Source organism: Martes martes (assembly GCF_963455335.1).
Source record: "Martes martes genome assembly, chromosome: 8".
Taxonomy (NCBI): Eukaryota; Metazoa; Chordata; class Mammalia; order Carnivora; family Mustelidae; genus Martes; species Martes martes.
Genome location: NC_137895.1, coordinates 48,293,492 through 48,365,580, shown reverse-complemented (window position 1 = coordinate 48,365,580; position 72,089 = coordinate 48,293,492). Strand labels below are relative to the sequence as shown.

General features: G+C 39.7%; 1 protein-coding gene across 2 annotated transcripts; it reads right to left on the bottom strand.

Moving 5' to 3' along the window:
• Positions 1–19,781: 19,781 nt before the first annotated feature.
• On the bottom strand, positions 19,782–52,628 carry MDM1 (Mdm1 nuclear protein). 2 transcript variants are annotated; one of them, XM_080812259.1, is made up of 15 exons: positions 52,449–52,628; positions 51,320–51,434; positions 48,087–48,460; positions 46,860–46,994; positions 41,983–42,150; positions 40,190–40,293; positions 40,009–40,108; positions 35,155–35,184; positions 34,646–34,821; positions 33,248–33,568; positions 31,892–32,004; positions 31,693–31,802; positions 24,221–24,473; positions 21,877–21,936; positions 19,782–20,610 (listed from the first exon to the last, which is right to left on the bottom strand). In XM_080812259.1, the coding sequence occupies exons 1-15, from the start codon at positions 52,464–52,466 to the stop codon at positions 20,498–20,500; spliced, it is 2,190 nt and encodes a 729-aa protein (XP_080668385.1). In that variant the 5' UTR covers positions 52,467–52,628; the 3' UTR covers positions 19,782–20,497. The 2 variants fall into 2 exon arrangements, with proteins under 2 accessions (XP_080668385.1, XP_080668386.1); XM_080812260.1 differs by lacking the exon at positions 35,155–35,184 and having other exon boundaries at positions 52,449–52,599.
• Between the last annotated feature and the right edge of the window lie 19,461 nt (positions 52,629–72,089).

Below are 72,089 nucleotides of genomic sequence, written 5' to 3'. Positions count from 1 at the left end.
CAAAATACATTAAAAGTTCTGGCATTCTTGTAGAATTTCGATCCTGAAGTCCTAATCAATCCACAGAGGACCTTCCCACGAGTTTACCAAAAGCCATTTCTCCGCACAAGTCAGTCTCTCATAGGAGCTGAGTGACTACTGTGTGCCCAGCCCTCAACCAGTCCTTGTTATGCAGGAGAGAAGAAACACAGGGAATGTTCTTCATATTATAATTGAATTAGTGAGTAAAACACAAAGCAAAAGCAACTAGGGAGCATTGCAGTAACAAACAGTATTGACATGAAGTATCACAGAGATTCAGGTCAGAGTGAGAAACATGTGCATGTACAGATTTCTTCTAAAAAGTCCCTCTGTGTTTAGAAATCTTGCCATCTTCCTTTTCCTGTTTCTATTAAAGAATAGAAAGATATTTCCCCTTCAGGGTCCCAAATGAAGCTAAAGAGTTGTCAGTGCCCGCTCACAATTCTGTTCTGAGAGACAGTATTAAAGGAATCAGGATGTGCTATAATAACATTCCTTTGGAGTAACCGCCTTCTAGGCCAACAGAGAATCAGCCAAAAACACAGGCCCTCCCTTGGATGTCCAGACCTCGAACCACTTCTCTCCTAATAGAACTCTCAATAATGGATGCAATGGACTATCTTGTAAAGGAACAAACTCCTATCGCTAGAATTTGGCATTGCTTATATAGGACGTAGGCTGCTGGGTAATAGCAGCATTTACATAGCCCATTTATGATCCTTACCAGCATTCCCCAGCGGGGGCATGTTGCAGATGAGGAAAGAGCTGCAGAGGCTTTATGAGCCCATTACTTGGCAGGGCAGCTGTGTCGTTCAGGTGTTCATAACAAGACTCCCTCTCAGTGAAGCCTCCCCCAGCCACCTCGGCAACTGCCAACACTAATATATATATTCACTATTTTCTTTTTGTATTTGTCACCAATTGCAATGTAACTAATTGTCCCTGAAATGTCGCAGCTGAAAACAACAAACATTTGTTATGTAATAAAATTTCTAAGTGTGTGGCTCTGGGTCACTCATGATGTAGTCAAGATGGCCGCCATTGCATTCCTAGGAAGGCTTGGCAAGGCCCAGAGGATCCACTTCTAAGTAGGCTCATTCACATGGTTGCTGTTGGAAGCCTCATATCCTTACCACGTGAGGTTCTCGAGACGACTGCTCACAGTATGTTCTCTAACATCTCCCGCAGTGTCAGGTCTAACAGAGAGAGGTGGGAGTCACAGAGCCGTTCACGACCTCGTCTCCAAAGTCACACACCATCACTTCTGACTGACTCTATTCATTTGAAATGAGCCACTAAGTCCAGTCTACACACAAGGAAAAGGAAATTAGGTTCAACCTCCCGGAGGGAGGAGTATCAAAGAACACATGAACATATTTAAAATCACTCCATCTTCCATGCACTTTTCCTCCACTGCATTCATTACCAGCTGACAACACATTTTATTTCTTGGTTTATTGCCTGCCTTATACCACTGGAATATAACCTCTAAGGGAATTTTCTGTGTTTTATTTACTGTTGAACTCTCAAAACAATGCCTGGAATACAGTAAACACTTGGTAAATATTTGATGAAAACAGGTTGGTAAAGGAATGAATAAATGAAGCCAAATTGAAGAGACTGGCAGAGGACAGGCTGTAGAAGACCTGCTAGGCCATGTCCCCATGTCAAGGAGTTTGGACTTTGCCCTAGAAACATGGGAAGCTATCAAAGAGTTGTAAGCAGGTCACGTCACATCCTGGACGGTGCAGAGTGATTCTTGAATATGTTGTGGCATTTGAACCCCATTCCTCTGAGGTCCTTTCTGACTCAGAGTGTGGCCCAAATTGCCATGACCCAGTCCCCTTCAGCTTCATGGCGAGCTGGGCCCACACCCAGAGTTCTGCTGACTGTTGAAACAGTCTCACCATTTGGAAATTACTTGCTATAACTAATTGACTTTCTAGCTTTCCGGCCAATTATTTTTGACTGACTTATAAAAAAAAGTCAAAGACTTTTGCAACATAACCATATTATTTTTTGAGGTTACAAAAACAGTTCGAGTCAGTGAAATTCGCAGATATTGAATCTGCAAATAATGATTGCCTGCACATATATTCAGAAGAAGGAATGGTCATTCTTGAAAGAAATTCCTGCCGTGGAAGACTATCAGTTAAAGGAGAAAACAAATAATAGTGTCACGTTCCACATGGCATTCAAGTAAAATGAAGACTCAGTAAGAGTCCGTTAGATGTTGTGAATATAAGGTAGTTGCTGGCATCTGTTAGAGCACTTTTGTGGGAGCAACTGAGGCAAGGATTTGGTTGCTATGAGTTGGGAAATAATTTGGGGTGGTGGAGAAATGGAGAGAAGGGAGACTGAACTGTTTTAGGAAACTTGGTCGTGCTCATCAGAGGGGAGAGCAGTCATTCACTGTTGAAACACATGTGCTGTGAGGGAAGGAATTTTCTTCTCTTGTGTTCATTGCTCCTTCCTCAGCATCTAGGAGAGCATCGAGGAGCACCTGACACGTACATGCTCGATACAAATCTGTTCCCCACAGGCCTGGTCTGATAGAGCTGGGAGGCACCTTCAGGACCATGTGCCCTACCCCCTGATTTTACAAAGAAGAAAATTGAGGCCAAAAAACTGAACAACTTACGTACCTATACTCCCACGACTAGCTGGGAGCAGAATTATGGCTAGAAATCCAAGACTGTTTCATCTTATTTCAGTTTTTTTTTCTATACCAAAAACAGGAGAATATTTGCTATACCAAAAATAGGAGCCAAAAATAGGAGAATGGAAATGAGAGGGAGCAAAAATACTTGACCTTGGGTACCTGGGTGGCTCAATTGGTTAAGCATCTGCCTTTGACTAAGATCATGATCTTAGGGTCCTGGGATCGAGTCCATCATCAGGCTCCTTGCCTGCTGCTCCCCCTGCTTGTGCTCTCTCTCAAGAAAAAAAAAAGGTATTTGGCTTCATTATTACAACAGGGATTTCGCATATGGAGAGGTTAAAGAAAGCAAACTGCAAAACAGTGTGGATAGCATTTTGTAAAACTCCATTTTTGTAAAATAAGAACGATGTAGCCAGCATACCCCTTTTTTAAAAATGGGGAGTACTAAACTGTTACACTAGTTTTCTCTGCAGGGATTCCAAGGGCCCTTCACTTTTAACCATACATATTTCTGCAGTGTTTGGATTTTATCTAAGGGTATACATGCCTTTTGTTAAGGGAAAATAAAAGAAATACTTTTAATGCCTGTGAGAAAAGTCGCTGTCAGAACCGTACAACTTAGTAGGAGGTTGGTGGATCTTTGACCAACACAGAAATCAAGTTTTGTGAGGACACCTGTCACAGCTGCCAGAGTTCTCTCCAAACACTAAAGGGATCTAGAAGGAGAATGGGAGAAATGGGAGAAACTGCAAAGTGGGAGAAAGAGAAGGCAGTGAAGACATAGGGAGGCATTCCCACTATGGCAAGGGGGCCAAGGCATGTTAAAAACAAACCACAGATAGTCTAGGAATTAATAACATGGGCACCTACTGAGAAAGAGAATGACTCAGAGGTTTGCAGTATCAAGCAGAGAGGGTTTCCTGCCCACTCCTACATCTTGCTCGCTCACCTTCACACACGCACGCACAGACAGCTGGGCCGCGCTCCCGCGGTCTGCACAGTTTGTAAATGACCACACACGCCGAGCTAACTAACTTCATCGAGGCTGCTCCAGGAGCCCATGAAGTGATGCGTGCAGAAAGTAAAGCACAGCTGCAGACTCGTAATGAGCTATTATCGTGGTGGCTGAATAAAAAGGCAATCCTCGTAATGCCTACACCTTAGGGAAATGCACAGATTTATTTTATGTGCACGTACACTCTCTCATAATTAAACACCGTTGGATAGCATCGCTGGGAAGTGGGAAGTGCTGGCTGCACATGTATCCTGACTGAAGATGATGCTGGAAAGTCTCTGAAAAGGCGATTCTGCTTTTTGAGAACGTGGTGGACAAGAGATGATTCAGGGGGCTTGTTCACCAAAGTTCACGGAGGCACTCTCTTTTCTTTTCTGGGCTGTAAAGAAATAGGATCTTTTGAAAAGTCAGTGGGCAGAAAGCTTAAAGCTCCAAGAGGCAGGCATCAAGCCCAAGACTTTCCAGTTAGATGCCACTTGGTAGGAATTAGTCCCTGAGCTAGCTTCTCAGTACTCTTCCAAGGATGTTCCTTTTCAGGAATTGTTTCAAACATCCAAGTAGAACAGGAGACCAACTCCTGCTCAACCCCAACCCCACGTACTCCTCATGCCCTCCACCCCCACCCGCATAAAGAGGAGGTGTAAAAAGCATCACTCATCATCCACTCCAGGCCGGTAACTGCCCACCGCTGCTGCTCTTGCAAGGAGGTTAGTGAGGCAAGCAGGCTGGTGCTAGTTTATATTGATGTGTAAAAGGCGAGATTTATACATACAATATAATTGACAGGAGCAACTTTCTTTCCCCTTTAAAACACTAGGAGAAGGACGTCCTCTCTTCTTTAAAAGAAATATTATAAATCATTAAAATGTACTATAAAGCATCAATAATTAAAACAAGGTGATACTACTAGCCAAACAGACAAATGGACCACTGGAAAAGAAATGAAAGTCAGAATTAGAACCAAATGCCTACAGAGATTTAGTATATGACAATGGTAGCATCTTGAGTAAAAATGGACTATTTATTAAAATGTGCTGGGGCAACTGAGTAGTCACATTCAAAAAGACAAAGTTAGATTCATTACTAACATAACGCTCATCAGAATATCACCAAATAAAAATGTAAACATGCATGGAAAACAGAAGAAACTATAAAATACAGCCAGAGAAACAGAGGAATCCCTTTGTAGCATTAGAGTAAGAAAGGCTAACTTGGCTCTAAATCCAGGAGTTACGGGAGAGAATAATGACGCACTCAACTCTATAACAAACAAAAGCCCTCTAAATGGCAAAATGATAGCAATAGCAATGATGACAATAACAATACACCAAGGGCAATGTCAAAAGATAAGTGACAAACTGGGAAAGATACTTGTCACTTATATCTCAAGTAACATAATCTCCCCACTCCACTTCATATTTTTCACAGAAAGGAAACATAAGTGCCCTTAAACATATGAAAAGATCTCAACTTCAGTCATAAAAAAACAACTATAAATCAGAACTTCATTAGGAAATCATTTCTCACCTATCAGATTGGCAAAAATCCAAGAATGTGATAACACACTCTATCGGCAGTGTGGTGGAAAGAGGATTTTATATGACGCTGGTGGGAGAGTCCCATAAAGGACCATTTGACAATAACCATCAAAAATGCATTTACCCTTTAACCTACCAGTCCCTCTTCTGCGAATTTATCCTGTAGATATAGGTGCATGGATTTTTTAAAAATGTCATTTATACAGGCTTATTCATTGCAATGTTGTTTGTAATTATAAGATTTCAAAAATTTTAATATTCATTATGATTATCATAATGCCCTTAATGCCCATTAATGGGGACTAATTAGATAAAATAGAGCATAGCCACATAATGCAATACTATGTAAATGTAAAGAGTAAAAAGTGAAACTTGCAGTGAGTAGTAAATAAGTCCTAGAGATTTAATTCACGATATAGTGAATAAAGATGAGAAAGCTGTATCATAATTATCAACTTGCTAAGAGACTAGATCTTAACTAATTCAACCACTAAGAAGAAATGATGTTATGTGGCAAGATAAAGATGCTATTTATTGCTACAATGGCAACCATATTATAGAGATGTATCAAATCAACATATTCTACCTGTTAAATTTACACAATGATATGTCAAATATATTTCAGTGAAAAATAAAAACATATAATTAAAAAAAGAGTAGGAAATAGATCTTTTCCACATGTTAACATAGAACCATTACCAGATGTAATATTGTAATATAATAAGAAATATATTACACTACATCAAAAACTAATGACATACTGTATGGTGACTAATATAACATAATAAGAAATTTAAAAATTTAAAAAATATATATTTTGGGTCCCTTATCCCTGGCATAGACTTCATAACACCCTTGTGATTGATTTCCTGAGTGATAAGGGTGATAGGACCATCTTTTTTATATTTGGTTTTTGTCCTTGATTCTTGACACAAGAACTTCTAAGCCCCTTAGAATCTCCAGACTGAAGCGCCTCCTTGAATGCTAAGGACTAGACTCCTGGTGGGTCTTCTGGTAGCTTCAGGAAGGGTGCTGGTTACACATAAGCCAGATCAAGGGAGGATTAGATGATTGAAATGTTCAACCCCCTCCCCCAGACCTTCAGGGAGGGGAAAGGGGCTAGAGATTGTGAAAACCACCAACAGCCAAAAACTTAATCAATCAGCTTACATAATAGAGTCTCCATAAAACTCTAAACAAAGGGGTATGGAGAACTTCTGGGTTGATGAATGTGTTCGTGTGCTGGGAGAGTGACCTACCCCAAACTCCATGGGGACAGAAGCTTCTGGACTCTGGACTCTTCCAGATCGTGCCCTACATCCCCCTTTATTGGAACGTTCATTTCTCTTCTTTACAATAAACCATAACAATAAGCAAAGTGTTTCCCTGGGTTCTGCGAACCATTATAGCCAATTATGTAACCCGAGGAGGACAAAACAGCTACGAAAGTCACTCACCCAAAAGAGGGACTTTCCTGCACAAGACAGGCAGGAAAGCTGAACAAACCAGGACTCCACAGTCAAAGGATGCAGCTTGTAGATTCAGTCCAGAGTTTACTGGTTGCATTTTCTGAAAATCAATGTACCGTGGTGCTAAAAACTAAGAGCTCCAAAATCAGTTGGTTTGGATTGAGCCCCAAGTATGCCATTTATACAGGATGTGAACTTGGCCAAGTTAGTTCATTTCTGTAAAGCTGCTTTCTCATCTACAAAATGCAGGTGATAACAGGGAAGGTTATCCACATGTGGGCACTTAGCACTGTGCCTGACACATAGTAAGGGCTTAGTACATGGTAACCATTAGTCTTATTATTTGGCCTGTGTTAAAGGGGGCCTGTTATTCTGTATCTCATTAGGCAAAATATCATGCAGGGTCATTGAAGTTTGGAAGGAGGGGTACCAGATACTTTCACTATCTCTCTGTCATTTTATTTTTCATTTCAACTCACTTAAATTAAAGAGAGTAAGGCCCTCATTTGTACAGCTCCTACGGGAGCCAAGTGTGTAAAGCTAAGGGCGTGAGTGTGGCACGTCTTCCAAATGAACCCACTCTTTATGTTCTGGGTGTAGAGGGCTACCCCCTTACAGCAGGAAACAACCCACTTCTAGCAACTTAACCACGTGAGGGAGATAATCTCAACTGTGGTTGGATCTTGGATCAAAGGCAGCAAATCCTTTAAACGCAGTTAAATCATTTGTCTTCAGAAAACCTTTTGCATACAGTGTGCAAATAGCAGTTTGGTTTTTTTCCCGAGCTTTCTTGAGATGTTACTGACATATAACATATGTAAGTTTAAGGTGTACAATGTGACGGCTTGATATCTGTGTATACGATGAAGTAGTTGGACAGTGAGATTAGTCAACACCTAATTATCTTTTTCTTGTAGTGAAAACAGTTAAGATCTACTCTCTTAGCAACTTTCAAATATATACTATAATATTGACAACTGTACTCCTCATGCTTTATGTTAAATTCCCAGAACTCATTCATCTTGCATTTGGAAGTTTGAACCCTTTGACCGACATCTCCCCATCTCCCCCGCTCCCAGCCCCTGGCCACCATTCTTCTTCCTATGAGTTTGGCCTTTTTGGATTCCATACAAAACTGAGATCAGTTTTGGTATTTGTCCTTCTCCATCTGACTTACTTCACTTTGCATAATGCCCTCAGGATCCATCCATGTCATTGCAAGTAACTGGATTTCATAATTTTTATGGCTAAATAGTATTCCACTATAATATACATGTACTATATTTTCTTTATCCATTCATCTGTTGATGGACACTTAGATCATTTCCATGTTTTGGCTTTTGTCAATAAAGCTGTAATAAGCATGGGGTTGCAGAACCTCTTTGAGAGAATGTTTTCATCCTGGATTTTATGCCCAGAGGTGGGATTGCTGGGTTATACAGCAATTCTATTTTAATTTTTCTGAGGAAACTCCATACTGCTTTCCGTAGTGGTTGCACCAGTTTGCATTCCCAGAAACAGTGTGCGAGGGTTCCCTTTTCTCCACATCCTCACCCACACATGTCATCTCTTATCTTTTAGTAACAGCCATTCTGACAGATATGAGCAACTTAGCTTTAGCTGTTGTTTACCTTTGCCTGGTAACAGAAGTATGTATGCCTATGAGGAGATCCAGTAATACTGAGCCACTACCCAGAGAAATCATTTCACTGCCACATCAGTGCAAGGACGTTTATCTGTTACCTTCTGAGACATTGTGAGCTCTAAGAGGCTGGTGCTTATCCAGGAATCTCATTTAGGGAGTGAGATTATTCATGAAGAACATTTAACACAATGCTTACAGCTGCCATATGCAACTTGATAAATCTTTCAAATGGAAATAATAATAATTCTTATTCCACATGGTTATTGTGGTACGAAATGAATTAATATATGTAAAACACTAAGAATAGAAGAGGGGCACCGTAAGTGTTTAATGAGTATAAATGCTTAAGACAACAAAACCTCCTCCTATTGCTAGGACTATCATCCAATCCAGCTTGGGGGAAGAAAAAAGTTAATCAGGAATCAAAGACTGAATTAGTTTATTTATTTTTAAAGGTTTTATTTATTTATTTAAGAGAGAAAGAACAAGAGAGCACATGAATGGGGTGGGGGTTGCAGGAAGTGGGAGAAAGAGAATTCCAAGCAGACTCTATCTACACTGAGTGCACAGCCTGATGTGGGACTCGATCTCACGACCCTGAGATCATGATTGGAGCCGAAATCAAGAGTTGGCTGCTGAACCGACTGAGCTACCCAGGCGCCTTGTGGAATTAAAGATTTAATTTAACCCATAGTTTGAACCATGTGAGTTGTTAATAGTTGATGACTGGGGACCAACACACATGGCAATTTCTTAGGGTTCAACCTAATCATTTAATTAAAGTCTTTTTTGATTTAAACCATGCTGACTCAGAGAAGCAACCCATCCATTGCAACCCAATCTCCCATGTGATGTTATGGATTGCACTTTTAAGGACAAGTTCCTTCGGGTGTTTCCAGGTCACCACTTTGGCATTTATGTAGCTGCCACTGGATGAAGAGCTTCGGGCTTCGCGGGACAACCAGCTGGACTTTCCTCACGTGGCTAAAGTATAGCTATCTTAAACACCTAGTATAATTCTTTTTATCAAGCTCTGGTTAATTAGTGAAAACAAAATAGTAGCAATGTAGAGTAAGATATTAAGATATTTGTTTTGGGGCACCTGGGTGGCTCGGTGGGTTGAGCCTCTGCCTTCGGCTCGGGTCATGATCTCAGGGTCCTGGAATCGGGCCCCGCATCGGGCTCTCTGCTCGGTGGGGAGCCTGCTTCCTCCTCTCTCTCTCTCTGTCTACTTGTGATCTCTCTCTGCCAAATAGATAAATAAATTCTTAAAAAAAAGATATTTGTTTTAAAAAAAAAAAAAAGATATTTGTTTTAAATAAAAACAAATACATGGGTCCACTGTAACCCCTTTCTTAGACTAAAGGAGCTGAACTGTTCTCTTTGCCTGTTTAGAATAAACCTTTTTTTCTTCTCTAAGGAAAATCTTTTCATTTTTGACTGATATTTCAGAAGTCAAAAAGGTTTTGTGTAGCTTCTCATGATTTTAAATTTTTTAGATTTCTTTATTTGAGAGGGATAGAGAGAACAAGAGAACAAGCATGAGCAGGGAGAGGGAGAAGCAGGCTCCCTGCTAAGCAGGGAGTCTGATGTGGGGCTCAATCCCAGGAGCCTAGGATCATGACCTGAACCAAAGACAGATGCTTAACTGACTGAGCCACCCAGATGCTCCAACTTCTTATGATCTTAAAGTCAGAATCTCCTGCAGTTCATTCAACTATCAAATTGTCACTGATCTGTCACTGAGAGAAGGCTTTGGGTGCTCCTTGTCCTTGCTCGATGGTAGTAGACAGGATTGTACCTGGTTTGGGAGTTAGAAGATCTGTGTTTAGATTTCAACTCATCTTATCCTCAGTTGTCATGCCAGCAGAAGGGAGACAATGCTATAAAATGGTTTAGAAACATGAATTAAATAATGTAGCCAAAGGACAAGTCACATAAAATGCATCAATCACTGTCATTTACCTTCTAACAATAGCTAGAGCTTACGGAGCGTTGGCTGTGTGCAGGTATTGAGGTAAGAATCCTGAATGGACCCACTCGTTTCATCCATGGAGGAACCAAACACAGGCTTAGAGAAATTCAGTAACTTGTCTAAGAGACATCAGCATGTCAAAGCTAAATCTGAACCCAGAAATTCTAACTATACAGTGTATATGCTTAACCACTGTACCACTCAGAGATTTTTTTTTTCCAAAACATATCACAAATTGGTTAATACCATTTTGCTTTTACTATCAAATATTTGCAACTTTCAGGGGCTCCTGGGTGGCTCAGTTGGCTAAGTGTCTAACTTCAGCTCAGGATGAAGTCTCACATCAGGCTCCCTGCTCAGTGGAAGTCTGCTTTTTCCTCTCCCTCTGCCCCTCTGCCCTGCTCATGCTCTCTCACTCTCTCGCTCGCTCTCTCTCTCTCAAATAAATAAATCTTAAAAAAAATGTTTACAACTTTTACAATGAAAAACTTTGGAGAAGTGTTTCTCAGCTTGTTCGTGCAGGCATATTCCAGGTGGTATTACAACTTTCTTAAGAGTTTGAGAGGTGAGAATACAGTTCAGGTTCCAAGATCAGGTGTGCAAAAAATAGTTGCCTTTACTTTCCTCTAGAATGAAACTTAACTTTCTTCAAGTCCTATTCAGGTGTCCAGATAAATGCAGTCAAGAATCCCTCTTGCTTCTCCATTATATCTTGAATATCTCCATATTCTTGCTCACCAATGGGGGCAGAAAGGAAACTAGTCCTCCACTGTTACCTGTCTACCTCTTATATCCTGAGATGGACATCTTCCTGCCTGATTGTTGATCATCACACCCACAGATATGGCTCCACTTCAGTGACTTCTGAAGGACAGGGTCGCCTGGGTGGCTTAGTTGGTTAAGTGTCTAACTCCTGATTTCAGCTCGGGTCATGATCTCAGGTTGTGAGATCAAGCCCTGACTTGAGTTCCATGCTGAGCGTGGAACCTGCTAAGATTCTCTATCTTGGGGCACTTGGGTAGCTCAGATGGTTGAGTGTCTGATTTTGACTCAGGTCATGATTTCAGGGTCCTGAGATCACGCCCCACGTGAGGCTCCCTGCTCAGTAGAGAGTCTGCTTCTCCCTCTCCCTCTGCGCCTCCCTTGCTCAGGCGCGCTCTCTCTCTCTCATTCTCTCTATCTTGTGAAAAAATAAAATCTTTTTAGAAAGAAAAAGATTCTCTCTCTCCCTTTCCACCTGCCCTTCCCCCTCTCCCACATGCGCTCGTTCTTGCTCTCTCACTCTCTCTCTCTAAAACAAAACAACAAAAGTCAGTACAAATTTGAGTGCTCTTCCATGTCCATCTGAGGTCATGGAAAATTATGGGATACTGTCTTACAACCTTTCTGCTAAGATAAGTCACAGACAACACAGCAAAAGTCATTTGTACCTTTTGCCATATGTAGGTTAGACATGTGATGGATTTCCAAAGGTTTGCCACTTCTCTAGACTTTATCCAGGGAGTGAGGCAGAGGTCACCTTTATCCTCAATATTTCTCAAACCGGTGACGTGCTGGTAAATGTCTACAAACCAGTTCTTCAAGGGGAAAATTCTTGATTTGTCTCAGTTGCCGAGATCTGTGGCGTAACGATTCTCACCATGGCCGGTTCAAGCTCCCGGTGTGAGAACCCTGGAGGTAGAATTGGGCAGAGACGCCAGGACTGGCTCCCACAAGCAGGTGCAGTGGCTTCAGCACACATTGCCTCACCTGAACGGAAATACCTGCTATCCTCACTCATTCAACCAGCCCAGGGCTCCGTCCAGGACCTTTCCTCAACAGCCCACCAACATCTGTTTGTCTCCTTCCCATTTCCAGCCCTAGTCTGGCCACTCTGGGTCTCCTGGAGGCTGGAAACACTGGCTTTGCCTGACTACAAAGTCCTCCAATGTTTATCCTTCGAAAACAAAACCCTAAAGCTTGACTTTGTATTTCACTGTTCAGTGGCAACCTTTTACAGGTAATAACAACTTTCGTTCTTAGTGCCGAACTGGGAGAGAATAACAGTTGAACAGAAAATACCAGATTGGGGAACGGGGGGGTAAGAACGATCTCTGTTTACTATGTAGAAATAATAGCTTACTCCATTATAAAGAATTCACTCCTCCTCACCTCCCAAACCCCTACAGGCTCTGCCGGGCCAAGGATTATCCTTCAGTCATGAAGACGTGCCATGGGTTTCAGCGGTTGCCCAGGATACAAACTCGGGTGTGCAAGAAACACAACCTCATTTATTTTCCTCTATAAGGAAAATGAACATTTTTAGGATGCCAATCTTGCCAATTTATTAATACTTAAAATACACGGACTCTGGAACCCCACAATTTCATATTTTTGATGTCTATTATAGGCTGAATTGTGTCTGCCTCTCGCCCCCAAATTCATATGTAAAAGTTTTTACCTCTCAGGACCTCAGAACATGGCTATTTTTGGAGACAGAGTCTTTAAAGAGGTAAGTAAGGTAGGATGAAATCATCTGGGTGGGCCCTAGTTCAGTAGGGTTGGAGATCAGGACCCAGGGGGAGGATCACGTGAAGACTCAGGAAGAAAGTCCCTACAAGCCAAGGAGAGAGGCCTCAGAAGAAATCAGCGATCCAGATACCTTCTTCTCAGACTTCTAGCCTCCAGGTGTGTGAGGAAATTAGTTCTGTTCTTGAAGCCACCGGGTCTGTGGTGCCATTTTACTGTGGCCCCAGCCAACTAATACAATTCCCTAGAAAACTACCTGCACATTTTTACAAGACCAGTATTTGTGGAGCAGCGCTTGGACATTGAGCACTTGACTGCAAGGAATCAGAGATGACAGAGGACACGTGAGCACAGTCCTGCAGTGGGCACTGAGTGAGCATCCCCCCACCCCAACCAGCCCCAGCCTCCAGGGCCCCTCTTGCTGATTTCCAGTGGAAGCACCTGCTCTCCTTGGCCTGAGGGCTTTACCGTTGCTTCCATGACCCGCCTGGTGTCAATGCCACTGACGTTCCTCACTTCCTTCTGCATCTCAGCATCCTTCCCACGGGGACTGAGGGGAGTTCCTGCCACCCTCTGTGCTGAGCTACAAGCTCACAGAGTTCTCCCAGCTGTGCTAAGCTGTAGGTACTCAGTGTAGTAACTGGTGTATAATACAGCGCCTTTACTGGATGTGCCTCTGTGTTTAATCTCCAGGGTAGGGGCATTGCTGTGGTTACAGTTTTCGATATGAAAAACATCCTCTCTCTTTTCTCTTTTTTCTAACTTCTAAGTCGCGTTCAGGTGGGTGGTAAAATGCCATCAGGAGAGAGCGGGCAAGAGGTCCAGACAGAAAGTTGCCTGTGCAGGGTGGCATGCCTGTCAGGGTTTGCCCGCCTAGCTGCCCCAACTTCTGTCTCACGAGCTAACTACAATTTCTTCAGCTACTAAATTAAAATTATATTTATCTTTCCCAGTGTCCCTCATCTTCTTTTTTTTTTTTTTTTTTAATTTTATTTATTTATTTGACAGATCACAAGTAGGCAGAGAGGCAGGCAGAGAGAGAGAGGAGGAAGCAGGCTCCCTGCTGAGCAGAGAGTCCGATGTGGGGCTCGATCCCAGGACCCTGGGATCATGACCTGAGCTGAAGGCAGAGGCTTTAACCCACTGAGCCACCCAGGTGCCCCTCCTCATCTTCTTAAAATAGAGCAATTTTAGGCAATAAGATAGAAAATTACTTTCACAGTTTTAATCCTTGAACTCCTAACTAGGCACCTGCATTAAGTTTCTCCCCATGCATGAAATTATTTAATTTCCACAAGAACCATTAGAGACCACATATTATTATCCCTATTATTATTATTACCCCTGTTTATGATTTGTATTTAGCATACTATCAACTAGAACTCAGAGAAATTAGGTAACTGACCCAGTATCACACAACTAGCAAGAGGTAGAACCAAGATTCTAGCCTCTTTTGTCAGATCCAAGAGTGAAATCTCTGTTTAAAATGAACACTGGGCACCTGGGTGGCTCAGTTGGTTAGGCGACTGCCTTCGGCTCGGGTAGTGATCCTGGAGTCCCAGGATCAAGTCCCGCATCGGGCTCCCTGCTCATCAGGGAGTCTGCTTCTCCCTCTGACCCTCCCCTCTCATGCTGTCTCTCTCTTTCAAATAAATAAATAAAATCTTTAAAAAAAAATAAAATGAACACTGATGGGTGTTTCTTTTTTCTAGCTTCTTTGTTGTCTTTTTTTTTTTAAGATTTTATTTATTATTTGAGAGAGAGAGAAATCAGGAGTAGGGGGGAGAGGGAGAAGCAGGCTCTCCACTGAGCAGGGGATCATGAGATCATGAGCTGAGGCAGAGGTGGACCCTTAACGGACTGAACCACACAGGTGCCCCCAGTTTCTTTGTTGTCTTAAGATTGTTAAAGAAAATCTATCACAGGAACACTTGTGGAGATTGATTCATTCCCCCAGAGAAAAATATGTTAACATACGTTAACACATTGGACCAAATTTGTATCATTGCCATGTCTGGATAGGAGATGTCTTGCAGAGGGCGAGGAAAAGATGCGTTCTCTAGAAGCAATGCCTTGGACCATGTAAAATCAGAAGGCAAAGACAGGTCAAATGTTCTTTAAAGCAGATTGGTTTGGCAGAGGGAAAGCCATACTAGATTTGTTATATTTTTATTTTACTCTGTGTGAACAAAAAAGAACGGCAGGAAATGACACATAACAGTGTGTTGGTGTTATTAACACACACACAAACATACTCTTGCACACACACACACCACACATACCATATCTGACTAACTTAGATGGATATTTTTGCTATTGCGACTAGGAAAGAGAGTTTAACAAAGGGAATCTGTCACAGGAAAAAAGAAGACTTGCTGGCTGGCTATGCTGCCCTTATGAGAGGAGAAAGTGTCCATAAATTTGAAAATGTGAAAATCCATATAACATCAGCGGAAAATTGTCTTTCTCCTTATATGGAATTAACAAAAACCAAATAGCCAAATGTCTAGTAGAAGATGATTTTGTAAAGTGCAGTTCTAATGAGTTTAAATGGATTATTACCTAAAGAGACACTGAGATTAATGTATGTGATATAATGTGTAATTTTTGCATGCATTTGAATGAATGAGTGAATATATTCATTAAATTTGTAAACTAGGGAGGGTTGATATTTTTCTAGAAGCTTCTCCAATCAAAAGTATTCAGCTTCTACATTTTATTTTTATTATGTTATTAAGTAGTGAATAAAGAACTATACATGTTGAATATTAGTCTCTAGTACTCTGTGTTTTTATATTTCTTCAAACTATAAAAACAAATCTGAATGAAATGTCTTTTCTTGGTCCCCACATTTTGATTCTGAATGATGAAAGAAAGTGACAACTTCTTAGATCGTTGATCCACGATATTTTTAAAGTCTTAGCTGCGCAGGGGGAGACAAACCATGAGAGACTGTGGACTCTGAGAAACAAACAGGGTTTTGCAGGGGGTCTGGGGGTAAGCCTAGTGGTGGATATTAGGGAGGGCACATATTGCATGGAGCAGTGGGTGTGGTGCATCAACAATGAATTTTGGAACTTTGAAAAAAATAAAATAAAATTCAAAAATAAAATAAAATAACCAGAGTCATACACTAAAGAGAATCACACACAAATATTAGTGAATGGATGTGTGTGTAAGCATGCATTTTAAGTTCAAACAAAATGTTTAAAGTAAAATAAATAAATAAATAAAGTCTTAGCAGCTATACTTCATGTAGTAATTAATTTAAATGATCAGGCTAGGGTGCTGGTAGTACCAGGTTATGCTAATTTGTAAGGCATTTTGTGTTTCTTTTTTAAAAATTTTTATTTAAATTTAATTAGCCGTGATATAGTACATCATTAGTCTCTGATATAATGTTCAATGATTCATTAGTTGACTATAACACTCAGTGTTCATCACTTGTGTCCTCTTTAATTCTTGTCACCCAGTTACCCCATCCCCCCAGCCACCTCCCTTTCCTCAACCCTCAGTTTGTTTCCCTGAGTCAAGAGTCATGATCACATGGTTTGTCTCCCTCTCTGATTTCTTCCCATTCCATTTTCTCTCCCTTCCCCTCTTGTCCTCTGCACTATTCCTTATGTTCCACATATGAGTGAAACCATATGATAATTGTTTCTCTTATTGACTTATCTCACTTAGCATAATCCCCTCCATTTCCATCCATGTCGATGTAAGTGGTAAATAGTCATCCTTTCTGATGGCTGAGGAATATTCCGTTATATTTATGAACCACATCTTCTTTATCTGTTTCATCTTCACAAAATTACAAGTCATGCCTAATAACGTTAATGGTTCTTTATGGAATCAAAGAGTTAGTGTTGTTAGACAAACCTACTTTCAATTTTCTTTGATTTGTACAGAACCTTAACTGTTTTGACCTAATTTTTTAACAGAAACATTGTGGGCAAAGTCTTCCTGAGTGACATGCCCAAACTCTGACTGTAATTGAATTTGTAAGTGTAAAACTTCTACATTTTCCCAGCATGTGTGCCATTTAGGTTAATTTATATTTTCTTCTTGAAATTACAAAACTTTGAGTTTTATATCATCAATCTCTAAAATAAAAAATAACTTGTAGCAAACATAGGAAATCTTTAGTATTGTTGGGTATTTTCAGAGAGCAACCTCACCTATCTTTCCTCTCATCAGTAATTATGGTGGGTCCTTTACCTCCACATTGCCTGACTTGTTCCTGATAACATCTCCAATTCATGGTTACATCAATACAGTTTGCCTATCTCAGGTAATTGATTCCACCTTCTAGAGTTGCTGAGTCACAAGACTGTAGTCAGTCTTTTTTGCTTTACCACATAACGGAAACAGACAAATCATTTCACCACCCCTGCCCCATACTGCCTCCGTGTGAGCTCAATGTAGGTCATCACAGATAGGGCTTTGATGCCAGATGCCACAATTTTTTAAAAAAATTTTATTTATTCTTTTGACAGAGAGAGAGGGAGAACGAGCACAAGCAGGGGGAGCAGCAGAGGGAGAGGGAGAAGCAGGTTCCTCGCAGAGCAGGGAGCCCAATGTGGGGCTTGATCCCAAAGAACCCTGGGATCATGACCTGAGCTGAAAGCAAACACTTACCCAACTGAGCTACCCAGGCTCCCAAGGTCATTTGCCACAATTTTAAGATACATTGCCTCCTGCTTTCTAGATTTAAACTTAGCCTCTCTAAAATATGATCTCCAGCCCCCCCCCATTATTTTAATGAAAATTTGCCTTTAACACAATAGAACATTTTGAGCAACTGAAAAGGGTATATGAAACACCTTTAGAGACCTTAAGTGATGGAATCTTAAATCTTGCAGATGAGGAACACAGAGTCAAAGAAGTTTAACCAGCTTGCTTGAGGTAGAGTTGAAATTTGACCATAGTTTACTATAGCCCCAAAGCCAGTAGCTCCTCAACTACCTGGATATCAGAATCATTTGGAAGATTATACACACAGACCCCCGGGCCCCATTTCTGGGCAGTACCATGGGTGGATCATGGAGAGTCTCCCTCTGCAATCTATTATCTGCTATTTGTAGCTTATTTTTGTTTTTTAGGTGGACTTCAGCCAAGAAAGGAAACTAAACCAATGTACTTTTTTTATTCAAGGGTAATCAACATACAGTGTCATATTAGTTTCAGGTGTACAATATAATGGTTCAACAATTATGTACATTTCTCAGTGCTCATCCCTACACGTGTGCTCTTAATTCCCTTTCTCTCTTTCACCTTTCACCAGATCCGCCCCCACCGCCCCCCCAACCTCCCCTCAGGGAACCACCCGTTTGTTCTCTGTATTTAAGAGTCTGGATTTTTTGTTGTTGTTATCTTTTTTCTCTGTTTGTTCATTTGTTTCTTGAATTCCACATATGAGTGAAATCATGTGCTATTTGTCTTTATAAACTAGGGAAGATGCAAATGGTTTAGAGCAGCTTCTCTTGGGCTTCCTCTTCTCCTTTCCAAAGTGGACTGTTTTCTACCACAAATGATACAAAAAGAAAATCAAAGACTGGTGTAGTGGTCACATTGCTGGGCTTGAAACCACCTCTGGTGGGTAAGTGGGGAGGAAGCCAATTTCTATAGTATAAGTCCTCCCACCATGGCCAATTTCAAATGACTGAGGGTTTAACAACCAAAGGCAAGTTCTCATTTTTCACTCAATTTCCAAGGACACACTGGGTCTGGAGCAAAATGAAGCCATGGATGGGGCTAGTGGATGGCTCATTTCAGGGAAGAGAAGTAAAGATCGTCTTGGAGATGACTACTGTCCCTCTCACTTGCCATACAGCAGTAGTGCTATGGGAGAGCTGCCCTCTGCTTGAGGGAGACTACTGTCCTCCGGGAGGTGGGAGGGGGGAATGAAATATGAAGTAGTGTTATAGGAAGCTTGGCTGTCAACCTGAGAGGAAGAAAAGTGGCTAATCTTTCTATAGCTCTACTCACCCCAGGAGAAAGACCCAAACGGTCAAATCAGAGTGCAAGTTCAACATTAGCAAGATACTCCCAGCCTGCTTTTAATCCACAAGTTAAGTAACAGGGGCAGGCTGGCGGAACACAACCCTAACTAGTCCGATGACAGACACTGTTTCTTTGCCTGGAATAGCCTTTGCACAGCTGACTCATCTTGGGAAAGTGAGTGATGATGGGAGTTTGACAAAAACTGGGCCCTGAGCACGCTAACATGACTAATACCACCTCACCTAAAAGTACCAAAAACATATTCCAAAACCAAATGTAAATGATTCTAGGATCAGTTTCCATTTTAGCTTATTTGTTCCTTTGGCAAAATTCCAGATGTCAGGATAACTATTTTTTGGGTGTCGACAACTACAACAAAGGTAAATAATCCATCCTATTTTTAAGTCCATGAGATGTAAGCAAATATTTGTATGTCATTATTTACAACCTCATAATATAAGATCTTTAACAAACTTACTGTGAATCAATGATTTGCAAAAGCACTTTTGACCAAATTAAGCACTTCCCAATAGACTTTTCACTTGTTTTCTAACCAACAGGCATGAATATTTTATATATTTTATCTTCAGTACCTTCTGTGCCTTCTTGTAAACATCACATGTAATATTTATGAAATTAATTTTTTTCAGAAAATTAGACTTATGATTTGCAAGATGAAATAAAGAGTAAGATAACACGTCCTATGAATAAAGAATAGTCAAAAAGTATGTGTTAAATTTTTGAAAATAAGTCTGCCTTGGAAATGCTGTATTTTTTCTATATTCATACAAAATCATTGTGGATTCAAGTTTTGTTGCATCTGGACAGCTGCACAAGAAGCAGAACATTTAGTTAACCTGTTAGGAGTAAAATGTTTCTAAAAGATAATTATTTATTCCATGTAGTAACTTGAAGCTAAAAACTTGAAACACTTCAAAAAACAGAACTGAAATACTTGATCAATTTTTATTTCAAAATGTCTACAAAGTTTGAACTCTCCATTATACAAATAATTTTTCAAAATTGAGACATTATTCAAATGTAAGCCAAAGTCCTTATACAAATAGAATACACACAAAGATCAAAAATATACATATTCTCTCAGTAAATTTTGTTACATAAATAAGAAAAATATATACAGCTCGTATTTTCAATTTAAAGAACAATTGTCTTAACACTGCAACCACATATAGAAGGTATTAAAATTAAAAGAAATACTACAGCAAAAGATACAGGGACAACAAATTCATCATATGACATCTACAAATCATAAAGATATACATAACCAATCTTCAAGGAATACATACTTCACACTTGGATCTTAATTTTTATTTCACTTTGTTCATTTTTTAGAATATTCTGTAGATAAGTAAAATTCACAGTTCTACCAGCTATCCTTGATGCAAAACTTATAGCACGTGAAGAAATCTACGTCTTTATACTTTGGGATAGGTGTCAAAAGAATTAAGTTGAATTTGTATGAACCTGTGTTAAAATTTTCCAAGTAAATTGAATTGGCTATTGAAAAGTCAACCAATTCTTTTTAAGTAGGAAATGGGAAAAAATCCAAACACTTGAAAAGTCTCAACATAGTAAAGCAATAAAAAAAGATTATGCCAATGGTTCCCTAGATTGTTAAGCAACTGAGCTAGATACACATTTAATTACGTTTTGCCCCAGAAATTCTCCTTCCTTTTCTGAGCTCGTGCCAGAGTCTGAAAAGCCCGGAGACTAGAAGCCGCAGAGCGAGCAGAGATCTCAGATAATCTGTCCTCATCTGCAATGAAAAAATTATAATCAGTGTAGAAAATACCTCTAATAAATATGTTTTATAACATTAACAGAAAATTAAAGGCATCAAGCTCTATAATGTCAATATTGAATCTGTCAGAAAAAATTATTAAAATATAAGATATTAACATTTTCAGGATAGTTCACTATAATATCCCAAGTTTACCATATTTAGAAATCAAATATTTTAATGTTAAATGAGCATTCTGTTTCCTGCCTGAAATCCCACAACGTCGTTACCTGAAACACATGGCCTGTGATTTCAGTATTACTTGGAAACAATTCATCATCACACTGTCTTGTCCTACTTTAAAAAGCACAGATGTTCTAAGCAAAAAGCTTTTATAAGCATTTTAAAAGCAAAATGCTATACCTTAACATAGTGCTAACATCACATTTCCAAAATAATTTCACTTAATGTAAAAATAATGTTTGACTTTAACATGCTATCCTTCATCATTACAGAAATTCCTCATTCTCAGTAAGCAAATCTGTTATAAGGTTATTTGTAAACACTGTTCTTCCACGAAGAAGAAAACACAGCTGGATTAAAAGTATCCAGGTGTTTGCATTTCAAAACCTAATAACTTGATTTCTAGTTCACTGAATTCTGAAAAAAGTCCCAAATTTGTAAGAGGACAGAAAATCTTCAATGTATATGAACTTATAATACATAAAGTATTAATTCAAATTTACTTTCACATCCAAAATTTATAAACTCAGTAATTTCATACATTTTAGGATGAATTAAAATAGCAATTTTGATTTTTCACACCAGGAATTCAAAATTCTTCCTGCCACTATTAGAAGCAAACGAATTTGTCAGAATGACTGCTACACAAGAAAAAAGTCCATTTTCCCTAATCATATTTTTTTGAGAAATGAAAATTGACAATATATGAACATTTGAAAAAAATAACAGTTTTGCTAGACCAAATTCCTGAACCCCCAGCTAGCCAGGATGGAAACAGAAAGAGTATTAACCTCAGGTGTGATGCTAGGCATAATCTCTCTTATCTGTTTGCCCTAAAAAAAATTCTTCAAGTTGATTTTAGGTCCCAGTTTACTCATTTGTAAATGGGGATAATTTAACCCCCATCACAGGGTTTCACAGGTCTAATAAAATAATACCTGTAGAAGTGCTTTGTAAACTATAAAGTACTAATCCAATGTTGAGATCATAATACTATTATAAAATACCATATAATAAAACCTCATACTTTGATCATATGTTATTTCACTACTGAAATACCTTCATCATTAAAGACTTCATGCTGAGGCAACTGGAAATTGTTCATCTTTGCTTTTCCCACTTAAAAAAAAAAAAGGGCAGAAAAATTAGCCTTCAAAGCCACCTAACAGTATAGTATATTTACAGGAAAACCTTAGTGAAAGTAAACTATCAAAAATTTTATTAATTTTACATTTTCAATAGAAATTATTAACAGCCACTCACTAATTTATAAAGTGTTAACAAATATGTAAATAAACAAGAGAAAATTTCTAGAATTCTTTACAGTGACAATATTGATCTATTCTGTGTTTTTTTTTAAGATTTTATTTATTTATTTGTCAGAGAGAGAGAGCACAAGCCAAGGTGGTGGGGGGACAGGCAGAGGGAGAAGCAGGCTCCCTGCTGAGCAAGGAACCCAATGCAGGACTCAATCCCAGGACCCTGGGATCACAACCTGAGCTGAAGGCAGCCACTCAACCGACTGAGCCACTGAGGTGTCCCTATTCTAACTTTAAAGAAATGCAGTAGGCTCCTATTTTTACAGATTTATTTACTTACTGGGGGTGGAGAGGAAGAGGGAGAGAGAGTCTTCAGCAGACTCCGTGCTTTGGACAGAGCCTGATGTGGGTCTCAGTCCCATGACCCTGAGATCACGACCTGAGCTGAGACCAAGAGTGGAATGTTTGACTGTGTCACCCAGGGGCCTCAAGAAATGCTGTAGGCTTCTGTTTAAAGATGGTAGATGGACTACACACATTTACAAGAATGACATAAACCCATAGGACAGAGAAAATGAAAGACAATGAAACAGCAACAAAATTTTGGAAAATGGAAAGCAAAGAGAAAAACTGAGAGTGTGTTATTGTCATACCTAAGCTGAATCCTAAGCCAGCAGAGGAAGGAAACGAAGAGGCAACCAATTTGTTCTCCGCTCCTGGCTCAGGCGTAGGAGTACTAAGTACCCTTGAAAGTTGGAGTGAAGGTAAGACTGAACCAGGAAACTGGCTTATAGAACAGTCTGCCAAAGCCTTCTTTAAATTTGCACAGTTGGCTAACTGTTCTTCCTCCCAAAAGAAGAATGGAGGTTTCCTCTCCAAAGCTTTATCAGAGTGACTCTGACTGAAGGACACAGGTTCAACTAAGGGCAAAGGTACCATATTCAAAACAGAGGAATTCTATATATCATTTATCTCTTCAAAGGGATAAAATAAGACATCCATAAAATAAGAACAGGATGCTATATAAAGGGATTATACAGGGTTAAAAAAAATTCTTAGAAATTAAAAATACTGAAAAAACTTTAAAACTCAGAAGAAGGGGTAGAAAACAAAAATGAGTAACCCTTTCAAATTAAAATAAAAAGACAGAGATGGAAAATAGGAAAGGCAAGATAAGAAAATAAGATCATGTCCAACATCAGAATAACAAGGAGTGCCAGAAGAGGAGGAAACAAACAATGGAGGGGAAGGAATTACTGACTAAATAATTTGAGAAAGTGAGGAACCAAGTTCCCCAGCTGAAAAAGTCCACTGAGTACTAGCAAAACAGAGACCAGCTTTGCGCAGTGGCAGTATCGTAGCCAATGAGGTTTATCCGAGGCGCGATTATTGCTAATTGAAACTAGCAAAACAGAGACCTGCGGTAAAAGCTCAGAGCACTGAGTGTGAAGAGAAGGTCCCCAAAGATGCCAGGGGAAGCGAAGCCACACACAATGATCAAAAATGAGAACACAAGACTTCGCAACAGTAAAAGTGGAAGCTAGAAAAGAGCAGAACAATGCCTAATAAAACCAAACGAAAATAACTTACAACCTTGAATTCCCCATCTAGGCAGCGTTTAGCAGTATCTGAAGACATTTTTAGATGTCACACCTGAGAAGGGCGCTGCTGGCATCTAGCGGGTTGCCTATATGTGTAGAGGAAACACTTGAAAGAAACCTCACACTTGAGGCCCCTGGGGGGGCTCAGTCTGTGAAGTGTCTGCCTTTGGCTCAGGTCATGATCCTAGGACCCTGGAATCAAGTCCCACATCTGGCTCCTTGCTCAGCGGGAAGCGTGCTTCTCCCTCTACCTCTGCCCCTCCCCTGTTCATGCTCTCTCTCAAATGAATAAATAGAAATGAAAAGAAAAAAAAAGAGAAAAGAAAAGAAAAGCTCACCCTCACACAAAAGTGAACTGGGATTATAGCCCAGCTGATTGTTTCAGAGAAGAGAAGAGACTTTTCCCATTTAAAGAGATCTGTTACATTAACTAAAATACTAGATAACATAATTGATTAACATATAGTATTTACTTAAGCCTTTGTACCCATCAGTATAACAGTTTCATTTAAAAAGACAAAAAGTTAAAACCAAAGTAATTACCATTATGCTGAAATTCTGGATCTCTCAAAGAGCCCTGAATTCGACGAGAGGGATGCCAGTAGGATGGAGCACAGGGTGGAGAAGGAGACTGCCCAGGTGTGTTTGCTGGATATTCTGGAATTTTTGAAACTGGAAGAGTTACCTCAGCAAATCTGGGGATATTGGTTTCAGAATCTTCCCTCAAAGGCAGGGGATCCACTGTTTTTATACCAGCAGCTGGAGAAGTCAGGAGGGATATAGCGCGACTTTCTTTCTAAGTGACCAAAAAAATAAGATACATATATATGTCTGTATATATATAGAAAAATCAAACCATTAAACATACAAAAAATAAAACGATAAAATCAATAGGAGAAATTACAGGAAAATCTATGTAACCTCAGTGTGGGGAGGATATCATAAGCCTAACAACCAATATTGGTAAACATACTTAGCTATATAAAAATATATAAACATTAAAAAAATTTTAAATCACAAATTTGAAGAAAATATATAACTTATATATTGACAATGAATTATCATTGCCACATAAATATTTCTTTTAAAGTAGTGAAGGATAAACTAATTAAAAATGGAAAAATATATATATAAGCAAATTATATAGACATAAATTACAAATAGGAGAAATATCCTACCTCACTAGTAATCAAATAATTTCAAAATAAAAGGATCAAGATACTAACTTTTCATTTACAAAATTTAAAGATTAAAATTTTTTTAAAAAGTCACACTATAGTGCTCAGTGCTGACAAATATATGGAAAAACTGGCACTCTCCTAGAGTGTCGTTGGGAGCACAAACTTTCCGGGAGCTGGTGAAACACCGAAAGCTTTAAAACTTTGTGTTCTTTTATCAAACAATAACACTTGGGGAGTATTTACACAAAAATAGATAATATGAACAAAAAAGTAGCTAAAGGACAATTTCTTTACAGCATTTTTTCAAAACAAAAAAATTAAAATATTAAGAAATAACAATAGGCATCTAGTTTTAAAAAGCTGCTTTCAATAATAAACAGCCAGTATAACTATAGGTTGCATATCATGTTGCCTTTAAAAGTTAATTGTAAGTGACATTTAATGATATGGAAATGTGTTTACAATTCATTGCCAAGTAAGTAAAAATAGATTATGAAAGCTTATCTCCAGCACAATAGACAAATATATTATATACCTAAAGAACGCAAACATTCAATAGTGGTTGGTCCTGAACAGTAGGGAGGACAGCATTTACTTTGTTTAGTTGGTCAGTATTTTCTATTTTCCACAGTGATAATGTATCACTATCCTAAAAGTCCTTGTATAATTTTACTTATTAGGAGAATTCAAACCAGTAAAATTAAACATAGTTCCAAACTTTCTAAATCATTCCTCGTAAATGTGGCTTTTACTCTGTGACTTTGGGTTTATTAACACAATATTCAAAACACTGCTTTCTGACCTTAGGTTTCATTTTCTGCAATTAAGAGAATGTACTGCTTTTAAAGTGGAGAAGGCCTGGGGTCTTATCCAACAAACATTTCTTTTTAAATCAAGATCTAAAACAAACCACAAATCTTCCTCTTGCTTCCCTTTTTATAATTATAGGTATCACTTGGGAAAACCATTATTTTTTCTTTTTCTACATATATACACAGAATTTAAGATCTGTCATATTAGTTTCACTATTGCTAAAAAGGCCTGAATGAAATCTCTAGAATATTTGTAACATATGGGGTTCCCAAGTTTAATGTCATGGCTTTGGTGATCTGTTTTTGAGCCTAAAGCCTTCTCATCGGCCTCACCACTCTACCCTTGCACCACCCCCCCAACAGCCCATTTTCCACTGAAGAGCCCACGTGATTTTATCACGTAAATCAGATCATGTTTGCTGTGTAGCTTTCAACCCTCTCGGGGCTTCCCAGAAGCCTCAGAGTAACATCCCCCCCTCCCTTACCCAACCTCCCTTCCAAAGCTCATTTCCTACCCTTCTCCTCACCCCAGTCACATTGGTCTTCTCACTCTAAAACTCTCACTGCTGCACACGTGTACTTATTGCTCTTTCAAACTGGAAAACAGTCTCCACTAATCTCTGCCTGGACCCATCCCTCATTGAGTCAGGTCTTAGCTAAAATATCACCTCCTCAGAGGTGCCTGTCCTGATGGCCCAGTGTAAAGCAACCTCACCTATACCTTGGAGGTCCTTTGTGATTTTATTTATGCTGAAGTTTTCTTATTAAAAAATTACTTATTTCTCAAAATGAAAAGGTAAGCTCCATGAGGACCGGGATTTTGTCTTGGTACCAATGAATCCCCAGGTCCTAGAACGGTGCCTGACACATAGCAAGAGCACATTACATTGTAAATTGGGTGAATGAAAGTGAAATTCCTGATGTCCCCCTCCAGAGGTGATTTCTTTCCAGAGCTCTCTTACTCAGTACATGGCATCCCCCATCAATCCTGTTGGGCAAGGCAGAAACGTAGAAGTCATTCATGGTCTCTTACCCCTCTCCATGATGCAACCCAGCACTGAACTTTCATGTTCCCCTTACACGATTCTTCAGTTTCATCCACTTCTGTGACGTCCACCATCCTTAGTCCAAGCTATCACCATGTCTACTTCGACTACCCCAATGACCTTCTAAGGGTAACCACGGTTTACTCTTGCCTTCATGGCAACCAGAAAGGTCTTTAAAATATTTCAATGTTTCCCATTGCTCTCAAGATAATGGTAAAAATTTTCCATATTGCTATCTTTTCCAGACTCGACCTACTCCCTGCCACGCACTATACTTGCCTTTATTTCTTAGAATCCTATGGGGGCCCCTGGGTGGTACGGTTTTTTAAGTATCTGACTCTTGGTTTCAGGTCAGGTCCTGATCTCAGGGTCACGAGATCAAGCCTCAAATCAGGCTCCATTGCTCAGTGTGGAGTCTGCTTAAGATTCTCTCTCCCTTTCCTCTGTCCTTCCCCATGATCACTTGCATACTCTCTGTCTCTGAAATAAATTAATTTTAAAAAAAGAACCCTGTGTTCTTTCTCACCACAGGATACTGACACATGCTATGCTTCTCCTCTCTACCCTTTTTACCTCATCAACTCTGCCTCTTCCCCAGTATCTCAACCCAATTAGAACTTCTTCTAAGAAGCATCCTTGACTTCCAAGAAGCTTCCAGATCTAGGACTAGGTCAATTTCTTTCAGAATAGCACTATATACTGCTCTGAGACTCTTGTTAGTTTTAACTTTGCTTTTTTCGAGGGGGGTATGATTCTTTAATTACTGTGTATCTCTCTCATCAGACTGTAGGTTCCATAAGATCATGAACCAGGTCTATTTTCGTTCGCTATCCTTACTGTACATGGGTAAACAGATAAGGAACATCTGTTGAATGACTGAAGTGAGCCAATACACACTTAGGTTTTTAATATCATCTATAAAATGTGAAAATGATCCTTGACAAACCAATACCATGACAATTCTACTCTAAATTTTATGAGACAGTCTTGTTTAGGAGTTAAAAATGTGGACTCTGAGAACACACTGCCTGGGACCAAATTCTGCTCCATGATTTGGCAGCTATGTTACCTCAGTTTTAACATCTAAATGAGAATAACAAGACCAGCCTCCTGGAGCCACTATGAAGACTCAACAAGTTCATATACAGTACTTAGCACAGGGGCTAGGACATAGTTAAGTGCTCAGTAAATGCTAGCTATTATTGTGGTCCCCATGTAAGTTACCCAAATTGCTGCTTCCCATAACACTCCTACAATTAAATGTCATTAAAAGTTAACATTCAAAAAATTTCTGGATATTAGAACATATTCTCTCTGATTCCTATGATAAAAAGAGATATAGGATAATATTAATTGAGGGCAACTGAATAATAGGAGTAATTTATTAGAAACTGCATTGTGGGCACAATGAAGCAGATTGGCATTAAAGAGCAATATTACTCTATTTTGTTAATTTAACTAATATTCAATAAATTCCATAATGAGTGAAAATAATATATATAAATCCAGCTACCAATATGGATTAAAGCTACTCATTTTAGCTGAGGGTAGTCAACTCTGTGGATAAAGCTGCCTAGAAGCTTATACCTTCCAGATAGCAACCTGGGCCCCAAGGGGTGAGGGGGATGGGGTGGCTGGTGGGGGGACAGAACAGTCCATGAGGGCAAGAGATTCCTAATATCTGATTCTGATCATCCACTGACTACATTCCTGTTGTCATAAGCCAATGTATACACAAGCAACAAAAAATAGTTTAGATTCTGTCACTCCAATAATACTCAGTCAACACCTATTTAATGGGTACCTGCTAGGAGGTGACTTCAGTACTGGGCTTTGGGAACAACTGGGCTCTGATCCTATCTTCTACCTCTCCCCACCACCTAAAAGCTCTCCCCTGTGCCCTCTGAAATTCATAAATAGCCACCAGCAAAATCCCCTAGAGAAAATCAACCTCCTCCCTGACTGTTCTCTCTCTGACTTCAGCCACTTACTCCCATGATTACATGTTAAGCCTGGCCATTACTGCTAATTGCAACCTCTTCAGACTTCCAATTTCTGACCACCACCTCCTACTTTTAAAATGAACCCCTGTGAGTACCCAAATTTCAACATGTCTGCCAAGACCTTCCACTGATCTTGTCACCTCTGCACTGTGCTTTACCTTCTTAAGTCCTACTCTTCTGCCCTAACCAACTCAACCTCCATGGCCAATCATCAGAGTCACTTCCTGGGATATACAACTTAACTCCCTGACCCCCTTTGTCATTTCCTCTTACTCCCTTGACAAAACATGAACCCCAGCAGTTAAATCCAACTCTCTATTTATCTGCATCTCTGCAGTCAAACCTGGCTGGAGAAAAACACACAACTCATCATGACTGGTCTTAGAACAAATTTGTGACCATGAGCCGAAAAAGGGCCCTTTATGTGGTCCTGCATTATCTCCCATTTCCCTGGCCCGCTCCCTCTCCCACTCTCAGAAAAGACTATCTCATGCCTTCTTTTCTGTACTCAAACCTCCAACCTTTTCTTCCCCAGCCTCATTCTCAGCAAGGCTCTTTTTTCATGTGCCACCAAGAAACAATCCAAAGAGACTTTCCCACAGCCCCCACCACATCTCCCGATTTTATCAGCAATGCTCACATATTCTGCCTCCTCAAGGAAGGAACTGTCAGAGTGCCTAAAATCAGCGCTTCCACTCGCTCCTCCCTCAGACCCTATGCAATGTCTGGAGGCACTCATGCACAGGTGCAAAGTGCTGGCGGCTGCGGCAGCATCTTTCTCTCGTTAAACTGTTCTTGTTGGGGTACCTGGGTGGCTTAGTCCGTTAAGCGTTTGCCTCAGGTCATGATCTCAGGGTCCTGGGATGGAGCCCCAAGTCAGGCTCCCCACTCAGTGGGGAGTCTGCCTCTCTCCCTCTCCTTCTGCCCCTCGCCCTGCTCCAGTTCTCTGCCACTCTCTCAGATAAATAAATAAATAAATAATCTTAAAAAAAAAAAAAAAAACTGCTCTTGTCAACATATAAATGTTATCTCCTTCATCTTGACCTCACTCCCAACCACCACCTGTTACTCTGCTCCCCCTTCACAGAAAAGACTCTAAAAGAATTATGTGATGACTGCCTCTGCTTCCTCTCCTTCCTTTTCTCTTGAACTCACTTTCATTTAGGCTTTTGCCCCTCCCCACCACCAAGACTGCCCTTTGTCAAGGTCACTGATAATATCCATGCTGCTAAATCCATCATCAGTCCTCATACCTTATTGATCCATCAGTAGCACTGACACTCCCTCCTCCTCGACAACTCGAGACACCACAGTCTTCTATTTCTCACCATCTCTCTGGCTGTTCCTCATCAGCCTCTTTGCTGGTTACGCCTCAACTTCCCAGTATCAAAAAACTGGAGCTGACACATGTCTAAACGTACCTTCTCTATCTGTACCCACTTCCTTGATGATCTCCCCCAGTCTCAAGACCTCACATATCTGTGCCACCTATATGATAAAGATTCAAATCAGTATCTGCAGTCCAACCCCTCCTCCCACACTCCAAATTCAGAAAGGCAACTGCCGATGCAACATGTCTACTTGTACATCTAATAAGTTTCTCAAATGTCACGTGTTCAAAATAGAACTCTTTGTCTTCCCTGACAAACCTTTTCCCTACACAGTGTTCCCCATCTCAGTTAACTGGCAACTGCATCCTTTGGCCTATTGCACAGGCCAAAAGTCTTGAGAAGTCCTTGATGCTTGTCTTTCTCCCATACCATATCGTAACCATTAGCAAATTTGGTCAGCTACACCTTCGGAGCATATCCAGAATTGGACTCCATCATACGACCTCCACTGCTACCAGTATGAACCAAACAACCATGACCTCTTGCCTGGATAGTGTAATTGACTCCTATCTAGTTTCATGCCCCTGCTCTTGCATCCCTACTCTCTGTTCCCAACACAGCAGCCAGAGTAACCATGGGAAAACCTAAGTCAAATCGTATCACTCCTCTGCCCCTCCAAAGGCTTCCCATTTCATTCAGAATAAAATTCAAAGTTTTTGCTATGACCTATAAGGCCCTATACAGTGTGGTTTTCTACTGTGCTTCTAAATTCATTGCCCACACTCTTCCTCTCTTGCTTTCTGGCTGGTTCCCAAGAAATCAGGTACCTGATCACCTCAGGGACTTTGCACTTGCTGTTCTTTTTGCCCAGAATGCTTTCCTACATATGCATATGGGTCAATCTCTCACCCAGTTCAGATTCTGCTCAAATGCCACCCTCTCAGTGAGAACTTCCCTGGCTACTTCCTATTTACCTCCCCAGCTTTACTTTCCTCCTTAGTACTTATCACCATCTAAAATACTGCGTATTGCACCTCATTACCCTCTTTATTGACTCTCTTCTCCACTAGAATGGAAGTTCAATAAGCACCAGCATTTTTGCCAGCTTCTTTCACTGCTGTATCTCCAGTGCTAAAACAGTGCCTGAAGCATACTTGGAATACAACTGCCACACAGCAGATACTCAATAAAAATATCCTTTTTCTCCTCTTTCTGTTCAGTCACTATTGACAAGATTTAAAAGTATATCAGCAGAGGGGCACCTGGGTGGCTTAATCAGTTAAGTGTCTGCCTTCAGCTCAGGTCATGATCTCTGGGTCCTAGGATGGAGCCCCACATTGCCGAGCTCCCTGCTCAGTGAGGGGTCTGCTTGTACCTCTCCTTCTGCTCCCCCTGCCCATGCTCTCTCTCTCAAATAAATAAATAAAATCTTTAAAAAAAAAAGTATATCAGCAGAAATATAATGTTACTGTCAGAAAAAATAATTCAATGCCTTTGCCTTACTGAAACCAGGTTAATAGCATCATCTCCACATACAACACACAGAATTTCCTAAAATCTAAACCTATTATTCATTCGTTACACGTGACTAAAATAATCACTTCCTAAAAAGTTGTTTTTCCTCCAAAATATAAATATTTACCTTCCTAAAATCATTCTTTGCAGTTTCTAAGCCATCCTGAGAAGATATTCTTTTCCTCTGCTCTGGGACTGGAAGCCTCACTTTAGACGGAGACACTAAAACAGCACCGCCTGGAAGAATGCAGAAGACAACAAGTCTCAACCGAAATTCTCACGCAGAAAAAGCAGGTAAATTAAGAACCATCGTGTCTGCCCATTACCAACAGCTGGAGTGGTGAGATCGTGATGAGTCCTTTGGATTCCACCAAGTTCTCTCAGCTTTGGAGTAGGAAGCCGGCCTCCTTTTCCAGAAGATACAGAAGAAGACTCTGACCTACAGGTGGAAACAAACTACTATGAACCATTTCCTCCAGAAAATTGGATTGAAAATATTCTGTGATTACTGTACAATAATAAAATAAACAATTTATAAGATAATGCCATTTTGTTTCTGAAAAAATAACAAATCCCCATGTGGTTAAGAGTGACTGAATATTGGAAAAGAGGGAAGATCACTGCAAGCCAGCAGCAACAGAGCAGAGAATTCTTCCATTAGGTCGGGGCCTAACTTTCCTATTAGGCACAAAACTCATGAAGGAATGATAAGGGATTTGGATTAGGAACAAAAAGCACCATTATCAGTGGTAGAGAATCACTCCCCAAAGCAATTAACATACAAACCAACAACAATTAACTATTTGCAGAAATAACTTATTTTTTTTTTTAGGATTTTATTTTTATTTATTTGACAGAGAGACACACAGTGAGAGAGGGAACAAAAGCAGGGGAAGTGGGAGAGGGGGAGGGAGAAGCAGGCTTCCGGTGGAGCAGGGAGCCCAATGCAGGGCTAGATCCCAGGACCCCGGGATCATGACCTGAGCCGAAGGCAGAGGCTTTAACCCACTGAGCCACCCAGGCGCCCCGGAACTAGAGGGTATTATGCTAAGCAAAATAAGTCAGTCAGAGAAAGACAATTATATGATCTCACTGATATGAAGAATTTGAGAAATAAGACAGAGGATCATAGGGGAAGTGGGAAAAATGAAACAAGATGAAACCAGAGAAGGAGACAAACCATAAGAAATTCTTAATCTCAGGAAACAAACTGAGGGTTGCTGGAGTAGAGGGGGTGAGAGGGATGAGGTGACTGGGTGATGGACACTGGGGAGGGTATGTGCTACGATGAGTGCTGTGAATTGTGTAAGACTGATGAATCACAGACCTGTACCTCTGAAACAAATAATACATTATATGTTAATTAAAAAAAATAGAAAAGAAAGCCATTGTCCCAGACATATTTTCAAATCTGGCAAATCATAATTAGCAGGACACAAATGAAAGTAATCCTACTTTTTCCCCAGTAGCTCAGTGTTCAAATGTTCAACCACCAAATTACTGGTGACTCAAATACCTGAGTCAATCAAATTATAAATCATATAAAAATGTCTGCTTTGTGACATTAACATCTGTTCTCTGTTAGTCATAAAACTAAGAATGTAAGCCATGTACTTAGTGACAAAACAAAAAATATTAACCATATGAATGCTTCCATATACCAATTAATTTTAAACTCTCACCCTTCTTTTATCTTGTCTGCCTTAGATTTTTCATGTACTTCCAACTTCTCCAGCTCTCCTGTATGAACCTGCTTGTCCTTGTCTATTTTCTCCTCCTCCTCTTCCTCCTCCTCCTCCTCCTCCTCTCTCGGCTGTTTCTGCATGCCTTCATTGGGGTTCTCTGCATCCCACGCCTGGCGCCTTCTAACAGGTACGGTGGGAGCATCTGACACGCCCAATTTCTCTGTGGTATTTTTCTGGGGCTGCTCTTCCAAGACAGGCCTTTTTTCTTCCAGTGTTGCAGGAGGACATTTCTGCAAAGTCTTATGGCTTGTAGGATCTCTGCATAACAAAAACAGTTTCAAACTTCAGTTTGAGGTTTCTAGTTTATACTAAATTTAACAAGTCTGTCATTGCCTTCCAGTGTTCACAACAATGTTTCCCACAGATATTATCTTGCCCTGATACTAAAGAAAGAAATCTAATTAAGAGTTCATTTGACAGTATAATAAACTAAAGTTACAATTTGGATTTTCTATTACAGCACTCCAAAATGAAATGTATTTATCTCCTCTTACTCCTACCCTGTACCACTGCTGACAACACTCATGAGTGTCCCCCTAGACTGACATTTACACATGTAAATGAAGATTCCACATGATCCAACTTGTTCACTTACTCAATTAGGGTTTATGCACAAACAAGTGTACTTGTGGATCAAACAAACGGATTCAGATTTTGTACTTTATACTTTAGATTGATTAATCTTTTCCAGATATTCCTAAATAATGGATTTTGTGATGAATTTTTAAAATCAGATGTCATAATTAGAACTTATAGTTTAATTTGGCTTATATGACTTATATGACTTTATATGACTTTATCAATATACTATAACAACTAAAGACTTTTATTTGCTACAAATCAACTATTTCTTATAAATAGTTGAATAATGTTCATTTTAAAACCCAAAAGAGCAGAGAACTGTCCCACAGAATCAAGGCCTACATGTCATATTAACCACCGAAATCTGTTAAAGAATGTTAGCTTATATTCTCTATAAGAATAGCTTATATTCTCTAAGCTGTCATTGTTGTTGCTACCTTTTCTTCTTCTTACTTTTTAACATTCTTTCCATCTATTGCATAATCATTCCTAGTCTACCCTTAAGAGATATTATAAAAATTACATATATATAGTATGAAGTCCAGTCTTCCAGATTTACACTATGTATTATTTACACACAGCTTTACTTTTCACACAGAATACACTAAAAATAATGAAATGTAATAAATGGCTGGCATATCTCCATTTGACTGGAAGACAAATTTTGAGTGGTCATGTCAATTTCTTGTATGATTCCATGATCCACCTAAGCTACAACATAATTTTGTGCCATCCACACAGAACAGAGCTCACCCAGCAAGATCTAGAGCTCTGATGTTGCTACTAATGGTTCCTTCTGAGCTCGTGGTGGAGGAGACATCCCAACAGCAGTTGTTGTCAGACAGAATCTGATTCAGATGGTCCCGAGAAAAATGTGTTCCTTGAACTCGTTTCCTATAAAACTCAGCCTTCTCTCGGAGTTCTTTAACCTATGCAGGAGAGTTGAGACGTCGTGTGTTACTTTAAGAGCTCCTTTGCAAATATCACCACATAGCTTACCAATGATGATGCACAAATGCAGCCAGAGAACAAGGAGAAAAGAAAGCAAAAAGAGACACAGACATCATCAGACTATGTGCATTTTTAAGCAGAAATTAAAATAGTCAAGCTAAAGCGCAATGCAGTTATTTTATTTCAGGCCAGCAGGCAGGAAGAATTTGTAGCAGCTAAGAAAAATATTAACACCTACTTTGTATTTCGACTGAAATTACACAAGTACTCTATGCATTATTACAGTTTTTAAAAACTCAAAAGCAACCAACCTCCGCATACCACATGGCATTTAGAGAAGCCTAGGAGAGGAATACAGAAACACACTTAATGACCGTTAATGCCGTAGTTATTAATGGGAATCAATGAAATACCTTATTGTTCTCCCTTCTAAATATATACAAAGTTATCAATCGATATTTTTAAATTATTTTTAGTAATATTTAATTCACTGAGCAAGATATCTTAATATTACCTTGAACACCAGCCACATTCTTGCATGGCTGGAAGGCTATCAACAACAGGTAACCTAATTATCATTCCTACTTCCCCACCTCTGGAAGAGTACTGAGAGTAGGACATGCCAGAAACTCCGATTCTGGCTTTATTTCCTGGCTTCCACAACAGCTGCTACTACCATAGAAGCCCCCAGTGAGAGAATCATGAGGTTTCCTTCTCTAAATTCCTCAAAGTTCCCTTGGCATCTGCAAAACCTCAACTTTTGGAAAATGTGTTAAATAATAATTGTAATATATTCAGCAAAGTGACAATACAAAATAATATTCTGATGAATTATAAAATAATCTGAACTCCCTAAAATGCAAATAACATCTTTTCATATGGAAAGGAGCCTTTTATAAGCTTTGAAACCCTTTCACTTTATACAGCATGCTGCCACCTGCTGGCTTCCCTAAATTCAAGTCCCACCAGATAAAAAAATTAAGTTGCTTACAAGTGTTTAAAATCATCTTTATTTATTCTTCAAAAACTCAATTTTTCCTGTCATAAAGATGGAATAATAACATTAAAAGGATATGCAGATACTGTCTGCTAAAATTTTCTTTCACTAATAGGCCAAATAGCAGGGTCCTACTATTCTAATGAGCCAAACCTGAAACATTCTGGAAGGGTAATCCAACATATTTTCTTCACTGCCAAGATAAATCCAGCCATATTCATCTGACATTTGTGTTAATTCCTACACTTTAAATTCCTAGAAGTGGTTTTTGCATTTAACAGGTGGAACTGACACATAGGGTTTGAATCTGCTGAACTACTAACCAGGGTGTTTTGCTGTTTTTGTTTTAAGTAGGCTCCACAAGCAATGTGGGGCTTGAACCCAGGACTTCAAGATCAAGAGCTGCATGCTCTACCAGCAGAGCCAGCCAGGTGCCCCCTCACCAGGGTGTCGTGAATATACAGAGGCCTTGTTATAAAGAGCCTTGATATAATCCAAATTTTATTTCTATCAAGTCCCCTCATGTTTCAAATGTTTCACAGCTGCTCCATCACTTACATGGTCAAATATTCAAGCTTCAGCACAGCTTCCTCCTCCATTCTCAAAGCCCTTCATGCATGTCCCCATTAGTACTTACTTCATTCTACTGGATTACTTATTCTTGTCATTATCCTCCATTAACCTATAAACTCCACAATGTGAGGGAAAATGCAGCACATCCCGAGTGTCTTGAGTGTGGACTAAGTGTTAGGCCTGAACTGGGTGGGTGGGAGCCAGAGATAAACAAGAAAAGTCCCCACAGCACTCAATGTGTACAGATTCCGAGAGAGAAGGCAGACTGCCTCTTCTACGATAAATTATCATCATAATACTGGATGGCCTACGCCATAACAAACAAAGGAGATATAAATTGAAGGAGTGGTTCAAAAGGGGGTCCATCAGCCCTGCACTGTATGTAAGGTAGATTGGGGGTGGGGGAAGGAGCAGCAGAAAAGGTTGTATTCCATGCAGATGGGAGGACCTACCATCTGATGAATGAAAAGACGGGTAAATATTCCCTCTATGTGCCAGTGATCTGGTTTATTTGTCGACAGTATTTTTCTTAAAAAGGAGATACGATGAAAATTCTGTAAAACTTTATTCAGTTATATTTGTTACTAACATTCAAAATTCAGTGTTTTAAATTTATCAGCAATCTTTATTAATAATCTTAGTGCTAATGTTATAGTGGTTTACAAATACCTAATTTTAGATTTCTATGATCCTAAACTAGGATGAAAAAATGGAAAGTTGATATTTCCTTAAGCAAGTTGTTCTACTAGAAAAAGAAAAAAACCTAATGGTATGAACGCAGTATCAAGAACAATCCCTACAACCAGCAAGCAGAGCCACTAAAAAGGATATGAACTCAATTATACTCAATTAAAACAACACACACATCCTTTCCAAGTCAAGTAATGCCATCAGATTATAGGATATAAATGCTAGCAGATTCTAGAATGTTTTCATTTCTGAATTTCTTTTCCCAAAATAAGAATTTGACTAAGTTATTTAAAATTTATATATAGAAAATTCAAATTTAAAAAAAAATGAAAGATTGGGGCACCTGGGTGGCTCAGTTGATTGGGCATCTGCCTTTAGCTCAGGTCAAGATCCCAGGGTGCTGGGATCAAGCCCCACATCGGGCTCCTTGTCCAGCAGGTAGCTTGCTTCTCCCTCTCCTCCCTGCTTGTGCTCTCTCACTATCTCTGTCTTTCTCTCAAATAAATGAATAAAATCTTAAAAAAAAAAAAGATTAATAAAAATTTTTCCCCCAAAAGTCATCCCCCTCAAAATGAGTCATCTTATGTCTAGCCATCCTTACAATGTCTGTCAAATTAAAGTATGTCTCTCAAATGTGGAACTTTATTTTCAAATAAAGTTCTATTTGTGGGAGATACTTTAGGAAAAAGTATCTCAACTAATGTAGTTTGGATGATTAGAAGATCACCTAACAATCAAGAAAAAAGAAATTTAAAACCAGTTCAGTTATTCTAAGGATGAGACCAAACAATCACAACTGCCGGTTATTATTAAAAACAACTCTTTAAAAAGCAATAGTGCCAGTGGCTGTATAATGGACATAACACATATACAGCCCCTGGACAAATAAAACCAACCACTCTAATGTTATAGCAACAGGTGCTTGGATCTTAGGGTAAAATACCCAGGCACTATACTATAGATTCAAAAAGTTTCATATTTCAAACAACACAAAAGGAAATGAATATGACATGTGGATCAGAAAACTATAATAGGACTCAAAAAGCTAATATTCTAATAATAATAAAGTCACTGATGTCCAAGTACATTTGACGAGTGTAAATACTATTTGTTCATGAAACATTAGGAGAGAGAAAATGAGGGAGTACCTTATATTTAGATATCTCATAAGCAGCCCCGTAAGTAAATGTCTTCAAGTTAAAAATAAAATCTAAGATTCAAGTAAAATATGGCCCATATTAAATATCTATGACCTGGTCAACTGAAACGTCTTCACCATCAGTGATAAAATTTAGTTAAAACTTCTTATTCTTTTCTAGTTCCAATTCATTTTTTGAATTATTTTGCCCACAGAGGTTAAGGCAAACAATCGCATTAATTTAAACATTAACAACTACCATTGGGAATGAATTTTTTTGAAAAGCCTAAAAAAGTCATGTTACCAAGATGTTTTAATAGGAAACCTTGAAAAGACAGGTCTTTAATATCAACAGAAATATTTTCTTACATCCAGGCAGGATAAGGACTATCACCTTATCCTGACTGCAGACAAAACAATCCTCCGGTCCATTAAATTTTTAGATTTGAGTTCTAAGTCTGAGACGGAGAGATAATCTTTCCAAAACAAGAAGCCTCTCATGAGCTCAACCTAGTGAAGGCCCTAAATGTAACAGACCAGTGGCTAACACCTAGTAATTGGCCACACTAGCCCTCTATGTCTATGCCCTGCACCCTGCCTCTGCCCTCAGCTTTTCCTCATTCCCCTTGAGACTGCTCAGAACTCCCTGCCAAGGTCTGGCATGGCCATAAACTGCTCAGGAGTTTCACTGATGCAATTCCTTTTTTTCCTCAGGCTTGCTCCCAAGGCTCTTATTTTTAACTTTATTTCACCACAGTAAATACATGAATTTTGCCTCCAACAATAATTGGGACAGCTTCAAGACTTGGCCTTTTACTTTGCCGGTATTGCTGCTGATCCATGCTCCAGGCGCAGCCACGGTGGAAGGAATCAAGTAACCTCCTGAAACAACACGTGGAATATAGGACTCTCACCAGGACATTGGTCTGGCAGCTGCCGAGGCCAAGAGCCAGCCCCTCAAGGTGCCGATGCCTTCCTCTGGAGGCTCATGACATTAACTGTTAGCCATGGCTGAAAGTACAGAGCTAAATGAAAGATTCATTCCCGATCCAAATTACCTCTCTCTTCACAATGATGGGGAAGGGGGTGTTTATTAAAGTCTAAATTGTTTTGCTTTTGCTTATTCACACAGAAAACGTAGGAAACCATCAAAATGTGATGGTAACTGCACAACAAGCAGAAACTGCACTGTTTCTGACTGTAAGAAGCTTCCCACTTCTAGGATTACCCTTTCCCTCAAACCTTTCTTTAGGATCCTCAGAATTTCTCCCATATGCCAGGGTATCCCAACACTACAACTCAAACCTCTATCAGCACAGGCCACACCTCCCTTATGCTTACAGACTGTCATAGTACATACAGCCAGTGGAGGCCACTATCAGACAAACTAATCTTGAAAATGAATCTTCAGTTGAGAGACCGGAGGTCTGGATGTTATTAAGAAAGCTACAATGCTACAATTCTATAAACTGAATTTGTATTAATACAATGAAATACTGGATTATAAAACGCTCTTTTAACTTAAAAGACTGTAATAATAAAAACCTCTAGTTGAGAAAGGAGCGATTTGATATTTAAAAAAAACGGTAAACACACTGATAAGTTATATCCTAACATAAAACTTTAAGTTCCTGATACTTTCAGTGCTACTATTATATCACACATCTTTAAACTGTAGTCTCTATTACTAAATGAAACTCAGTGTGAAATCAAACTAGGATCCAAGCTTAAAGAAAATGTGGCCTTACTGAGCTCATGTATACTCACCTGATCTGGTATGTTTTCCTTCACACGGGTCCAAGCCCCCGCTTTATACAAATACTGGGCTGGGCTCAGAAATTTTGCCCTATATTCAGAATTCACCTTCCTAACAGAAACAAAAATGAGAGTAAATATTTCACCATGTTGATCATCTGAATACATGATATTTTTCTTCTAAAATACGTACCCAAGCCTTTGATGTCTCCAAGGAGTAAGCTTCTTTTTAGGCTGGTTTGACTCTTTTGATTCCATCTCTGCTTCTAATTTTAAAGGATCATCTGTTTTATTACACTAAAATGTAAATAATTTAAACATTTTATGTTTAAAATATATTATACATTAAAGTGAAAGCATAAATGTCATAAAATATGATCAGATAATCATATTATAATTCTGTTTGTGGAAGTAAAGATAACCTGAAGGTCAAGCAATCAACAAGCAAGTTTTGAAACTAGTATACCTGGCTGGTTTTTTGAAGTATAGCTCAGGACTTGGTTCACTTTATAACAAAGGCATTTTATATCCTTAGCTAGGGAAAAAACCTTTTAATTAACAAATAAACATCTAAAAAAAAACTTGATGTTACTACCTATTAAACAGTGCTTTTACATTTGCCTTTGATATTCTAAATTCATATTTAATTGTGTTACAGTAATTAAGTAGGTTCCACACCCAGTGTGGAGCCCAAGGTGGGCTTGAACTTGTGACCCTGAAATCAAGACCTGAGATATGATCAAGAGTCAGATGCTTAACAGATTGAGCCAGCTACGTGCCCCTAGTGTTACAGTAATTACATATAAGGTCCCACTGAGTAAGTTACCAACCACACTGCTTTACTGAATAACTTAACCATTTTTTTCTGCCTGATATCACAAATCCAAAAATATGTATATATGTGTGTGTACAGAAATATAGATGCCAATTTACTTTTAGTCATAGTATTTTCTATTTTTAGAACCCATAAAGTATTAACTATAACATGCCAGAAGATTTGAAAATAGGACTTATACTCCATTTACCTATAATTTACAATAATTTTAACCTGACACTGTAACTTAAATAAGTAGTAGTTTCAGAGGCAGGCATTTGTACATGCTGAGGTAAATCACATAATTTAGACTAACTGTAATTTGCCATGCTGAAGCTTTGGTTTAAAAATGCATGTATACATACTTTAACTAAATAAAGAAATAACATAAAACATAACATAACATAAAAAAGGGGGCAGCTGGGTGGCTCAGTCCATTAAGCATCAAACTCGATCTCAGCCCAGGTCTTGATTTCAGGGTCCTAAGTTCACACCCTGAGTTGGGCTCCACGCCCAAAAACAAACGGACAAATAAATAAACAAAAATTTAAAAAAATACATGTATGTATGTGTGTTTATGTTCGATCTCCATTATTTAAAATATATATTTCTATCTCTACTGTTACCCCCATAGCTCACATTACTGTAAGACCAATCATTTGCTATTAAATATCACAGACTTAACTATCGTATTGCCAAGCACTTGCCACAGTATTATATTTATTTAGTTACACCTCTGTCTCCCCATTAGCCCAAATGCTGTGTAGAGCTCAGTGTGGTTATTGCTGTATTTTCAGTACCTACCTAGTGCCTGGCTCCCATTAAGTGCTTAATGAATATGTGACACTTAATGAACTAACAAATGAATTACTAAACTAGCTAAAACCAAAAATCTCAGGTAGTGTTTGGTAAAAGAAAACATGTAGAGTCTAAAATCCCAAGTTTTTTATTTTGTTTAAAGTTAAGAGGGGACGCCTGGGTGGCTCAGTCATTAAGCGTCTGCCTTCAGCTCAGGTCATGATCCCAGGGTCCTGGGATCAAGCCCTACATCGGGCTCCCTGCTCAGCAGGAATTTCTGCTTTGCACTCCCCCTGCTTGTGTTCCACCTCTCGCTTTCTTGATCGTCTACCAAATAAATACATAAATATTTAAAGTTAAGAATTGATGAATACCTTCTTTTCAGGAGATATTGCTTCAAAATTTTCATTCCCTTTCAAATCATTTCTTAATTTTGGTTCTTTCACTGGAGATAAACCTTTGAAATTTCTTCTGTACTCAGTTTCATGGATGATTGAGTTACCTTTGAATTGTGGAACAAATTTGCTTTTATTGCGGAAAACCTTAAAACAAAAATTACTTTAGTTTAGTTTTTTTTTTTGCTGATTAAATATAGAAAACTTAGTTTTTCAAATGCTTTAAGAATTTCACATATAAAGTTGAATTATAGGATACCAAAAAATTATATAACTGTTTATAATTCCATTTCATATAGCTAATTAACATCCAAGGGACAACAAAAGCAAAAATAGACAAAATGGACAGCATCAAACTAAAAAACTTCCTTACAGTAAAAAACAAACAAATAAACAAACAAACAACAACAAAGAGGCAACCTATGGAATGGGAGAAAATAACTGCAAACACTACATCTAATAGGTTAATATTCAAAATATATAAGGAACTTAAAGCAATTTGATAGCAAGAAAACCACCTGAGTTTAAAAATGGGCAAGGGAGGGGCACATGGGTGGCTCAGTCAGTTAAGCATCTGAGTTTTGGTTTCAGCTCAGGTCATGATCTCAGGATCCTGAGACTGAGCCCCCCAGGGGGCTCCACACTCAACAGGAGTCTGCTCAAGGATTCTCTCTCTCTCTCCCTCCATCCTTCCCCTCCCCCATTTGCTCTCTTCTCTGAAATGAATAAAATCTTTAAAAAATTTTTTAAAAATAAATAAAAATAAAAATGGAGAAAGGACATAAAAACAGACATATACATACATCAATGAACAGAATAGAAAGCCCAAAAATAACCTTATGAGTGAATATATACTCAGTTAATTTACAACAAAGGAGCCAAAAATATTCAATAGAGAAAGTATAATCACTTAATAAATGGTGTTAGGAAAACTGGACAGTCACATGCAAAAGAAGAAAACTGGACCCTGTCAACCCAAAATGGGTCAAAGATGTGAACATAAGGACTGAAACTATAAAACTCCCAGAAGAAAACATAGGCAGTAAACTCCCTGACATTGGTGTTGACAGTAATTTTTTGGTTATGACACCAAAAGCAAAGTCAATAAAAGCAAAAATAAACAAGTGGGGCTGCATCAAACTAAAAAGCTTTTGTACAGCAAAAGCAAGCCCCAACAAAGTGAAAAGGCAATAATGGAACAGGAGAAGATATTTGCAAATCATACATCTGGTAAGGGGTTAATATCCAGAATAATAAAGAACTCTTACAACTCAGTAGAAAAGCAAAAAGCTGATTAAGAAATAGGCAGAGGAATTGAACAAACATTTCTCCAAAGAATACATATAGATGGCTAACAGGTATATGAAAAGTTACTCAACATCAGGGCGCCTGGGTGGCTCAGTCAGTAAGCATCTGCCTTCGGCTCAGGTCATGATCCCAGCGTCCTAGGATCAAGTCCCATATAGGGCTCCCTGCTTGGCAGGAAGTCTGCTTCTCCCTCTCCCAATCCCCCTGATTGTACTCCCTGTCTCACTGTCTCTCTCTGTCAAATAAATAAATAAAATCTTAAAAAAAAAAAGGTACTCAACATCAATAATCATCAGGGAAATGTAAATCAAAACCACAATGAAGTATCACCTCACACCTGTAGGAATAGCTATTATCAAAAATACAAAAGATAACAAGCGTTGGCAAGGATGTGGATAAAAGGGAACCCTCTTACACTGTTGGTAGGAATGTTAATTAGTAAAGTCATTATGAAAAACAATATGGAAGTTCCTCAAAAAATTAAAAAGAGAACTACCCAACAATTCTACTTCTGGCTACATTTCCAAAGGAAATGAAATCAGTATCTCAAAGAGATATCTGCATTCCCACGTTCATTGCAGCATTATTCACAATAGTCAAGATGGGGAATCAACCTAAGTGTCCACCAATAGATGAATGGATAAAGAAAATGATACATACACACAATTAGAGGAATATCATTCAGCCTTAAAAAAGAAGGAAATACGGTCATTTGCAACAAAATGGATGAACCTGGAGAACATATGCTGAATAAAATAAGCCAGGCACAGAAAGACAAATAGAGCAGATCTCACTTATATTGGAATCTAAGTAAATGGAACTCAGACACAGAGAGTACGATAGTGGTTACCATGGTCTAGTGGGTGGGGGAAATAGGAAGATGCATGCCAAAGAGTACAAAGCTCCAGTTTGCAGATTAAGTAAGCTCTGGAGATCTAAGGTATAACACAGGGACTAAAGTTAATACTACTATATTATATACTTGAAATTTGCTAAGAGAGTAGAGCTTAAGACACATACACACACACACACACACACACACATACACTCACACACACCCAAAAAGGTAATTATGTGATAAATGTGTTAATTAGCATGATTGTGGTATTTTACAATGTATATGCATATCAAAACATTACATGTATACTGTAAATGTATCATTTTTAGTTGTCAATTATACCTCAATAAAGCTGGGGAAAAAATCCAAAGATCAACTTTTTACACTCATTACTGAGTTTTGAATAATAGTTCCTGTAAGAAAAATAACAATGAATTCTGGTACACTGAAAAGAAATTTAAAAAATTAAAAATTAAAAAAAAAATGTTTAAGCAAAAAAAAAAAAAAAAAACCAGAACCATATCTTTTCTCCCCAAAGTTTCCCACCTCTCCCTCCCATCAGTATGGTAATAAGTAAAATAGGCATATTTTAATGATATGAACATAGACATTCACTATATAAGGCAATTCTGTAGTTAGTTCTACAGGTTTTTTCCCTTCTTGAAATGAATTTTTTTTTGTCCTCCAAAAAGATAAGATTCTTAACATTTTTGAATGTCTGATGTGTTCGTTTGTTCTGTTTCTCTCCTTTGCTTATCTTTAGCTTAATGTAAGGGGAAAAAATCAGGTAATTATTGTTTTGTTTTGTTTTGTTTTTAAGATTTTACTTATTTACTTGTCAGAGAGAGAGAGAGAGAGCACTCACAAGCAGGGAGAACAGCAGGCAGAGGAAGAAGCAAGCTCCCCGCTGAGCAAGGAGTCTGATGGGGAACTCACCCTAGGACTCCAGGATCACAACCTTGAGCTGAAGGCAGACGCCCAACTGGCTAAGCTACCTAGGCATCCCTATGTTTTTATTTTTAAATATTTCTTTTTATCTTTAATATTTTATAATATGGTATCTATTCCATAGTATATCACCACTGTCCACAAAGAAAGCAAAAGGAAAAGATATGGAGCGCAAATAAGCTGTATTACCGCTTTACAATGCTGACTAGTGCATCTTTGTACAGATCAAATCCAAACAGAGTATCTTTTTCCTGAGTATAACCTCAAGGAGTTTTCTGCCAAAAATTGTTCAGACTCCTTTACATATTAATACAAGACATCCTTTCAGAAAACAGGTGTTTGATAAAATAGAATTGAATAGCTTTAGAGGTTCCCTATCAACAAGCATTGTAAATTTCCATCACATGGCTCTTCAGTCCAGACCCTGAAACTGATATGCTTTGAATTAACAAAGAGCATTTGCTTCCCCCCAAAATTATTTGAAACCTTCACTGATGAAAGCAATGAAACTACAAGTGAACATATCGCCAGCAGTTTATTTTATACTATACTTTGAAGCCTATAAAAAGAGAATTTCTACACAATGTTTCCACTGAAATATATAAAAGCTGTCAGTGGAGCTTTGATTTGAATCAGCTTCAGCCTAAAGGTGAAATGCTCTACAAAAACTGAATAATTACAATTTTCAGGCAGTAAGTAATTTTGTAGGTACACTTAATATTCAAGAACACTTGGGAGCCCACAAAAGAAGTACTGTTCCTATTGACTAGATTCACAAAGGGTTCAAACATCACCTCATGCTATTTTATATGTTCCCAAAAATGTTGTACAAATTTCAGGTTTTTAGAAAACTGAATAACAAGTAAGCAAGCCCAAGCCAACACAATTTATTGGCTCCCAGGTATTATTATCTTGGTGTAAGATGACTAATATTATCGCCTTGTTGAATCTACCCTCTCAGTCCTCAGGGGTATATAGATTACAAGTGAATGCTGAGATAGAAGAGAAAATGAATGTGAGGGTATATGAAGGGGTGTGATTGTTTATAAAGAAAAATGCCAAGATCATGAGGAAGAAAATTCTAAGCTATCACGGGCCTCTGCAGATATTCTAAATGAGGTATTTCCTTATCTGGGCCTAGAAGTATGGTTAAGAACATAAATGAGATGGGTTGTCCAGTACCAAAAACCGTATACAGGTACAATGAAATCTAGTATCACATTTAGTTATCATCATAGCTTCTGAATTTCATAAATATAGTTAAAATGACAGTTCCTATTACTGCTCATTTGATACAAAAGTCAGATTACGTATCTTATGTTACTTTTAACATATTTTGTATTTATTAAGATATCCAAAGCAGTTATGCCTTTCTTGCAAGACAGAAAACATGCAACATATTAGTCAACAAGCACAATATTTTAGATTAAAAACAATTTTAATAATTTTTTTATTAAATAAAAAAAGTCTCACAGCATGCAAAAACTTACCAGGCATCAAGTTTCATTACCCTGTCTCATATTTACTGTGTGTGATGGGTCTGGCAACAATGATCATCAGTAGCCTAGGACAGTATCATATTACTACTATAAATCAGAAGTAATAGAATGGTTTTAGCAAGAATCTCATTTTCACTTTTCTAGAACCTACCTCCAGGCCTACTTAAGTACCTAATTTCTTTTAGCTCTTAGTTCTGTGTAAATCTGCATCACTAGATCAGATGATGATACTTAAAAATGTATTACATCCATTAAACTACTACCTGATTGGCTGCAAAAACTGGAGCAGTCTCTTTAGGGGTCTTCCAAACAAACTGCCTTTGATATTCAGAATTCCTCAAGATATTGCGTGAAGGAACAACAGTCAATCCTGCTTTCTTCCGAAGAACTCTATCCAACTGTTAGGGAAAGAAAAATCCCACCCAGTCATTAAAAGGTTCTATTCAAACTTTCTCTTGTGCTATGGTAAAACAAAAACAAAAACAAAAACAAAAAAAACACATATAACATGAAATCCACCCTCTTAACAAATTTCTAAGTATACAGTATTGTTAACTACATGCACATTGTTGTACAGCAGACTTTTTTCAATTGATAAATAATCTCCCTTTTAAACAATCAAACTATTTAAAATTCCTTTCTTACTACTGTCAAGGAACTTTATTTCTTAATTTCTGTACATTCCAGAAAAAGATAGCATCTTTCAGGCCCTTCCTACAAATTATTCATAATTAGACCTATTACTAAGAAACAGCAGCACCTTGCCTCATCCACATGTTGCTTCTGGGACACCCTTCCCCGGCCCACCGCTTACACATCACCTTCCTTGATTCTACCGTGCCCCCTTGGCTTTCACAACAAGACACGGATTCTTCACTTCTGATTGCCTCTCCGTGGCTCCAGTGGACATGAAATGGGGAAGCAGCAGTGGACTGGCAAAAAACGTGGGAGGCAGTGAGATGTCTGCTCAGGTCTCCGCAGCCTATGCTTATGTGCTTGCAGAGACCTTCCCCAGGCCAGGTGTGACATAAGAGAGCAGAACTCAAAGATCTTGGAGATGCAGCCAGAACTGCCCTTCCTTTTGCATTTTGTCAATTGCGATTCTGTTTGTTTACACAATAAGAAATTGAAAAGGGCCTAGGTAGAAGTCAGCTCACCACCCCTGCCAGAGGTAATGGCTTACTACTCTCCCTCTGTCTCAATCTGATCTCTCCCTTAGGACTGTAGTGCTGATACAGGATGAATAAAATCCAGAAGCAGACTGTCCATTCAATGAAGAGATATCTTAGTATAACCAGTACAAAATGGCAACTCTTAAGAATAGAATTTCCAAAAACTAAAGTCAACAGTCTCTTAACTATTCTAGAAAACATTAGATAAGAAAACAAAAATGGAAAATTTTTAAGCACAAAATGTAGTCTTACTGAAATGATGATGAAATTTACAAAGAATTCTATGCTTTCAAAAAGAAATACAGTGAATATACCTACCCTGTTATCTACTTTTTCTGAATGCAGCTTGGTAGAATGCTCCAGGTCCTCATTTTCATTAACCGGTATATGGTTTGCTATTACATCTGCATCATTTTCCACAATATCTGAAGCCCCTTCAGCTCTGGAGTCTGTAGAGTGAGATCTGGTTCTTTTGGGAACCCTGGAGGCTTCTAGTGCAAGAACTCTTTCTTGGTTAACATCTTCTTTTTGTTCTCCCTTCTGTGATTCTGCTATTTCTGCGGCTTCAGGTTTTGGGGATATAGCCACATCGCTCTCTGAGATTGCTCCATTCCACTCAAGAGACTTTGAAATCTGTGCGTCATGATAAGGGACTCTTCTTTTTGAAATAAAACTTGGCTCTCTTGTGATTCCTACAAAATATAGTGTAAAAAAACTGCAGCTACTAAAGTATAAAGTTACAAAGACAATTTTTCATAACACTTATGAGAGAAGAAATGGAATTGAAAATTCAGGTGAGATACAATGTCCTCCAAGTGGCAGGATACAAAAAAGATAGGTATAGTTTGTCGACATAAAATCTTTAACTTCACTTTTAAAAAAGTACTGAAAGTTTGACAAGAAAAAAAATTAGAAATTGGGGTCACAGTGTTTGAGTTAGCCTAACATAAGTCACTAGAATTGCAACGTGACAGGCCTAGCAAGCCAGGCAGGACATGTTGCCTCCGTTTCTAATTTCTTTCCTGTGCTACTTAACAGAACAATGGGCCCTGGTACTGTCAAAATTTGGAACTTTTCACAAAGCTGCTCTTATGCACAGTTGACCAAGAAGAGAAGGGATGAGATGTCATTATGCTGGATCTTGGTTCTACACTTGCCTTGATTTCCTGAGAATTAAAGAGAATGAACCCTTTTAACAGGCGCTAAGACACTATTTCTCTATATTTCTGCCTGGCAAGCAAATGTCCAAAAAACTTAACCTTCTATCCAAGTAAGAGGAGCTCTGTGGAATGACAGTCACTGAGATACTGTCCTAGTTTGGAGCCATTCTTTAAATAGAGCTGTGCAGGGTAAGGAAGAAAGAGTAAGACTAGAGGGAAGGAGAGGGAAGGTGGCCTGAAAATCTGGCATGACATAAACCCACACAGTTCTTTAGCCTCTGTGACAGATGTTTTGGCCATTGAAACCAGGGTCGCCACCCTTACAATGCTTCCCTAGACTAGTGGCCTTCAAACTGGGTGCATATGTGTCTGGAGGCAAACGGAGACATTCTGGGGGATAAGCAGAAACAGGCTGCTTAAGGGCATCATTATGCATATCCTAACTCTATATGCACTATTTCCCAACATTTGCTTGAAAGACAAACCTGCCATCCGTAGTCATCATTCCCACCCCGGCTTTCCCACTTCTCAAAAGCTAGACACACCTCTCAGCTAGCCCCAAGGAACAAAAAATTCTCCTAGGTGTGGAGGATAAACAAAGGGACAACTCAAGAAAGAATTCATTACTGAGAATATCTGATAGCAAAGCAAAGAAAGCAGAGATTACAAATAACAAAGAGTGCCTTATTTCATTCAGGTCCACACCTTTCCCACCTATCTATCTTAGAATTAAAATTCAGGAGTAAGAGTGATGGCATGTGAAATTGTTGTGAAATGAACACATTTATAGGAATTGAAAAACAAAGTTAGACTTTTTTTCTCAAAGGAAAGATTCTAATTTGCCTGATTAGTTTGCCAATGAGGACTGACTTTACCAATTATATAATGAACATTTACCAAAAATTGAATGAGCTACACTGGCAGCTCCAAAGTTTTAACAAAACATATATGAAATATATGCACAATATTCAATATGCTGGAAATCATATCCTTTGAAACTATTTGTTACACTTACAATTAAAAACATTAAATATCAACTTAAAAAGGTAGAAGGATACAAAGACTTTCTAAACTTTCTTAAGGGATCTGAAAGCAAAAAAGTTTGAAGACCATTGCCCTAGACTTCCCTCTGCTTTAACACAGAGAGAGGCTTCTGGTAGAATAGCAAAATAAAAGGGGAAAATTCTCAAGTGGTCTGTCCTTCTCTTCCAGCGTCAGCAAAAACACAGGAAGGGGAAAAAATACATTACATTAACAGAATATCCAGCCAACCCTAGGTAAAACTGCTGTTACTCCTTTCTGATCATCCTGGAGTTCTCACTCTGCTCTTCCCCTTTACTTAATATTTTCATTAATATACCTCCCCTAGACCGGTCCTGCCTTCATACTGTACCATACTCCAAAGTGGCCTTGCTCCCAGTCTTGTTTCAACACATCCTCAAATGTAGTTGATCTAAGCGCAAATGTTTTCAGGGCAACAATCTGGTTAACTCCAGTGTCATAACAGGTCCTCAGTGGAATATCTACACTTTAAGATTTACTTTGGATTAATCTAATGGGCCTCAGATTTGTAGAATTTTGAGTCATTTGGAGGATTCTGAGCACCACCTTGCCCAAGAAGCAGGGACATCCACAGGCTGAAGTCAGGCTCTGAGCAAAGTATCCTGATGCTTCAGAGGAACCCAGAGCCATTCACTCGAGTCCACTCTTCCTTTTGTTCTCCAAACCTAATTCTGGAAACACTCTTCTCATTTTACTAACTTCCCAGGCTTGCAAAAATTATACTTATTTCCTGTATGTCTTTTTTCCTCCTGGTTTCAAATATCTAATACTTGGGGGGACATATTCAAGCACTCTCAGATGTGGGGCACCAAGCACTCATCTGTATAGATGCACCTGGCCCTTAATAGGGCCAGGTTTTCAAATCCAGGCCCGGTCTGGATTTCAAATCATGGTTTTGCCACTTACTATGAACTCTGGGCAAGCTACTTAATCTAAGTTTCCCTTCCTGAAGACCTTGGGAGTATACCTCCCCAGGTTTGTCTGCTCTCAGCTTTCATGTGTCAGCTCAAATATTACCTCCTCAAAAAGGCCTTTCCTTGCCATCAACCCAGCCCTCCCACCAGTTACGTATATGCTAGCCTATAACAACCTGAAATCCCCTGGTTTATTTATTGAGTTACTTGTTTACTGTTTTTCCCTAGAGTTAGAGTCTTTGTCTGGTTCAAGGCTATCTCCCTAGAAGCTGGGATTAGTCCAGGTCCATAGGGAGCCTTCAATAAATATTTGCTAAACAAATGGCTGAACGATGCTTCACAATTTTTAAACATTTTGCAAACTTAATCCCAAGGTTTATTTAAGCTATAATGACTATTAGTTTGTTCGACTTACCTAATTGATCTGATCTAAGTCCAGCCCATGGGTACCTTCTCCCCACTGATGGATTATAGGACTCTGACAAATAGGACTTTTTCCACAGAAAGTTTCTCTGGTACTCACTCAGACCCTGTAATATAAAAGACAATTTGAGTACAATGCAATTAATGGATGTTGTCTTAAAGAAGACACGAGTAAAAATAATTTCTGAACCACTACAGAAAGTTAAAAGTTGAAAGAAATTGATAAACACAGAAGAACTCCTTGATAACAGCTACTGCTTATCCGGCCCCATGTTAAGCAGTTCACACATATTCTATCCTTTAATCCTCACAATCACCTGAGGCAGGTACTAGCAGGAATCTGAGCTTCTGAGTGGTCACCTGTTTGCTGGGTGTCTGATTCCAAAGCCCGGGCTCTTGTCTGATAACAGGTGACAATCCAAATCTTCGTCATTACAATTATCCTAACTAATGAAGTTCTTAGTGAGTACACAATATCATGTATGATGCCTTGTACCTTCCGAAATTTTGAAAAGTCTACCAAAGAAAGACAAATTTCCCTCCCATTCTGGATACAAGCCCTTAAGATAAAAGAATAAAACAGGGTTTGTGAAATGCTGTGGCCAGGTGTCACACTGATGGGTGTCTGACAGCTACCACCTACCTGAAACTTATGCACAACTATGAACAATGTGTATTTCTTACACCCTATCCTTACATTGTCAAGGTCCCACTTCTCAATCCTTTAAAAGACATAGGCAATTTAAAGTTTTAAAGGGTAGGTTGGGGGCAGGGTTTAAAAGCATAAGCTGTGAAACGGGGCCACAGGTGTCCCAATCTGAAGCCACCTTAGATCTCATTACAAGTGCCCTCCTTCCATCTACTCCCGTGTCCTCCAAAATCGGTCTCTCTCAACACCAACTATCGCTTCCACACTGCAACTTTGAAGTGTGTGTGAGCGGAGAGGGAGCTAGGTGGAGGAGACAATCGTCCTCCAGGATCGTGACTGGCAGGCTCGGGAGCTGGCAGGCTCTGCGGGGCCCAGGAGCGCCGCGCAGAAAGCCAGCGAGGCCCCCGCGCCCCGCACCCGCCCCGCCACGACTCCCCCCAGCAGCCTTCAGAACCGGAGACCACGGCCTCACCTTGAAGCGCACCGGCATGTCGCCCGGTGCTGGAGCCCCCGCCACTCCGACAGTTAACGGGACAAAAAGCCCCCAGGGGGCGGGGCGACAACAGTCGGTTCCCTAGCAAAATCCCAGGCCTGGCGTCCCCGACTACGCGCCGGCGCACTCTGCTCTTTCCTCCCTGAGCCCCGTCGCTCTGCCTTTCCCCGCCCATTCTGCGCCTAAGAACCAATAGAGACTCGAAGGACTGCTTGAGGGCGTTAAGATTCGACCAATCAGTGCCCGAAAAGGAGACGCCCGCCTCCCGTGACAAATCCCGGGGACTAACGGAAATGGCGGGCGGAAGACTGGCCAATGAGGTTCCCGGAACCGGGGTGGGTGGGGCCCCGCGGGAGCTTCGTCCTGGGGAGAGCTCTGCGGCTCCTGGCCTTGCGGGTCCTGTGTGACAATGGGTCTACCGACTGGTGGGATTCGTGTGTCGCAGGCTCGCTGGGCCGGGTTCGTGACGTCATAAAACATGAAGGTGTGTTCTTAATTCCAGATCTGTGACGAAACCGAAATGTTTCTTTTTCTGATATGAAAATGTTCAGGTCTGTTCTGAATACCCGTTCCTCCAACTGACAGCCATGTTACACTACTTCCTGTCACATCAAAAGAGGTCGGCAAATAACAAAAAGCAGTAAAATTGACATTACAAGAGTCACCTTGTAATCTTCTGGGAAGATTCTGGGAAGTAAAAGTGGATGTAGTTGGAAAGAGGTACATGGGATTCTCTTGGGGTACTGGTAATATTCAGTCATTTTGACCTGGTTATTGATGATTACAACCCTACTACAGCATTTGGTATTTAGTGGGTACAAAATGAATGGTAATTCCCTTGGAGAAAAAAAGGGGGGGGGGTCGGCAAAAAATAAATATTGCTTAGGCAGGCCAAAAAAATTCTTAGTGACTCTTGAAAGAGAAACTGCTTACTTCCAGTGATGGTCTTGCCTCCTACCACCCTGCCCCACCAAAAAAAAAAAAAAAAAAATTAAAAAATTGCACATGAATGATGCTTGTGAGTCTCAACTTCCAAAGTTTCAGCGTTGTCTCTCCTCTCACTCATTTTAAAAAATAAAATTCCATCTGATTATAATAGACTGCTGCCACCATCAATAAATATTCCTCCAGATTCTACCACTGACAGAACATGGAAAAGAAATAAATTGTCCAGACAGTTGTCTAATATACTTGCAGAAGATGAACATTTATTTATTCAATCATAGTATAATGTATAGGTACTAAATTTTTAAATGACAGGTATAATAGTAAGGGCTATAGGAGTTGGAGGAGGGAGTTGCCCTTAAGGGCAGAGATGATTAGAAGAAGCCTCAGGAAGAAATATTCAGACTCAGCCTTGAAGATTAGAAGGACTGAAATAAGTAAAGAGGAAAATAGAACGATCAAAGGGCAGATGTCTGAATGGAATGCTGCCAGGCTTCTTCCAGAAACCATGAAAACCATGCCTTTACTTTTGTCATTTGTTGACTGAGGAAAATATACTCTCTTTTAAACTTTCAAATATTAATAGCAATCCTTGATGCTCTAAGCATTTTCTGCAAAGAGTTGTCTTCCTGAATCCTAATTGATGTCTCGGTTCTTCCTCATCATCACGGAGATACTTAAAAATTCATTTGAAAGAGGCACCTGATATCTGAAACAAAAAGAATATTAAATTAGCCTCTATGTGGCCAGGCATCCAGGGGGCCCTTGATAAATGTTAATTGGTGATGACAGCATCTCTGTCGTGTAAATTAAGTATGGCTCAAACAAGAGATGGTGGAACATAAAACGTAGGTCCTCTGCAGGAAAACAGCCCAGATCTTACAGAGTAGGAAAAACACAGCTCTGGCTGTATACACAATTTTGTTACCACATAATGCGGAGGTGAAATCAGTAAAAGCAAGCGTATAGAATGTAGCCTGTCTGCTAAACAAGGGCCATGGTAACTGCAGTAGAGCTCTGCTGAGCAGGGAATAAATGACAAGAACAGCAGATGGTAAAAATGACTGAGTCATAACCTGGGTTTGCTGAGATGGGTTATAAGGATTCAAAGAAGAAGAGTACTTTATTTTGTTATTTTTAAAGGAAAGCCCACTCAAGTTAATGAGGCAAAGATGTGCAAATGAAGAAAAGGGACAACCTTAGTAAATGAGAGTTTGTAGCTTGTGTTTTACCAGCTTTTACACTCTCCACTACTGCAGGAAACAGACCCAGTACCTACAATGTTCCACCCGAGTGTTTTGGGGAGTCCTTAGGAGGTATCTCACACGTGCTTACAGCTAGGACATATGGTATGCTGGACAACACTGCCTCGCATTCCAATAGCCACACATCTGTATGGGTCATCATGCAGCTGGCCACCACAGCCACATTTGCTGAGTACTGAGTCTCCACTGGGAGGCATGAAGCCTCCTCAGATGGCCCAGCCCTGCTGGTGATCTATGACAAGGCACCTCTCTCCTATTTTTGTGTTACCCTCTATTAAGTGAGTATCAAAATGTCTTAGAGGGCTTTTCCATTTGTATTTTAGCCTTCCTTCTCTCCAAAGGAAATTCCATAGAGCCTGAGCCAGAAAGTAATCCTCAAGTGATAAGTTTCATTCTGTGTCAATCTATGACATTCTATTCTAGACGTGCTTCTCTCTTCCACAGACCAAGGCCCTCTTACTAGAACAAGGGTGTCATACCTGGATCCCTCTTCCCTTTGTTGATTTCTCTGTTTCTCATGCATATAGATTTCTCTTTATTACCTGTGAGAGATTAAATTGGTACCACCTCTACGAAAGACAATTTGGCAATCCTTTTATAACTTTATTATTTTTTTTTTTTAAATAGTGTGTTTTTTTTTTTTTTTTTTTAAGATTTTATTTATTTATTTGACAGACAGAAATCACAAGTAGGCAGAGAGGCAGGCAGAGAGAGAGGAAGGGAAGCAGGCTCCCTGCTGAGCAGAGAGCCCGATGCGGGGCTCGATCCCAGGACCCTGAGATCATGACCTGAGCCGAAGGCAGAGGCTTTAACCCACTGAGCCACCCAGGCGCCCCCTTTTATAACTTTATAATTCTACTTTTATAACTTTTTCTACTTTTATAACTTTATCTTACAAATGTACTTCCCCATAGGTGAAAAATATTTATTTAAGGTTGTTTACTGCATTGTTTAGAGTAACAAAAATTGGAAACAATTTAAATGTCCATCCTAGTTAAATATATTATAGTTCTTCCAGGGCCCAGAGCAAGAACAGGCTATGCAGCAGGTTCAGGTGGCAGTGCAGGCTGCTCTGCTGCTTGGGACTCCCAACCCAGCAGATCCAGCTGGGTCAGACCCACTTCAGGTGTCAAATATTATATCCATCAGGGTCTGGATGGGAAAACAGAAACTACTTTCAAGAAAGAAAGCTTAATATAAACTGTTGGTTTATGAGTTATTGAAGAACTTAGAAAAGGTAAAAGAAGAAACAGAGAATAGTAATTCCAGAAATCAGCTCATATCCCTGAGGTTAGAAGAGCAGAGGAAAATGTTGATGTTACTGGAACACAGAGGTTTTCCCTAGAAGCCTCAGGGAGTTGGCCAGACCTCTGAAAAGGGTCACTGCCCAGCTGGTACTGGTGTCTCTTAGGGAACAAAGTGAGGTTGCCTCTGGGAATGACAGGAAGGAAAGAAGGAAGGAAGGAGAAAGAAAAGAAAAAGAAAGAAAGAAAAAGAGAAAGGAAGAGAAGAGAAAAGAGAAGAAAAAAGAAAAGAAAGAAAAGGAAAAGTTGGTGACTGCAACCATCTGCTACCATGGAGCAAAAGGTCATCATTAAGGTGCTGCTGAGAGCACACAGTGAACAAAAGTGAGCATTCCAGCCTCTAGTGTCCTCTCTTAGCAGACCTAACAGGAAGTTAGTTAGCAGGGTCCAAGGGCTCTGCAGAGCCCAGAAGGTAAGATTGGAAGTGACAATCTGTAACTTGTTAACTTTCACCCACCCAACCCTTTAAAAGAAGGAAGCATGATTTAATGAGCTAACATGGAATTAGTTAAAAAAAAAAAAAAGAAAGAAAGAAAGGTATAGACATGTGTATAGCATACCGTCAGTTGGGATAAAAGAAAGGCAAAGGAAAGAAAGAAAAAATGATGTTATATAATAGCATAATTCACAGGCACTTGTACCATCATTCATGTGTCTAACTCTATTAGCAGCAGCTATGAAGATGAAGAACATTTCATTCAACTTATAAATACATGAAAACTCTAAGGTATTAGCAGTTACTGTGGCTATTCGCTTCACGTAAAATAACTCCATTGACCCTTTCTAGATTCACTTTGATTTACATATATTGTAATACATTGCAATAAGTATTGTAATACATTGCAATGAAGAACATTTCATTCAACTTATAAATACATGAAAACTCTAAGGTATTAGCAGTTACTGTGGCTATTCGCTTCACGTAAAATAACTCCATTGACCCTTTCTAGATTCACTTTGATTTACATATATTGTAATACATTGCAATAAGTATTGTAATACATTGCAATAAGTCTGTTGCTTCTTTTAGAGGCAAAAACATATCAAAATCCTTTAAAAACAACTTTTACTTGCACTTAAAATATAAACATGCTACTTATTCTATTAAAAATAGGACGTCAGTCACTTCACAAATCTAGCAATTTCCCATCATTTTCTTGACAGCAACTGAAACATTGGAGAATTTGTGATTGTACTCGAATGTGTGTTTGTGTTAAATCTGTATGTGCCTCTAACCGTATTTTTATTTTACAAACAAAAATGTATTACATATAAGCAGAACACTGTTAGACAAAAGGATTGAAGAAAGGAAATACAGAGATGAGTAAGACACAGCCCCTGCCTTCAAATCTGATTGCAGTCGAATGAGGGAACAGACACATACATAAAGAGCCCAGGAAATAAATGATAGAAAGAAGGATTCAAGGAAGGGGCTAAAAATGAACACTCAGGTATTCTGGAGATGCTTTTAAATCCAGTGGCAGGAAGTTTGATCCAAGACTGGCGACTAAAGAGCAGACAGGATAAGACAGCTGCTTTTAAGTTCCATCCTGGGAAACACCTGATCTAGAGACCTTTCACTTTCCCTTTTGTTCTGCCCTAGGTAGCTGAATCCAGGCCAGAACTAACATTTGCTCCAGACTGGGTCCCAAAAAGGTAAGTTAACTTGCTCTCTGTTGTCTTTTTTTCTCCTGTTGCTTCAAAAATCAGAGTAAAGCTGTTTTAGTAACCACCGTTCTAGCAACACAGTGTCTTCCTTGTGTTTGCATATATGTAATTTTTTTCTCAAATACCTTGCAAGGTAACTGAAATTTCAGTTTCCAGGCTTAGTAATGCTCTTGAGCTCTGTCACTTCCTCTTGGGTCATATTTACGTGGGCTTTCCCTGGTAAATCTTGATCTCCGCCTCTGCCAAAAAGCAATCAGTCTGACAGCCGCTTTCTTTGGCGTTTTTCCATCAGTTTTAACTGCTTTTTCCTCACATGAATGAATTTCTGATTGCACAACTGAAAAGAAAAATGACAAAATTAAATCAATGGATTCTGTCTCAGAAGCAAAATTGCTGATACTTCACATTAGTGTCAGTAAAAATCAAATAAACAGGGTGTGTGATTAAGACTCACCAATGAGCCAAGGGCAATTTATCCTCCAGACTTTTCACCATGGGATGCCTCTGTTGACAAAGAAGTGTCTGGCTTTTGAATCAATGGGGCAACTTTGGAGGGACTGCAGGTTCTCCTGACAACAAGTACTTTTTTTTTTTGGTGATCTCCAGGGACTCCTAGCCTTATAAGGACATGACTGAATAAAGAAGGTAATTCTTAGTAAGGCATAAGCCACTGCAGGCCTCACATACCATAATAACATGTTGTACCTCTGCTGAACGAGACACAGGGAACAAAATATGAAGGCACAACATTCTTTTCATTTTAATGCCTTCACTGTTGATGATTCTGTTATCTAAAAATTGCCTTCCCTTTTCTTCAGTGATTATTGTCTTAAATCACCATTCCTATGAAAGTATCCACAGGGACACGGGTTTTTCTGGAATTGCTAACTTGGTAGATTCGGAAGCATTAATTCTCTGACCACTTAAAACCAGACATCTTGTCTTAAGGTCAGATCAGAAGACACTGTCTTCCTAAGAACCTTCTAAATCTCTACACCAAAATAAATATTAAATATTCTTTTATCACATAGTGTATGGCACCTTAAGAACTTCAGGTCAATACCAAATGGCTGTTATTATTCCTTCTGAAATCACTGTTATGTTAGTAATGCTCCATCAAATATAAATACAGGACTAAGAATTTTTCAAAACATCAATCAGTTTTCCTCTCCTTAGTGACTTATAATTGTTGGTTCCCTTTAAAACTCATTCATGTGGGTTTGGGTGGAACAATGAGTTCGTAAAATCTTAGTATGTTCATCCATCAGTATCTCAACTTCCAGTAATGGAATTAATAATGTTTGGCCCTACAGAGAGTGATTTACCCAATTGTAAAATACTGCATATATGAATTTAAAGAAATTGTTTCAATATCACTGAGCACAACTTACAGAATAGAGTTTAGGAATCTTGCTTGTTTAAGACCATCATAGCTGTGGCAGATACTGAGGCTGACACTGCACATCCACTCCAGCCTCCTTCTCATGTGTTCCAGAAATTAGAAAGCTGAAAGTCCTTTTGACACTAGGCCCCTTCACAGCTAAAGGTCAGGTATAAGTTACACTTTGCTGATGAGAAGCACTTGCGTAAACTAAATTAAATGAGAGAAAAGCAAGGCACAGGCCCCTGTTTTGATGGCGTTAAGTCATGCAGGAGCAAGAGGAGCATGGTTCTGAGAGACCAGCTCCAGCAGTCCCTCCCTGATCACCACAGCAGTGACGGAGTTCCAGAGCCAGGGTTTACAGCAGTGGTTTATTAACTTGGCCAGAATTTCCTGGTTCAACAACTCCTGGCATTAGTGAGTCTATGCCATGATGTGGCTCTAGAATTTACTTCTTCTGCCTTCCCAAGGATTTTGTAAGCCACTCTGTGTCAGTCATCTATTGCCACAATAATGCTGTATAACAAACACCCTCCAAATGGCAGCAGCTTAAAACAGCAACCATTTATTGTTGCTCATGAATCAATGGGTCAGCCGGCCAGTGCTAACAGTCTAAGTTGAGTTTGGCTGACCTCACTGAGCTTGCTCAAGTACTTGTGGTCAGCTGGTCTCAGATGACCTCAGCTAGGACAACTCTCACTGCTCCCTCACCTTCCAACTGGCCAGCCTGGATTATTCTCATGAGAGAGAAAGCTACCAAGAGGGAGAGCAAAGTGTGCAAGGTCTTTTGAAGTTTAGGTTTAGAAATAGCACACCATCACTTCTGCCACATTCCATTGGCCAAAGCAAGCCAAAAGGCAAGCCCAGATTCAGGAGGTAGGGAAACAGACTCAATCCCTTGAGGGGAAGAGTTACAAAGACAAATTGTAAAGGAGGAAAGAAAATGTGGGGCTATTATTACAATAAATCTGTCTCAACACTGAATACCTAAAAATACCCTCTCTGCTTTAAATAGCTGTGTAAATTATGTTCTCTGCAATTTAACTCTGACCAATACAATCGTGGGTTATACATATGCATGTATCTCCATTCCCTCTAAAAATGCTATAAAATGACAGTAGATGAATAAAACCGGTATAAATTGGCAAGGTCGGAGAGAATGGCAGAGGAGATAACTGCAAAATAGAGATGTTGACAAAAATTGTTGATATGAGAACAAGGTCTGTTGCAGGCTGGGCTCTCTGGGAAACAGACCCCAAGTTGAAGTTGAATGTGCTGAATGTTTATTAGTGAGGTCCCATAGGACCAAAACCTGTGGGAGGGAGGGCAATGGAGCAGGACTGGGTAGAAAAAGTCAGGCTTCAAGGCAGGCTTGACAACAACTTCAGCTAACCCCATGCAGAGTCCAGAACTGAAAACCTTATCCTGTGCTGGGCCTTAGGCAGGGACCAGCCTTGGGGAAGGTGGTTCCCTGCAGTGGAGGTAACATCACAGGGCATGACAGTAACAGCAGCAACTGTCCTTCCCTGAAGTGGGACACAGACAAGTGCATCACTGTAAGCATGTTCCTACTAAGTAAACAAAAACTAACAACAACAAAAAAAACCCCACGCATTTGAAGCCATAGGCGAAAATATCTCTGTTCCCATGGGGAGCCAGCCTCAACGTAGCTATTAGAGTGTGAGTCCCAAAAACTTCAAGAGGGAAGGATGGTATCTGTCAGCCCTGGTGCCCTTGGTTCTGGTTCAGAACTCCCAGAGACAAAACACTGGACCTGGATCTCATGGTGCCCTTTCCCTTCCCTAGCCTGTCTCCTCTACCTTACCATGGCATGGTCTGCTTTGCTCCCCGATCAGGCCACCCACAACCTTGTGCTTCTGGAGATTCTGCCTGTGTCGGGGCCAGGCAGACCTGAAAGCCAGATGCAGGAGCCAGCAGGACACTCTCTTTATGAGTTTCACAGGCAAAGGGTGGGAATTGGAGCTGGACAGGAGCACAGAGGAGCTGGAGAGGAGCATCTGAGAGAGAAGCAAAAGAAAAAGAAACTGGACCTGAAGAACTGGCCTAGGACTTGCCTTTTTACATATAGGCAAATCAAACTCACATTTTTTTAAAAAAATGGTCAATACTAGTGAACCAAGAGAGAAAAAAATATTGACTCCCAAAAACTAATTCCAATTACAGTCATTTATCAACTGATTTCTATCATTTATGACTAATTACCATATAGCACAATCACAAGCGTACATGCCATAAAGTGTATGATCAGTAGATTGATTAGAAAGTTAAACTTTCCACTATATAGACAGCCGTTAGGGTTTGCTGCTTCTTCCTTGTAATCCAAGGCTCACTCCATAACCCTGGAGGGCACACGAGCCAGAGGGCAACTCCATTCTCTTCTGATGAAAGAACACTCTGTGGAAAAAATCATGTTCCAAGTAAATGTTCTCTTTACAATTCAAGGCACTTTCTTCTTTGAATTGTGATGTTCTCTTGATCATGGGCTTTTATTGTGAAGAAAGCAAGGGTCCAGGGGTACCTGGGTGGCTCAGTGGATTAAGCCTCTGCCTTTGGCTCAGGTCATGATCTTGGGGTCCTGGGATCGAGCCCCACATCAGGCTCTCTGTTCAGCAGGGAGCCTGCTTCCCCTCTCTCTTTCTGCCTCGCTCTCTGCCTTCTTGTGATCTCTCTCTCTCTGTCAAATAAATAAATAAATAATCTTAAAAAAAAAAAAAGAAAGAAAGAAAGAAAAAGGAAGCGAGGGTCCATTTCCAAAATATGCTTCATCTCAGCCAAATGCAGTGAAATGTGTGCAAACACTCTGTAAATTGGAAAACATTACAGAAATGTGAGCAGTTCCTGGTATTAGGTATTAAGAATGGTCTCCTTTTGTACCATTTGTACCATTCCTCATCTTTGCTCTTCCTACACAGTGGAACTCATGCAGTTTAACATTACTCATTAGTCTCCAATTTATTGTGAATAGTACCTTTTGTGATGATGATGATTATTATTATCTAATATTTATTGAGTGCTCATTACATGTCTTATGACTGTGTATGCTGTATCAGAATGGTTTCATCAGGGAGAGAGGGCCACTGTAAATGGTAAAGGAATAAGGGGCTTTATATGGAAATGGTGACTTACGTATATGTGAAAGCTGCTGGAGGAGTAAAGGTCTACAAGGTGGCAGCCAGAGGAGTGGAGAGTCACTAATGTGTTCAGTCTGAAGTCCTAGATTGTGGATGGAGAGACTCAGCTCTTGGGGCATGTGTGAGAATCCTGCAGTAGCTACAGAATGAGAGCTCACAGAGAGGACTGTGAGCCTCTGTGTCCAGTGAAGTCCTGATGAGCCTAAGCAACTATTATCCCAGAAACAATGTTTGCCCTTCACTTTTGCCTACCAAGTCTTGCACAAGTCACAAACTCAAAGTCTCACTTACAAACTCCAGTTTGGAAACACAAAGGAAAGGAGATTCTGGGAAGTTCCAGATATTCTGGTAGTTTCCAGCCTTAGATAGGAAAAATATTGGTGGTGCCAAGTTACCATCAGGCAGTGCAGCACACAAACAACTCTAATATCTAGGAAACAAGTGTTACTGTTAACATTTTTTGGCAGTTAAAATGCTGAGATGTTTAATGACTTGCCTGAGGTCATATGCTAATAGGTGGCAGAGCTAAAACTCAAACCCAGGTCTGTTTGAGACCCATGATCATACTTGTAACAACTCTTATTTAATGGCCCTTCAAAATCTACAAATACTGGTTATCGGTTATAATATTTAATATTATTTCCTGTCTCTGTGAGGGGCGGAGGCATATGTTTCAACTATTCTAGAACCCTGTGGTTAAGAGATACAGATCTCAGGACTAAAGTGATCTGTCAGGGATGCAAGTCTTCTTTGCGGCCGAGCTGGGACATTTCTGCTGCCCAAGGAATCAGGGGTTTGGCAGCTTAGAGAGCTACACCATCAAGAAGTCTCATTTCTTCCTCTGGTTACAGAAAAATTAATGCCTCCCCCCTCCCCCTTAATTCTTCCATCCTTTCTACATGCTGTGACCTACACAATAATACCTCGAACCTGCGTTTTGGGAGAAAGGGAAGAATGTACTTTCCATTACCTCAAGCCGAGTGAAAAGAGCTTCCAGGGAACATTTGGAGAGCTTGTCAAATGCTCCTTGGACTTTGTGAAACAGAAAGGGTATTATCTAATTCCTGCCTAGGGACGCACAATAGTGAAAGATTACAGCTAGAATTGCTGGTTTAATGGCAGAATGACAAGAGGTGGGTGCATTAGGAACAAACTACACTTCTGCCCACAGTAGGGCAAAAACATCTGAGTTTCCTTGTGGGTCAAGTTGAACAGATGGGAGCCAGCCAACCTGGGGTCATGTTTGCTTCTACCTCAGAGTATTGCCTTGAGGGGAAATGTGACCCGCAGGTGGATTGTCAGAACACCAGGTGCTGAGGGTGGGATCATGGTGGCTATTGATGTACAGCCCCTCCCACACCAGGGGAGCTGTAGTCAGAGGTCCTTGGTGGGCACACCTCCAAAACATCCCTCAAGGGGGAAAGCCAGCAATTGTGCACCTGCCACCTCAGAGGAAATCATCAGATTACAGACTACACAAGCCACAAAAAGTCTTTTTCATTAATCCCCTCTCCTTCTGAGCCTGGCCCTGGAAAAGTCAGAAGTAGCACCTACAAAGCAGGGAAAAGTAGATGGACAAGGCAAAATATGTGTCTCTCTCCAACTGGGCACAGTTGCAGGGCAGCGGGGAGGGGTGCAGAAGGAAAGGGAAAAAGAACTGGATCTGAGTTTTAGACTACATGAGAACTTTAAAAACTACCAACTGGAGGCTGTTCTTGTGACTAAAAGTAAGCAAGGAAAAAATTTTTTTCCCTATCTATGAGTAACTGAAAAGGTTTGGGTACCAACATTGCATCCAGGAAGGGGTCTGGATGGGAAAGAATGAAGTTGATTTCTGCATGACCCTATTTAGGCAGTTTGGAAGTAAAACGGCTATACCAACATAATAAGAGTAATGGGACAAAATGAAAGAACTCCTAGCAACTACCAATATTATAGCAGCATCTTAAAATGTCATATAGAAGTTAGAAAATAAAGTTGAAGACACCTCCTGCACGTTAGATTTTAAAAATCCATAAAAAGGAGCGCCTGGGTGTCTCAGTGGGTTAAAGCCTCTGTCTTCCGCTCAGGTCATGATCCCGGGGTCCTGAGATCGAGCCCTGCATAGGGCTCTCTGCTCGGCAGGGAGCCTGCCTCCCCCTCTCTCTGTGCCTGCCTCTCTGCCTACTTGTGATTTCTGTCTGTCAAATAAACAAATAAAATCTTTAAAAATTTTTTTTTAAATTCATAAAAAGAAATAAAATACAATAAAACAGTCATTGAGGAGATCCAAAATCTGACATTGTAATAGGAATCTGTAAAAGGGAAAATGGGGGGGGGGTGGAAAAAGAAATTTTTCAATTCTTTTTCAAGAAATCTTCCCAGAATTGAAAAGATGAGTTTCTAAAATAAATGTTCTCACCAATCATATGCATTAATTATTCAACAAATATCTGAAAATACCATTTTTGTTCAGGCCCTATTCTAAAACTATAACAAAGACTAAAGCCAAGGATGTAAGTCCCTGCCAAGGAGCTTGCCTCCTCCTGAGACAGATGGGTAATTGACAAAGAAATAATGACATTTGTCAGATGGTGATAGGAGTCATTAAGGAAAATTAACCAGGATAAAGGAATATGGAATAATGAGATGATGGGAAGGGATTGCTATTTTAGGCCAGGTGGTCAGGGAAGGCCTCTCTGATCACATGACAGCTGAACAGAGGGAGCAAGTGTTGCAGACATACTGGATCTTTATCCACCATGTTTACTAATGTATCCCAACTGTCTAGTATAGTGCCTGGCTCGTAGTAGGCACTCCAGAAACACTTGATGAATGAATGAATCAAAGCATAGGGAAAAGCATATGCAAAGGCCATGATAACAAAATCATCCTTGGCTTGTTCAAGAATGCCAGTGTAGCTGGAGCAATGGAAGCTTGGGGAGAAATAGTAGATGATGACCTTGTAGACCACGGCAAGGACTTTGGATTTTATTCTGAGACAGATGAAAACCCATTGCAGGATTCTGGACATCAAAGTGTCATGATACAATTGCTATTGCTAAAGAACTGCCCTGGATTCTAAGAGAAGGTAGACCAAAAGGAGGTGAGGCTGGGAGCAGGGGCACCTCACTAGTCCGGGGAAACGTTAAATGAGTGGCTTAGATTAGGGTAGTATTAGCAGAGATAGTGAGAAATTATCAGATTATTGACAAATCTCGAAGACAGGTTACACAAGACTTGCTGATGAATTAGATGTCATATATGAGAGAAACAGAGAAGTTAAGGATGAAGCCAAGGCTTTTAGCCACAACAGTTAGAAGGATGGAAGGGGAAACTCTTAGATGCAAGGTGGGATGTGAGGACCAGACAAAGGGTGAGAAATGAGGAGCTATTTAGGACTTAATAATTTTGAGATGCCTACAAGACATACAAGTGGAGATGTCACATGTATCTCTTTCCTAAACAAATAAATTTAAGGGAAAAATGCATATTCAACTTTGTCCTCCTCAATACAACACATCTATCTCAAGAGCCAGACTAGTGACCAGAGTTTAAAGCCCATTTCCAACCCTGAGACCTGACAATCCAATAGTCCTCTCCTCATGGCTAAAATAAAAGCTATTAATTCTCCCCTTTTATGATGCCTATAGGATTTTTCCTCCCCCAAATGTATTCCTTGCATTTTCCACATCACATTCTCCCTCTTTCCCCTAGCTTCCTGAAAAATAGGTCTCTCTTATTTTGGAAAAGGAAGCAAAGAAATACAAAACCCTTCGTTTGACCATCCTCACTTTCTTCCTCATTTACCTGACAAAACTCAGTCACTTCCCCCTCGGGTCTCTGATTAAGCTTTCTCTTCTTAACCCCGATTTCCCTCTCCAGTCCTATCCTTAACCCAATCCTTTTAAGTCCAAGCCTGCAGCCTATTCGCTGATCTGTGCACCTTCGCTGGAGTTCTGCACCATTCCCTGTGGTTGACTTCTCATAGGGGCCTCTGCCAGGATTCATTTTTGGCCATCTGCTCTCCTATCTGCATGCTTTCTCCCTCAGAAAGCTTATCATTCCTATAACTGCAATGAACACCCCTGTGTGGATAACTCCCACCTGCTAACTTCAGTCTTCACTTCTTATCAGAGTTGGACTTCCTAAGAGTATCCAAACAAAGTGGTGATCAGGCATAAGGGCTGGAATCAGATGGCTCAGGTTTAACTATATAAACATGGAATTATATTTAGCTTCTCATCCTTTATGAAATGGGAATAATAGTACCTAACTCAGTTTCCATGAGGATTACATGAGTTTTATATGTGAAACACATAGTCCCTGGCACATAGTAAATAATAAATGTTAGCTATTATTTTTAGAGATCACACTGTCACTGCAAATTTAATGTATACAACCCCAAATTCTTCCTTTGCTTCTCTCCCTATCAGTTCTCAAGTTTTTCTGTACTATCACTAGTTTTCAGACCCACAGATTTAACATTTGTAATAATCTTTGATTTACCCATTACTTCATTTTTTTAAATTCAGTCAGTTGACAAATAAGTCTTGCTAACTTTCCTACTAACTTTTTCTTCAATCATTTTCTTTTTTCCTTATCCCTCTTCTATGCCCCTGTTTAGCCCCCATCTTCTCACACTAACACAATCAGAGCAACAAGCTCCTCATTGGTCTCTGCGGACTCAGCTTCCAAACACAAACCATGGAAATATTATCTAAATCCTCATGTGGTCTCTCCTTCACTCAGAAAACTTTGAGTTCTGCTGTTTGCATTCCTATCAGGTGAAGAATAGTCTAAGTGGTTAGAACTTTCTAGAACTTCCATAATACAGCTCCATTCTATGCAGTCTTATTTTCTTCCACTCACCTGCCTTGCCAGCTCTGTCTCTCTACTGCCGCAAGACCATCTCAAGCTCTTTCTGGCCTCTCTGCTTTCATGCACATTGTTCTCCCCTGGAATCCCCCTCCGGCCCCCACCCCGCCACTTTTCTCCAGCTATCTCAGTCCTACCTGCTCTCCAGCCCAGCTCCATTTCAGCCTTCTCCCTGAGGTGTATGACATGAAATTTCATTCATTCCATTACTCCAGCACCTGAAATCAGCATTTGATTCTATTTACATCATAACATATTGTTCCATGAAGTGCCAAATATGTCATTTTTTTGTGTATTAGATTATAAGATCCTAAAAGGTTATAATGTTTTCTAAACCTCAGTGTTCCTGCTTTACCCCTTTCCTCCCCCATGCCTAGGAAAGTAAGTGGCAAAGACCCAGGAAGTCTTGATGAAAATATAAAAATAATGATAATAATAATTATATACATTGTGCTATATACACAAGTACTCATCTCAGGAGCTTTGTACATATATTAATTTGTTTAATCTTCACAATAATTCTATAAAGTAGAACTATTATCTCTATTTTACAGCTGAGGAAACTAAGGCACAGAGAGGTTAAGTAAGTTGACCGTGATTGATTACTGACCCAGAGTAATCTTCACACATGCAAATATGTGAGAGAATGCAAAATATAATTTAGGAAGACTATATTGTAAAAACTCCATTGAAGACCCAAAGAAAAGAAATATTAAGACTTACCCTCACTTCAGTGATACAAAGTAACTGCATTTCTGGGTAGTGAAGGGGAAAGAATAAATAGGGATCACATTTTTTTTAAAGATACAATTTATTATCTCTTTCTCTGATTCTAAATGAATCACAGAAGAGACTGGAAAAAACATCCAGTCCCACCCCCACTCCCTCCCTTTCCATGTATAAATAAGGCCACCCAACTACAACCATCAGTACCTCATGAAATAAGCATCCGTGTAAACTGGCTACTGCTCTGCCCTAGAAGGAGACACATATTACACGGTATACTCTGAAAGTCATGTGCTTCTCTTCCTTACCTGTCACAAGGAACCCTTTTGGATATGCACAAATAAGGAAGTGCTGTGTGAACTAACTTGTGACTGTTTGAAAATCAGTCAAGTATTCCCCACAAATAGCAGCTCGTCAGCTCCTACCTGAACTCTAGGTGTTGACTCTTTAGAAGAGAGCGTGAGGAGGCTGCAGCCATTCCTCCAGGGCTGGCCCAGCAGGCTGCACTCTAACATGGAAAGCGAATCCCCAAAATCTGGACTGTCTTACCAGCACTCAGCACCTCTCATGGGTGAAGGAAAGACTGTAGCTTGACTACAGCACAATACTAATGTGCTGAGGTGAAGAGTTGGACTAATCAGTCATTTTCCTGTTGCGTAAGTAGGAATTTGTACCTCTTGGCTCTTTGTTAGAGAAGGAGGGAGAAGTGTGACTTGTTATCTCGGGAAACTCTGCCCAATGAGAGGGGCTGGCCCTTTAGAGGATCTTCCTGGGTTGCCACACAGTTTTGCAAACCTGGCTTAAAAGTCTTGCAATAGTTACCTTTGCTTACAGTAGTGGTTGGAAAAGTGAAATGGGAATTAAGAAACCTTATAGTATAATAGTCTATACCACCTCATATTCAATTTTATTTTAGATCAGATTATTTCCATATGGGTGGAAGACTTCAGATTTAATTTTATTAAAGATAATTAACATCCCTCTGAAACAGTAGTTATCTATATGTCATTCTACCTCCAGCAAAATATTTGTCTCACCTGCCACACATATTCTTGACTGGCATTCAAGTGGCTTATTAGCTGTCTTGCCCCTAGCATCTATTCTGTCTTAATGACTTCTATCCTCCAACACTGTTGAAAGTGACTTAAGGCAGTACGGATTCCAGAAGCAGCCTGCCAGATGAAGCAGAGAAGCTGCAAGAAGCATACAATGAAAGAAAAGGGAGTGCAGTTCCCCTGAGATAGGTGTACGTTAACGTAACCATGGTTTTTAATCTCCTCATATACTCTCTTTGTAACTATACATGTCTTAAATAATAGGTTCGAAAGAAACATAATAGCTAACAGCTGGACTCTTTCTAGCACTTTCTTATCAAGTACCTTCTAGTTTGCAGCCTCCCAGAACAAAGAATACCTCTGTTGCTTAAGCCCAGAAGCTTGATTTATAAACTTAGCGTAATGAACCCTGTCAAAATTTTATTACCAATTGGTTTGTACCATAATATATGCGTGGAGTGGCTATTGTATAAAGATGACTTATTTTAATGCACTAGAACTTTCTCTTTGTTAACTTTCTCTTAGCCTTGGGAATTGTATTGTCTCCTTTGTTTGTGTTTAGATAGCCGCCATTTAGCCAGCTACCATAAGATAGCCATCTCCATCTGATTTCTTTGGAGTTACAATTCACGTATTAAAGTGGAATCCATATCTTTTATCCCCCTTGGGTAATGAACAGAAAAGATCCTGTCTACAACTGATCTAACACCTGTGTGTTCTCATAAGAGCTGGTACCCAAGTTAAATCCCAAACTACAAGTACTTATTACAGTCTTCCTGGAACCCACATATGCCAAGGCACTTGCCCCACAAGACAGCCTGGAACCAAGGTGTAATCAAACCCTTCACCGGTCCCACTGGACTGGGCTATGAATCATCTCCCTTTCTTACCCAGCTGGCACAGATAAATAGCAACTGAACAGCATTTTATCTCCTGAAGAGTATAATTTCCTTAAATTAACATAAGATACTAGCTGTTGTATTCACTTGCAGCTTTTATAAGGCCAGACATATCTCCGGAAGACCTAACTAATCTCAGGAAGCAACCCACACGTGGAAAAAGCCTATTACAGAGTTGAAATCCTCTTAAGGAGATGGAACAGGCAGAATCGTCCTCATGATCACCTGTCTGGGAAATTTGAGCTGATGGGACCTGAACAGCACTGCAGCTCCAAGCAATAACACCACCTTTTGTGCTCTGGTTCATTTTATTGCTGAAATCATTCTGTCACCTGCCTCTTCCCCAGGGGCTGAGCAAATAAGAGATTGTTACAACCATCAGCAAGTCCATCTGGTTCGCTGAAACTTATCTCACAAATAGTAGCTGGTCAAAAGATGAGAAAGTGGCACAAAGTGGTCTAATTTTTATAAATCCCCTTCCCCTTACACACACACACGCACACACACACACACACACACACAACTTTGTTGGGAAAAGCACCAGCTTTCCTTTCACTGGAGCAGCAACCTGTATAGTGGTGGATCCTTTCAGAGCATTCAGATATGGCCTACATTGGAGCTGTTATTTGTTCCACTGGGTTCTGGTATTTTATTTAGGTTAAACTTGCAGAGTATCTGTCTTCTGCTGAAAGTGACTTTTTTTCCTAATCTCCATAACCTGGAAGGAGTGCGAATCATTTAGGCGTATACAAAAAGTAATAATGCATTCATAATATAAACAAAAAACAGGAAAATTTTTTTCCTTGAAGATTCCTGCTAAATATTTTAAGAGTCGGTGGGGATTGTGATACTCATTTTTTAACCATGGGCCAGATTTGCAGCACCATGTCCACCTCCTTGTCTGTAGCTAGAATGGAGTTTCCCAGACTTGGTGCCCTAGTGGTCAAGAATCCATGCTCGCAGCCCCCTAGGTTTGAATCCTCACTCTACTATGAAGCTAATAGTGGCCTAGAGATAGTAAATAGTACCTCCATCATGAGATAGTGATGAGAAGTCATTTGGTTAATACAGATGAAATATTTAATAGTGACTAGCTAATCATAAGTGCTGAATATTATCTTGATTATATTCCACAGAACACTAGTTCTAAGAGATGTTCCTGGAGAAACAAGGGTCTATAGTCAAATAAGATTGGAAATACTTCACACTAACATATTTGATATCTATAAAGCTATCAGTTAGGTACCACTAAGAAAGAAAAAGCAGGACACAAAGCTCTCCTGGGGATTTGGCAGTTCTGATTTTGGGTTTATTGCTTTCTTGGCACATGCTAGGTAATCCTTTTGTACCCACCTCAGTAACAAAATACACCCTCAACTATGGGATATCTTCCTTTCTTAAGTTCTATCAAGCACTTGATTGTTGCTTTGCAAGAAGATGTGAAATTGTTAAGCCCGTGGTGCTGAAGTTTTGCCACTCTAACATCATACCTACACCCCACTGCTCTGTTTCCATACCTTTTGGCTTACACAGTAACATTTCATTTCAGAGCCAGATCAGGGTGAGATCTTTTGAAGACGTTCTGAAGAGCAATTAAACATCACATACATCCTAAGAAGGTACCTAACTCAATTAATGTGATGACAGCAGGAACAGCTGTGACCAAGTTCACACATGCCCAGCAGTGACCTCAGTTGAGCAGGTCTCAACAGCTGCCTGCCAACAGCCCGTGTAAGATTCCACTGTCCAAGAACTATCCCAGCTTCAGAGTGATAAAATTGTGAGGAAAGTACTGCTTAGAATTGATGAAATATTTATGTACTCCTTTAGGACATCCCCGATGCATGTTTAGCATATTAAAAGTGGAAGGAAGGCCCACAGTAAAGAAACCATCTTCCCTGATTTAGCCAACATGGTCCAAAAGGACCACACAGCCTTTTTTACAAAGCTAACACCTATCAACCTGTTGGGGTGTGCTGAGATAGAACCTGACAAATCTGAGCATTACAGGGACACCTGGGTGGCTCAGTCTTTCGAGGGGTCTACCTTTGGCTAGGGTCATGATCCCAGGGTCCTGGGATCTGGCCCCACGTCAGGTTCCCTGGTCGGCAGGAGGCCTGCTTCTCCCTCTCCCACTCCCCCTGCTTGTGTTCCCTCTCTCCCTATGTACATCTCTGTCAAATAACTAAAATCTTTTTTTAAAAAATCTGATCATTGCAGGGCACCTGGGTGGCTCAGTTGGTTAAGCGACTGCCTTCGGCTCAGGTCATGATCCTGGAGTCCCAGGATCGAGTCCCACATCGGGCTCCCTGCTCGGCAGGGAGTCTGCTTCTCCCACTGACCTCTCTCCTCTCATGCTCATTCTCTC

Coding starts and splice junctions, on each gene's coding strand:
- MDM1 (XM_080812259.1), bottom strand. Junction 32,005..33,247: donor GCAGACAAGATAAAAGAAGG/GTGAGAGTTTAA, acceptor TTCCACCTGTAG/GTCAGAGTCTTCTTCTGTAT. Junction 21,937..24,220: donor TCCAGAATTTCAGCATAATG/GTAATTACTTTG, acceptor TTTTTTTTTAAG/TGGGAAAAGCAAAGATGAAC.